This window comes from Triticum aestivum, chromosome 2A (genome assembly GCF_018294505.1).
Source record: "Triticum aestivum cultivar Chinese Spring chromosome 2A, IWGSC CS RefSeq v2.1, whole genome shotgun sequence".
Lineage (NCBI taxonomy): Eukaryota > Viridiplantae > Streptophyta > Magnoliopsida > Poales > Poaceae > Triticum > Triticum aestivum.
Window position 1 is genome coordinate 355023394 of NC_057797.1, and position 72089 is coordinate 355095482.

The 72089-nt window shown below is 46.3% G+C and overlaps 1 protein-coding gene across 1 annotated transcript; it reads left to right on the top strand.

The window, feature by feature from the left end:
• Positions 1-20396: 20396 nt before the first annotated feature.
• LOC123188652 (calcium-dependent lipid-binding protein) lies at positions 20397-57545 on the top strand. Its single transcript, XM_044600865.1, has 11 exons — positions 20397-20768; positions 20912-21013; positions 22663-22713; positions 23475-23595; positions 27209-27327; positions 27415-27513; positions 28234-28314; positions 28396-28478; positions 30483-30708; positions 56401-56568; positions 56950-57545. The coding sequence occupies exons 1-11, from the start codon at positions 20664-20666 to the stop codon at positions 57319-57321; spliced, it is 1527 nt and encodes a 508-aa protein (XP_044456800.1). The 5' UTR covers positions 20397-20663; the 3' UTR covers positions 57322-57545.
• Positions 57546-72089: the final 14544 nt, after the last annotated feature.

Below are 72089 nucleotides of genomic sequence, written 5' to 3' on the forward strand. Positions count from 1 at the left end.
AGTCTCACATGCATGACACTAGTATAAGTTACTCCCCACTTTCTCCGCTTTTTGTCCGTTTGGGTCGGCCAGGCGGACGTGTCCGTCCGCATTTTAAAATGGGTCGGCTTGACCGCCCAACGGAGAGGCCGACCCAAATGTGCCGTCGTGGAAAAATAATAATAAGTTGCATGAAATAAACATAAATAAACATAATTAAACATAAAGTGGCCGGTCAAACGCCGGCCAAAGTCCACCTAAATCTAATAAACATTAAATAAAACATTAAAAAAGTCTCAATACCTAGTTCAATCTCGTTACCGGCAAGTCTCTTTACTCGTTCTGTAATACATCATCCCGCAACTAACTCATTAGTTGTAATGCTTGCAAGGCTTAAGTGATGTGCATTACCGAGAGGGCCCAGAGATACCTCTCCGACAATCAGAGTGACAAATCCTAATCTTGAAATACGCCAACCCAACAAGTACCTTCGGAGACACCTATAGAGTACCTTTATAATCACCCAGTTACGTTGTGACGTTTGGTAGAACACAAAGTGTTCCTCTGGTAAACGGGAGTTGCATAATCTCATAGTCATAGGAACATGTATAAGTCATGAAGAAAGCAATAGCAACAAACTAAACGATCAAATGCTATGCTAACGGAATGGGTCAAGTCAATCACATCATTCTCCCAATGATGTGATCCCGTTAATCAAATGACAACTCATGTCTATGGTTAGGAAACTTAACCATCTTTGATTAATGAGCTAGTCAAGTAGAGGCATACTAGTGACATTCTGTTTGTCTATGTATTCACACATGTATTATGTTTTCGGTTAATACAATTCTAGCATGAATAATAAACATTTATCATGATATAAGGAAATAAATAATAACTTTATTATTGCCTCTAGGGCATATTTCCTTCAGTCTCCCACCTGCACTAGAGTCAATAATCTAGATTACACAGTAATGATTCTAACACCCATGGAGCCTTGGTGTTGATCATGTTTTGCTCGTGGAAGAGGCTTAGTCAGCGGGTCTGCAACATTCAGATTCGTATGTATCTTACAAATTTTTATGTCTCCCACCTGGACTAGATCCCGGATGGAATTGAAGCGTCTCTTGATGTGCTTGGTTCTCTTGTGAAATCTGGATTCCTTTGCCAAGACAATTGCACCAGTATTGTCACGAAAGATTTTCATTGGACCCGGTGCACTAGGTATGACACCTAGATCGGATATGAACTCCTTCATCCAAACTCTTTCATTTGCTGCTTCCGAAGCAGCTATGTACTCCGCTTCACATGTAGATCCCGCCACGACGCTTTGTTTAGAACTGCACCAACTAACAGCTCCACCGTTCAATGTAAACACGTATCCGGTTTGCGATTTAGAATCGTCCGGATCAGTTTCAAAGCTTGCATCAACGTAACCGTTTACGATTAGCTCTTTGTCACCTCCATAAACGAGAAACATATCCTTAGTCCTTTTCACGTATTTCAGGATGTTCTTGATCGATGTCCAGTGATCCACTCCTGGATTACTTTGGTACCTCCCTGCTAGACTTATAGGAAGGCACACATCAGGTCTGGTACACAGCATTGCATACATGATAGATCCTATGGCTGAAGAATAGGGAACATCTTTCATTTTCTCTCTATCTTCTGCAGTGGTCGGGCATTGAGTCTTACTCAACTTCACACCTTGTAACACAGGCAAGAATCCTTTCTTTGCTTGATCCATTTTGAACTTCTTCAAAACTTTGTCAAGGTATGTGCTTTGTGAAAGTCCAATTAAGTGTCTTGATCTATCTCTATAGATCTTGATGCCCAATATATAAGCAGCTTCACCGAGGTCTTTCATTGAAAAACTCTTATTCAAGTATCCCTTTATGCTATCCAGAAATTCTATATCATTTCCAATCAACAATATGTCATCCACATATAATATTAGAAATGCTACAGAGCTCCCACTCACTTTCTTGTAAATACAGGCTTATCCAGAAGTCTGTATAAAATCAAATGCTTTGATCACACTAACAAAGAGTTTATTCCAACTCCGAGAGGCTTGCACCAGTCCATAAATGGATCGCTGGAGCTTGCACACTTTGTTAGCTCCCTTTGGATCGACAAAACCTTCCGGTTGCATCATATACAACTCTTCTTCCAGAAATCCATTCAAGAATGCAGTTTTGACATCCATCTGCCATATTTCATAATCATAAAACGCGGCAATTGCTAACATGATTCGGACAGACTTAAGCATCGCTACGGGTGAGAAGGTCTCATCGTAGTCAATCCCTTGAACTTGTCGAAAACCTTTCGCAACAAGTTGAGCTTTCTAGACAGTAACATTACTGTCAGCGTCAGTCTTCTTCTTGAAGATCCATTTATTCTCAATTGCTTGCCGATCAACAGGCAATTCAACCAAAGTCCACACTTTGTTCTCATACATGGATCTCATCTCAGATTTCATGGCCTCAAGCCATTTAGCGGAATCTGGGCTCACCACCGCTTCTTCATAGTTCGTAGGTTCATCATGATCTAGTAGCATAACTTCCAGAATAGGATTACCGTACCACTCTGGTGCAGATCTTACTCTGGTCGACCTACGAGGTTCAGTAGCAACTTGATCTAAAGTTTCATGATCATTATCGTTAACTTCCTCACTAATTGGTGTAGGTGTCACAGAAACCGTTTTCTGTGATGAACTACTTTCCAATAAGGGAGCAGGTACAGTTACCTCATCAAGTTCTATTTTCCTCCCACTCACTTCTTTCGAGAGAAACTCCTTCTCTAAAAAAACTCCAAATTTAGCAACAAAAGTCTTGCCTTCGGATCTGTGATAGAAGGTGTACCCAACAGTTTCCTTTGGGTATCCTATGAAGACACATTTCTCTGATTTGGGTTTGAGCTTATCAGGTTGAAACTTCTTCACATAAGCATCGCAGCCCCAAACTTTTAGAAACAACAACTTTGGTTTCTTGCCAAACCATAGTTCATAAGGCGTCGTCTCAACGGATTTTGATGGTGCCCTATTTAACGCGAATGCGGCCATCTCTAAAGCATTGAAAGATCGTGGATGTCGCCTAGAGGGGGGTGAATAGGCGTTTTAAAATAATTATGGTTTAGGCTTGAACAAATGCGGAATAAACCTAGCGGTTAATTTGTCAAGCACAAAACCTAAAACAACTAGGCTCACCTATGTGCACCAACAACTTATGCTAAGCAAGATAAGCAACTATGTGATAGCAAGATATATGACAAGAAACAATATGGTTCTCACAAAGTAAAGTGCATAAGTAAAGGGCTCGGGTAAGAGATAACCGAGGCACGCGGAGACGATGATGTATCCCGAAGTTCACACCCTTGCGGATGCTAACCTCCGTTTGGAGCGCTGTGGAGGCACAATGCTCCCCAAGAAGCCACTAGGGCCACCGTAATCTCCTCACGCCCTCGCACAATGCAAGATGCCGTGATTCCACTAAGGGACCCTTGAGGGCGGTCACCGAACCCGTACAAATGGCAACCCTTGGGGGCGGTCACCGAACCCGTACACTTTGGCAACCCTTGGGGGCGGTCACCGATACCCGTCAAATTGCTCGGGGCGATCTCCACAACCTAATTGGAGACCCCGACGCTTGCCCGGAGCTTTACACCACAATGATTGAGCTCCGAACACCACCAACCGTCTAGGGCGCCAAGGCACCCAAGAGGAACAGGCTCTAGGGTGCCCAAACACCCAAGAGTAATAAGCTTCTCAAACTTCACTTCCACGTATCACCGTGGAGAACTCAAACCGATGCACCAAATGCAATGGCAAGGGCACACGGAGTGCCCAAGTCCTTCTCTCCCAATCCCACCAAAGCAACTAATGCTAGGGAAGAAAATGAGAGGAAGAACGAAAGAAGAACACGAAGAACTCCAAGATCTAGATCCAAGGGGTTCCCCTCACTTAAAGGAGAAAGTGACTGGTGGAAACGTGGATCTAGATCTCCTCTCTCTTTTCCCTCAAGAACTAGCAAGAATCATTGGAGGGATTGAGAGTTAGCAAGCTCGAAGAAGGTCAACAATGGGGGAAGAACACGAGCTGAAAAGATTAGGTTCATTGGGGAAGAAGACTCCCTTTTATAGGTGGGGAAAAATCCAACCGTTATGCTCACAGCCCGCACAGAGCGGTACTACCGCTCCAAGGAGCGGTACTACCGCTAGGGCGGAAGTACCCCTTTGAAAAACAACAGCGAGGAGGCAAAAGGCCAGAAGAACCGCCGGAGCGGTACTACCGCTCGTCCTCACGGTACTACCGCAAATGCTAACGGTACTACTGCTTGCGACCGGTACTAAAAAAATACATCCGGGCCTACCACCGCAAGACTTGGGACGATTTTTTGGTACGGAGCGGTACTACCGCTGTAGGAGCCGCGGTAGTACTGCTCTGGAGCGGTAGTAAAAAATTATATCCGCTCCAATTCGTGGTAGTACCGCTGCAGCCTTTTCAGAACACCAAAACTGCCACAACTTTTGCAAACGCACTCCGAAGTCAATGAAACCAAGTTTGTTGGAAAGCTAGCGACAAGGGCTAACACAATCTTCAAAGAAATATCAATAAGAAGCAAATGAGAAAAGCCCCATAAGAAAATGGTGAGAACCCTTCCTCGGAAAAGACTAGTAAAACCTCCAACACTGAAAACATCACAGAAGATGCATGCGAACTCCGTTTTCGATGAACTCAAGTTTGTCATCAAGATGACCATAAGCTCTAAGACTCACAAAGAGAACCAAACAAGAACCAAGAAAGATGATGCAAGGATGCAATGGTTTGAGCTCTCTACTAACGATACGATCAAGCTACCAACTTGAGAGCCCCCCTTGATAGTACGGCAAACGATCCTATAACCCGGTCTCCAAACTACCACCATGAGACCGGTAAAATAGAAAACCTATCAAGGGCAAACCTTTGCCTTGCACATGGTCCACTTGAGCTAGATGATGACGATCTTGACTCCCTCAAGTTGGACCACATTTCTTGATTGTGTTGGCTCGATGAAGACTAGATGATTGCTCCCCCATAGTCCACTATGGGTGAGCCACTCTTCGGCACATCTTCACAAGTCCATTGTCACCATAATGGATGGCAAGCTTCAAGCACTTGATCTCTTCGCGATGATCCACTTGAACTTGCACACGGCAATCTTGATGACGATCACCACTTGATGTCATCCTCTCCATGGGTTGAGTGATATCTTCCTCTTGACACAAGCCCATGAACACGTACCTAACCCCACGTAGAACTCTCACATAGACCATGGGTTAGTACACAAAGCACAATGGACAATGCTTACCAAACCATGGGATCACTTGATCCCTCTCGGTACATCTTCTACGCTTTGTGAGTTGATCAACTTGATTCACTCTTGACTTAGTCTTGATCAACCTTGAATCTTTCCAACTCTCTTCATTTGGATGATGTCTTGAAGGTAAACATGAATGATCACACAATCTTCTTCTTCAAGACATGCTTGCAATAAGCTCAACTCTCACATGACCAAGCTTTGGATAATTCCTTAATAGCACCTTGGTCAACACAAACTCTCCTTGAAACCAACACATGTACTCCAAGAAAAGCCTATGGACAAAACCTTCAAATATAACTCAAGGCAACCATTAGTCCATAGAGATTGTCATCAATTACCAAAACCAAACATGGGGGCACCGCATGTTCTTTCAATCTCCCCCATTTTGGTAATTGATGACAATCACTTTCAAGAGAGTTTATACAAGGAATTATGCATCACCATGCACTGCAACAACCAATAATGCATGCGAATGAGATGCAAAAGCTAAGGAAACATAAACCAAAGCTTCTCCACAAAACTCTCTGAAACTTCTCCCCCATTGGCATCGATTGCCAAAATGGGCGAAAAGCTTAGAGGGCCAATATAGATTGTGGTCCTCCATAAATTGTGTATTTCTCAACAAGAGAGTGGAATGCAATACACACATCCAACGGTAAATACTTGGAGGAAGACAAACTATATTGAGGCCCAAAGATTGCAAAAGGAAGATATGCCACAAAGACATAACAAAGAGAGAAACAAGCAATCAAGCAATCAAAAGATATCTATTGAAGCAAGCTATCAAAAGATACCAATTGAACCAACTAGGCCAATGATCCTACGAGCCACATGAATAAAAGATATTATGATATGAGCAAAGGAGTGTTCTAAAGAAACTAGAGAGGCTCCCCATGATTTGTGCACACATAAGAATATTTGAATTTGGAAACAAAGTGCACAAAATAGGATCATAGCTCCCCCAAAATCAATAGAAACTTACAACAAGTGCAAGTGAGCATATAGGAAACTAAGCCTAGTACATGTAACAAACACATGGTTGAGCAATAAGTGAAAGAGTCAACTTAAGAATGGGCTCAACCAAAATGATGTGTGTGAGTCAAGGCAATGCACTTGAGAAGACTAATGTACGGATGAGCATTAAGCATCAATAAAGTCTTGAAAGATTGAGGCAACACAGTGCAAGGCCTATCATTCCCACACACAACAAGCAAATGGGTTCACAAGCTTACTAATAAGCATATAGAGAACCTATGCTTGTGACAACCCGCGGTGAAGATAGAAGATGAAAGGCGCGTCAAGACAAGGGATGCCAATTAAGATGGCAAAAACCTCATAAAGAAAAGCATGAGGAAAATAATGTTCACCACACAAAAGCGCATTAAGATGCAACTATAGAAGACACGCACTCAAGGCAAAAGCTTTCACGGAGCCGCCAAAGAAATAACATAAGAAATACAAGATGGACGTGAAAGAAAGGATATCATCTAGAGATGTAATTTCTCTCAAGTGTATATGGTTCTGGGTAGACTAGATCATGATGATATATATATCTACAAAGAAGGATGTACACCCGAAATAGTTACAACACGAAGGAACAAGATATCCAAAAGGAAGTCATACATATACTAATAAGATATTTGCTTGGAAGCATATCACATGGCTAGATATGGTCTTATAGTATATAAATGAATTCCTACCACACACACATCAAAGACATCACAACTAGCAACAAGACATCATTGTTGGGATGCTTTGAGAAAGGAAACAAGTATCACAAGAAAGAATGGATAACATGCCATGATACAACCTACACAAGGTTGATGCAAGAAATGTGTGCATGAAGTATATGAAGATACTTGTTATCAAGATAACATTGGAAGGATGTAGCAGATACCAATTGAAGGTACAAAGTAGTTCATTGATCATCCTAGCTTGACTCCAATAAGCACATGGTGACAACACCTTCCTTGTGAGTGAGTCGAGCATCCAATGCATCTCCACTTGTTCCTAGAACAATAACACAAACAAAATGGTACCCAAACTCATTGGGACCAAAGAGTTAGATAACCAACAACACATAGGACAAACTCCACATAAATATGTGCATATAGATATGAAAATGAATTTCATGCACATCTCATTCAATTTGAGACTTGGTGGAGTTCCCCCTATATATTGGGTCAAAGAAAGAAAACATGCCAAAGAAACTACAAGAAGTAAATATGCATGCTCAAGACTTTCAAGAACCGAGACCAAAAGACAAAGAAATACCAAGCGAAGAAAAGATACCAAATGAATAAATCATCACTTGGAGGATATCCATAAAAGATACATCAAGGAATGAGATATCCATTGATACACTCAAAAAGAAAGATGTCAAACTCCCAAAAGAGAGAATGGTTCCAAACAAACCAAGCCCTCTACAAAGTTTCATGATGGCACAAAGCACCAAAAAGAAACGGCTTGCCTTCCACAAACACACACTTGATAAGGATCACAAGATGAGTGTTTTATAGAGAATAGGATAGCTCCCCCAAGACTAGTGCATTATAGAGAATTTGCATTTGAATACAAAATGCACGAGGTGGGATCACCACTTTCACTATATCTAGAAAACACTAGACAAGGTCAAGAAATTAACAAGATCCACAAGTGGTATGGAATACAATGGGAGTTGACACAATCCTAGGCAAGAGATAAAGCAAATAAAAGCAAAGGCCAATGTAAAGATGATCAATAATTTCTACCACACATAAGTGAGTACCAATTGTCAAAAGACAAGAAGTATTTGGAAATAATTCCCGGTGGTAGATAACAAGGATATCCGACATCATCTTCACACCAAACAAAAAGCAAATTGCAACTTGTAGAGCTAACATGCCACCTAGGAACAAGATAATTTACAATATCAACACTAGGTGACAATATCTCAAATGTACACATTTTCTAGGCTAGTAATATACACATAGCATATTACTCCCCCATAATGTGATACCAATTAAGGATAAACAAGAGGCAAATAAAAGGATCCAACAAGAGATAATTAATGGACTATTTAGAATTTGAATTTCTCATGAGAAGACATACCACATAGTGACTAGATAATCTTGAAATATCAATACTAGATGGTATTACTCATGTACACACATTTATAGGATTGTGAGGTGCACAAAGCACATCACTCCCCCATAATGGGATATTCCATTAATCTCTCACAAGAGCCAACTAAGAAATAAACAAGATGCAAAAAGGCTCAACACACAACACACACATACATGATGTGCAAACCAACATACACATACTTGATTTCTCAAGATAAGCAAATTGGAAGCACAACATATACAAGCACATGCAAGGTACAAAACCACAACATGCTAAGGGGCAAGTAACTTTCAAGTAAACAATTTAAGCACGAGTTACCGCAAGGAGGAACACTGGATATAAGATAGAAACTAGATAACCTGAATGACTTGGCTTGAGACAATAAGAATGATGAAGTCCCCTTAATTCTTCATAATGTAGCCAAGTCTCCAAAGACCTCCAACAATACCTATTGATCAAGTATGAGCTAGTTGGTCCCCAACCAAGTTGGGTCCTAAGAGGTTAGTCACAATAGGCTTGGCTACCCAAATGGTTCTTTGCTTCAAACCACTTTGAGTACCAACAAACTTGGCAACCACATTGCCAACCTTATCCTTCCCAAGAGAATAGACATCATCAATAATAATTGGGTTGGATAAGTTACCACTAGTGCATGAAGAAGCAAGGTGACCTTTCTCGCGACATAGGTAGCAACTTCTACTCTTCACTTTCTTCTCACTTGATTTCTCAACTTGAGAAGCATAAGCTTGAGTCTTCTTGGGAAGAGGCTTTTCTTCAACTTGAGGTTGAGAATGAGAGTGAACTTGTGTCCGCTTCCCTTGTTGCTTGTCACTAATGGGCTTCTTCTTCAATGGGCAAGATCTAACATGATGCCCTTCTACTTTGCACTTGAAGCAAACAATCTTGGCCGAATTCTTGACTTGTTCTTGGCCCTTCTTTTTGTTCACCTTGGACTTCTTCTTCTTGTTGGAGTTGAATCCAAGTCCACCTTTGTCATTGGGGGATTTTTGCACACTCAAGATATTGTTGAGTGTGAATTTCCCTTCATGACTCTTTTCCAAGTCTTTCTTCAAAGAAGTGACTTGGGCCTTGAGCTCTTTGATTTCCTCTACATGGTTAGTCTCAACACAAGTACTAGAGGAAGTATAAGCTTCATCGTTAGAGCAACAAGGCAAGGAAAGCAATTCATCACAAGATGTACCAACATTGTGAGTAGATGAATTACTAGGACTAGCACATGGCAACATAGCATTTTGACTAGAAGTAGTGCTAGTATCCACATGAGGCTCGCTAGATGTTACCTTAGCAATCATGGCCTCATGAGCTAACTTTAGCACATTATGGGATACTAGAAGATCATCATGAGAGCTTGTGAGCTTTACATGATTTTCTTCCAACATCCCATAATTTCTAGATAGCAAATCAAGTTGAGCCCTTAGCTCAACATTCTCCTTCAATATGGATGCTTCACAAGAGATAGAGTTAGTAGCACAAGCATCATCATTAACAACAAGAGGAGAAGACAACTTGGCAAGCTCTTTTGAATACGAAGCTTTAAGTTGAGCATGAGACTCGGTGAGTTTGATGAGCTCACTCTTAATGACCCTTGAGCCATTTTCGAGGTGCTCAAAGTCCTCAAGGAGTTTAGCATGCACAACTTCAAGCTCCTCATTTTTAGTTTCAAAATCATTGGCCACCTCAAGAGCTCTATCACGAGATTCCCTCACTCTAGATAATTCTAGAGCAAAAGTCTCCTCAAGAGATTCCTTGGTGGTTTGTTCAAGTTCAAGAGCTTGAGAGAGGTCCGCAATCTCATTAATCACGCTCATGACCTTCCATTTTATCAATGGTGACCTCATGCTCCTCAAGACGAGATTCCAACTCATCAATATATTTCTTGCCTTCAATGGCAATAGACATGATTTCCATGAAGTTGGAACGAGCAAGTTTATTTTTGTGAAGAGCTTTAAAAATCATTTCCCCCTTAGTTTTTAAGGAGGCAACATTATCATTCTCTTCATCATTATCCTCATCATCATTAGCATCAACATCATCATCAAGAGACATATCGGGGTACAAAGTAGGCGATACCTTTGACGCCTTAGCCATAAGGCAAAAAGCAGTAGATGATGATGTAGGATCCCTTGAGGCACCATTAAACACCACATCTTGTTCCATGGAGTGTTGGGTTTCCTCTACATTGTTAGCACAACAATTCGAGGAAATATATGTATTTTTATCATGGCAACAAGACATAGTACACATATCATCATGAGATTTAGTCAAGCAATTTCTACATGATATGCAAGGACTATCAACACAAGCATGTGAAACATTTGGAGTGCTCGAAGTGTTAAAGCCCAAAGAAGGATCATTGCAATAAGATAGTGATGAAGGATCATCCACAATAAGCATAATATCATCATTGCAATGACCAACACTACTCACCATATCATTACCTTGTGGCAAACCACATGTAGGTGAAGTAGAAGAAGTTGAGAAGACTATACGACCGGAGGTGGAGGGAGAACAATCATCCCCACAAATCTTGGACACACCATATTTATCTTGAAGCTTCGTCCACAACTCATGAGCATCCCGGGACGGCATGAGTTGAAATAAAACTACATTGCTCAAAGCATCGAAAAGCACATTAGAAGCTTGAGCATTGAGATAAGAGTTTTTCTCATCCTCTAAAGATAATCTTTGGGGATCCTTTGGAGGAGAAAAACCCATATCTACAATTCGCTCTAAATTTGGGTCCATGACCCTAAAGAGATTAAGCATGCGAATTACCCAAACATCAAAATTTGTGCCATCGAAACTAAGAGTGTCAGAGAATCCTAATCCCCTAGTCGACATCTTTACTCTCTAGGCGGTTAAGCCTAAAAAGAGAGACGAGGCTCTGATACCAATTGAAAGATCGTGGATGTCGCCTAGAGGGGGGGGTGAATAGGCGTTTTAAAATAATTACGGTTTAGGCTTGAACAAATGCGGAATAAACCTAGCGGTTAATTTGTCAAGCACAAAACCTACAACAACTAGGCTCACCTATGTGCACCAACAACTTATGCTAAGCAAGATAAACAACTATGTGATAGCAAGATATATGACAAGAAACAATATGGCTATCACAAAGTAAAGTGCATAAGTAAAGAGCTCGGGTAAGAGATAACCGAGGCACGCGGAGACGATGATGTATCCCGAAGTTCACACCCTTGCGGATGCTAATCTCCGTTTGGAGCGGTGTGGAGGCACAATGCTCCCCAAGAAGCCACTAGGGCCACCGTAATCTCCTCACGCCCTCGCACAATGCAAGATGCCGTGATTCCACTAAGGGACCCTTGAGGGCGGTCACCGAACCCGTACAAATGGCAACCCTTGGGGGCGGTCACCGAACCCGTACACTTTGGCAACCCTTGGGGGCGGTCACCGGTACCCGTCAAATTGCTCGGGGCGATCTCCACAACCTAATTGGAGACCCCGACGCTTGCCCGGAGCTTTACACCACAATGATTGAGCTCCGAACACCACCAACCGTCTAGGGCGCCAAGGCACCCAAGAGGAACAAGCTCTAGGGTGCCCAAACACCCAAGAGTAATAAGCTTCTCAAACTTCACTTCCACGTATCACCGTGGAGAACTCAAACCGATGCACCAAATGCAATGGCAAGGGCACACGGAGTGCCCAAGTCCTTCTCTCCCAATCCCACCAAAGCAACTAATGCTAGGGAAGAAAATGAGAGGAAGAACGAAAGAAGAACACGAAGAACTCCAAGATCTAGATCCAAGGGGTTCCCCTCACTTAGAGGAGAAAGTGATTGGTGGAAACGTGGATCTAGATCTCCTCTCTCTTTTCCCTCAAGAACTAGCAAGAATCATTGGAGGGATTGAGAGTTAGCAAGCTCGAAGAAGGTCAACAATGGGGGAAGAACACGAGCTAAAAGGATTAGGTTCATTGGGGAAGAAGACCCCCTTTTATAGGTGGGGAAAAATCCAACCGTTATGCTCACAGCCCGCACAGAGCGGTACTACCGCTCCAAGGAGCGGTACTACCGCTAGGGCGGAAGTACCCCTTTGAAAAACAACAGCGAGGAGGCAAAAGGCCAGAAGAACCGCCGGAGCGGTACTACCGCTCGTCCTCACGGTACTACCGCTCGACCTCACGGTACTACCGCAAATGGTAGCGTACTACTGCTTGCGAGCGGTACTAAAAAAATACATCCGGGCCTACCACCGCAAGACTTGGGACGAGTTTTTGGTCCGGAGCGGTACTACCGCTGTAGGAGCCGCGGTAGTACTGCTCTGGAGCGGTAGTAAAAAATTACATCCGCTCCAATTCGCGGTAGTACCGCTGCAGCCTTTTCAGAACACCAAAACTGCCACAACTTTTGCAAACGGACTCCGAATTCGATGAAACCAAGTTTGTTGGAAAGCTAGCGACAAGGGCTAACACAATCTTCAAAGAAATATCAATAAGAAGCAAATGAGAAAAGGCCCATAAGAAAATGGTGAGAACCCTTCCTCGGAAAAGACCGGTAAAACCTCCAACACCGAAAACATCATAGAAGATGCAGCATGTGAACTCCGTTTTCGATGACTAAGACTCACAAAGAGAACCAAACAAGAACCAAGAAACATGATGCAAGGATGCAATGGTTTGAGCTCTCGATGAATGATACGATCAAGCTACTCACTTGAGAGCCCCCCTTGATAGTACGGCTATCGATCCTATAACCCGGTCTCCCAACTACCACCATGAGATCGGTAAAATAGAAAACCTATCAAGGGAAACCTTTGCCTTGAACATGATCCACTTCAGTTAGATGATGAAGATCTTGTCCTCCTCAAGAGGGACCACCTTTCTTGATTGCGTTGGGTCGATGAAGACTAGATGATTGCTGCCCATACTCCACTATGGGTGAGCCACTCTTCGGCACATCTTCACAAGTCCATTGACACCACAATGGATGGCAAGATTCAAGCACTTGATCTCTTCGTGATTCTCCATTTGAAATTGCACATGGCAATCTTGATGACGATCACCACTTGATGTCATCCTCTCCATGGGTTGAGTGATATCTTCCTCTTGACACAAGCCCATGAACACGTACCTAACCCCACGTAGAACTCTCACATAGACCATGGGTTAGTACACAAAGCATAATGGACAATGCTTACCAAACCATGGGATCACTTGATCCCTCTCGGTACATCTTCTATGCTGAGTGAGTTGATCAACTTGATTCACTTTTGACTTAGTCTTGATCAACCTTGAATCTTTCCAACTCTCTTCATTTGGATGATGTCTTGAAGGTAAACATGAATGATCACACAATCTTCTTCTTCAAGACATGCTTGCAATAAGCTCAACTCTCACATGACCAAGCTTTGGATAATTCCTTAATAGCACCTTGGTCAACACAAACTCTCCTTGAAACCAACACATGTACTCCAAGAAAATCCTATGGACAAAACCTTCAAATATAACTCAAGGCAACCATTAGTTCATAGAGATTGTCATCAATTACCAAAACCAAACATGGGGGCACCGCATGGTCTTTCAAGCATAACCCCAAAATGATAGCGGTAAATCTGTAAGAGACATCATAGATCGCACCATCTCTAGTAAAGTACGATTACGACGATCGGACACACCATTACGCTGTGGTGTTCCGGGTGGCGTGAGTTGCGAAACTATTCCGCATTGTTTCAAATGTAGACAAAACTTGTAACTCAAATATTCTCCTCCATGATCAGATCGTAGAAACTTTATTTTCTTGTTACGATGATTTTCAACTTCACTCTGACATTCTTTGAACTTTTCAAATGTTTCAGTTTTTGCTTCATTAAGTAGATATACACATATTTGCTTAAATCATCTGTGAAGGTGAGAAAATAACGATATCCACCACGAGCCTCAACATTCATCGGACCACGTACATTTGTATGTATGATTTCCAACAAATCTGTTGCTCTCTCCATAGTTCCGGAGAACGGCGTTTTAGTCATCTTGCCCATGAGGCACGGTTCGCAAGCACCAAGTGATTCATAATCAAGTGGTTCCAAAAAGTCCATCAGTATGGAGTTTCTTCATGCGCTTTACACCGATATGACCTAAACGACAGTGCCACAAATAAGTTGCACTATCATTATCAACTCTGCATCTTTTGGGTTCAACATTATGAATATGTGTGTCACTACTATCGAGATTCAATAAGAATAGACCACTCTTCACGGGTGCATGACCATAAAAGATATTACTCATATAAATAGAACAACCATTATTCTCTGATTTAAATGAATAACCGTCTCGCATCAAACAAGATCCAGATATAATGTTCATGCTCAACGCTGGCACCAAATAACAATTATTTAGGTCTAATACTAATCCCGAAGGTAGATGTAGAGTTAGCGTGCCGACCGCGATCACATCGACTTTGGAACAATTTCCCACGCGCATCGTCACCTCATCCTTAGCCAATCTTCGCTTAATCCATAGCCCCTGTTTCGAGTTGCAAATATTAGCAACAAAACCAGTATCAAATACCCAGGTGCTAACATTGTAATAACATCAATAACATGTATATCAAATATACCTATGTTCACTTTGCCATTCCTTCTTATCGCCAATTACTTGGGTAGTTCGCTTCCAATGACCAGTCCCTTTGCAGTAGAAGCACTCAGTTTCAGGCTTTAGGTTAAGACTTGTATTTTTTCACTTGAGCAGCAACTTGGTTTGCCGTTCTTCTTGAAGTTCCCCTTTCTTCCCTTTACTTGAAACTTGTGATTTTGTTTACCATCAACACTTGATGCTTTTCTTGATTTCTACCTTCGTCAATTTCAGCATCATGAAGAGCTGGAATCGTTTTCCGTTATCCCTTGCATATTATAGTTCATCACGAAGTTCTACTAACTTGGTGATGGTGACTAGAGAATTCTGTCAATCACTATTTATCTGGAAGATTAACTCCCACTTGATTCAAGCAATTGTAGTACCCAGACAATCTGAGCCACATGCTCACTGCTTGAGCTATTTACTCCATCTTTTAGCTATAGAACTTGTTGGAGACTTCATATCTCTCAACTCGGGTATTTGCTTGAAATATTAACTTCAACTCCTGGAACATCTCATATGGTCCATGACGTTCAAAACGTCTTTGAAGTCCCGATTCTAAGCCGTTTAAGCATGGTGCACTAAACTATCAAGTAGTCATCAAATTGAGCTAGCCAAACGTTCAGAACGTCTGCATCTGCTCCTGCAATAGGTCTGTCACCTAGCGGTGCATCAATGACATAATTCTTCGGTGCAGCAATGAGGATAAACCTCAGATCACGGATCCAATCCGCATCATTGCTACTAACATCTTTCAACTTAGTTTTCTCTAGGAACATATCAAAATAAAACAGGAGAGCTAAACGCGAGCTATTGATCTACAACATAGATATGCTAATACTACCAGGACTAAGTTCATGATAAATTAAAGTTCAATTAATCATATTACTTAAGAACTCCCACTTAGAAAGACATCACTCTAATCTTCTAAGTGATCACGTGATCCAAATCAACTAAACCATAACTGATCATCACGTGAAATGGAGTAGTTTCAATGGTGAACATCACTATGTTGATCATATCTACTATATGATTCACGCTCGACCTTTCAGTCTCAGTGTTCCAAGGCCATATCTGCATATGCTAGGCTCGTCAAGTTTAACCTGAGTATTCTGCGTGTGCAAAACTGGCTTGCACCCGTTGTAGATGGACGTAGAGCTTATCACACCCGATCATCATGTGGTGTCTGGGCACGATGAACTTTGGCAACAGTGCATACTCAGGGAGAACACTTTTATCTTGAAATTTAGTGAGAGATCATCTTATAATGCTACCGTCAATTAAAGCAAGATAGCATAAAAGATAAACATCACATGCAATCAAAATATGTGACATGATATGGCCATCATCATCATCTTGTGCCTTTGATCTCCATCTCCAAAACATCGTCATGATTTCCATCGTCACCCGCATGACACCATGATCTCCATCATCTTGATCTATATCAATGTGTCGTCACATGGTCGTCTCGCCAACTATTGCTCTTGCAACTATTGCTATCGCATAGCGATAATTGTAAAGCAATTATTTGGCGCTTGCATCTTATGTAATAAAGAGACAACCATAAGGCTTCTGCCAGTTGCCGATAACTTCAACAAAACATGATCATCTTATACAACAACTTATATCTCATCACGTCTTGACCATATCACATCACAACATGCCCTGCAAAAACAAGTTAGACGTCCTCTACTTTATTGTTGCAAGTTTTACGTGGCTGCTACGGGCTGAGCAAGAACTGTTCTTACCTACGCATCAAAAACCACAACGATAGTTTGTCAAGTTAGTGCTGTTTTAACCTTCTCAAGGACCGGGCGTAGCCACACTCGGTTCAACTAAAGTTGGAGAAACTGACACCCGCTAGTCACCTGTGTGCATAGCATGGCGGTAAAACCAGTCTCGCGTAAGCGTACGCGTAATGTCGGTCCGGACCGCTTCATCCAACAATACCGCCGAACCAAAGTGTGACATGCTGGAAAGCAGTATGACTTATATCACCCACAACTCACTTGTGTTCTACTCGTGCATATGACATCTACGCATAAAACCTGGCTCGGATGCCACTGTTGGGGAACGTAGTAATTTCAAAAATTTCCTACGCACACGCAAGATCATGGTGATGCATAGCAACGAGAGGGGAGAGTGTTGTCCACGTACCCTCGTAGACCGAAAGCGGAAGCGTTAGCACAACGCGGTTGATGTAGTCGTACGTCTTCACGATCCGACCGATCAAGTACCGAACGCACAACACCTCCGAGTTCAGCACACGTTCAACCTGGTGACGTCCCTCGAGCTCCAATCCAGCCGAGTGTTGAGGGAGAGTTTCGTCAGCACGATGGCGTGATGACGGTGATGATGTTTTATCGACACAGGGCTTTGCCTAAAGCACCGCTATGATATGACCAAGGTGGAATATGGTGGAAGGGGGCACCGCACACGGCTAAGGAACGATCACAAAGATCTAATGGTGTGTCTCTAGGGTGCCCCCTGCCCCTGTATATAAAGGAGCAAGGGGAGGGGTGCGGCCGGCCAGGGCATAGGCGCGTGATACGTCTCCAACGTATCTATAATTTTTGATTGCTCCATGCTACTTTATCTACTTTTTTGGACTATATTGGGCTTTATTTTCCACTTTTATATTATTTTTGGGACTAACCTATTAACCGGAGGCCCAGCCCAGATTTGCTGTTTTATGCCTATTTCAGTATTTCGAGGAAAAGGAATATCAGACGGAGTCAAAACGGAACGAAATCAACTGGAGAAGTTATTTTTGGAAGGAAACCCACCTGATGGACTTGGACTCCACATCAGAAGATACGGGAGGTGCTCACGAGGGTGGGGGGCGCGGCCCCCTGCCTCGTGGGGCCCCCGTAGCTCCACCGACGTACTCCTTTCACCCATATATACCTACGCACCCTAAAACTTTCAGAACATAACCTAGATCGGGAGTTCCGCCGCCGCAAGCCTCCAGAGCCACGAAAAACCAATCGGGACCCCTTTCCGGTACCCTGCGGAGGGGGGATCCATCTCCGGTGGCCATCTTCATCATCCCGGCGCTATCCATGACGAGGAGGGAGTAGTTCACCCTCGGGGCTAAGGGTATGTACCAGTAGCTATGTGTTTGATCTCTCTCTCTCGTGTTCTCTCTCGTGTTCCCTCTATGGCACGATCTTGATGTATCCCGAGCTTTGCTATTGTAGTTGGATCTTATGATGTTTCTCCCCCCCTACTCTCTTGTGGTGAATTGAGTTTTTCCTTTGAAGTTATCTTATCGGATTAAGTCTTTATGAGAACACTTGATGTATGTCTTGGTGATCAACTTGCGGGTTTCGTGACATTGGGAACCTATGCATAGGGGTTGGCACACGTTCTTGATTCTCCGGTAGAAACTTTGGGGCACTCTTTGAAGTACTTTTATGTTGGTTGGATAAATCTGAGATTGTGTGATGCATATCGTATAATCATGCCCACGGATACTTGAGGTGACAATGGAGTATCTAGGTGACATTAGGGTTTTGGTTGATTTGTATCTTAAGGTGTTATTCTAGTACGAACTCTTTTATAGATTGATCCGAAAGAATAGCTTTGTGGTGGTTTCGTACCCGACCATAATCTCTATGTTTGTTCTCCGCTATTAGTGGCTTTGGAGTGACTCTTTGTCGCATGTTGAGGGCTTGTCATATGATCTATCTATGTTATTATTGTTGAGAGAACTTACACTAGTGAAAGTATGAACCCTAGGCCTTGTTTCCTATCATTGCAATACCGTTTACGCTCACTTTTACCGCTCGCTACCTTGCTGTTTTTATATTTTCAGATTACAAAAACCCATATCTACCATCCATATTGCACTTGTATCACCATCTCTTCGCCGAACTAGTGCACCTATGCAATTTACCGTTGTATTGGGTGTGTTGGGGACACAAGAGACTTTTTGTTATTTGGTTGCAGGGTTGTTTGAGAGAGACCATCTTCCTCCTACGCCTCTCGCGGATTGATAAACCTTAGGTCATCCACTTGAGGGAAATTTGCTACTGTCCTACAAACCTGTGCACTTGCAGGCCCAACAACGTCTACAAAAAGAAGGTTGTGTAGTAGACATCAACGCGCCAGGAGGAGTCCTACTCCCACTGGGAGTAGGACTCCCTCCCCTTTCCTAGTTGGATTAGGACTTGGGAGGGGGGAAGAAGGAAAGAGGGGGGCCGGCCCCCTTGCCCTAAACCAATTCGGTTTGGGCCTTGGGGGGGCGCGCCCCACACTTCCTGGGCTTCCCCCCTTTTCCACTAAGGCCCATTAAGCCCCCGGGGGTTTCGGTAACCTCCCGGTACTCCGGTAAAATCCCGATTTCACCCGGAGCACTTCCGATATTCAAACATAGGCTTCCAATATATCAATATTCATGTCTCGACCATTTTAAGACTCCTCGTCATGTCTGTGATCATATCCGGGACTCCGAACAACCTTCGGTACATCCAAACATAAAACTCATAATATAACTGTCATCGTAGCGTTAAGCGTGCAGACCCGACGGGTTCGAGAACTATGTAGACATGACCGAGACACGTCTCCGGTCAATAACCAATATCGGAACCTGGATGCTCATATTGGTTCCTACATATTCTATGAAGATCTTTATCGGTCAGACCGCATAACAACACACGTTGTTCCCTTTGTCATCGGTATGTTACTTGCCCGAGATTCGATCGTCGGTATCTCAATACCTAGTTCAATCTCGTTACCGGCAAGTCTCTTTACTCGTTCTGTAATACATCATCCTGCAACTAACTCATTAGTTGCAATGCTTGCAAGGCTTAAGTGATGTGCATTACCGGTGGCGGTTGGGTGACCGCCAAGTGGGGATGCGACAGACGGCGAGGAGACGCGCGGCGTGTCCACTTCGCGTCCGCGCCGACACATACCAAGCGCAATTTTGGGCCGGAAATGGGTCGACGCGGACACCAGGGGGACACGATTTGAGTTTGGGTCGACGCGTTGGGCCGCCACTTTTGTCCGCGTCGATCCAAACGAACGCGGGCGGACGAAATGGGTCGCCCCATTGGAGTTGCTCTTACTCCCACTATGAGTAGTCATAGGAAATAATTGGCCCTGTTTGGTTCGGCTGTGGATTTCTAAAAGCAAACCAACTGATACAGTTTTTTTTTTCAGATTTTGGCCCGCAGCGAAATCAGATTTGGGAAAGCACGTCCTAGGCTGCTTCTGTTTTTGGTTCAGATTTTGATAATGGATTTTTGAAATCGGATTCTACTGGCTTTGTCCTTTGATTCAGATTCTGCTGGGTGACAGCGGAATCCATAAAGGGGCGAAGGCAGCCTCGGATTCCGCTCCGGCGGACCGGCCCTCGTCACTCCGTGCGATAGTTGCCGTTTGTCCTAATCAAACCGATCCATTTCCTCTCCAACAAGTTGACTCATTTCACCGCTACTCCGAGCGTATAATCCTTAATTAGCAACCACCGACGGCCGCAATTACCTCCCACCCCCGCCCCACCCCTCGTAAACCCCGATTCCTCGATCGAATCTAGAGCACAGGTGAAGAGGAGGTAGCCGGCGGCGGGCGAGCGGCCAAGTCTCTCAGGTGTCTTCGACGATGGGGTTCATCTCGGGGGTGGTGATGGGGTTGGTGGTCGGCGTCGTGATCATGGCCGGGTGGAGCCGCGTGATGCAGCGGCGCAGCAGGAAGCGCGTCGCCAAGGTTCGGCCGGTCTCACGCGCGCCAGCGCCATCTTCAATCCTCTTGCCACTCCAGTTGGATTGCTCGCGGTTACTGCTAGGCGTACTGCGAAGCTCGTTTTGCGGTTGCGACTTTTCATTTATTTGTGAAGCGAACATTTACAGGCTGCGGATATCAAGGTCCTTGGGTCTCTTGGCAGGGAGGACCTCAAGAAGCTCTGCGGCGACAATTTCCCCGAGTGGATATCCTTCCCACAGTATGAGCAGGTTAGCACTAGTTCAACTGATTTGTCTTTAGTGCGATTTTAGTCGTGTGTTTGTTAACTACTCCCTCCGTAAAGAAATATAAGAGCATTTAGATCACTATTTTGGTGATCTAAACACTCTTATATTTCTTTACAGAGGGACTACATACAAGAGAAACTAGAATTCACGGACTTGTCCACTGGATTCACGAGTGGTAGACTGTAGTACTTGGAATGTCTGTCTTGGAAAGTTTTTTTCTTCACTTAAGTTATATGTACATGTAGGCATCTCGAGATGCAAGTGTAGGTGGACCTAGGCAGGTCTGGTACGATTTTCTTGTTTGATGACCTCGATGAATTACTATTGAAGCCTGTTAGATATTATGTACTCCCTCCATTCCATAACGTGCGCATACAGATGTTTTGAAAGTCAAACCTCACAAATATGGAATGCCAAACATATATCATTAGATTCATCATAACATGTAGTTCCATATTTTATGTATTTTGTACTGTAGATACAAATAGTTTTCTCTATAAACTTGGTCAAAGTTTGACTTTTCAAATCAGAGGGAGTATCACATTGATCCAGAGGCCGGAGTTTCAATCTCCTTTTCGAAAAAGGTGTCAGATGTCTGAATCACTGAAGGTTTGGGCGCCCTGTCAAATTCAACTTCTTCCGCATCTTTGGATCTCCTTCTCTTCCGAGTCCTCTTCAATCCCTTGCCCATCTTCTCCCCCCGAGGCATCCTCCTCCTACCACCTCACCACTCCCCCTTTCTCTTCTGTGCATTTGCATAGAACTCTCCCACCACCTGGGACTGAGTGCACACCCAAGCTTTTTTACTCGCCCACTAGATGCCGACTAATCGCCGAGCCGGTGCAGCAAAAGGTTGTGACCAGGCGATTAATGGTGACTAATCACTGACAAGATCAGGCTAATCACTAAGCTGGAGGCATCGTGACTCGACGTGACTCCGCGGCACAAAAACCTTGACCGCACCGCACCACCTCCTTGCACTACCATACCACGTCTCGTACAATGCCTACACATGCCAGTGCTGCCCTGCCCACTCTAATATCCACTCCTTTCTTAGGCCATCATCACTTGCCGCCCATGGCTGATGGTGCGCTGTGCCTCCATGCCTACAACCGACCTTGCTACTGCCTCCATGCCTACAACCGACCTTGCTACTGCCTCCATGCCTACAACCGACCTTGCTACTGCCTCCATGCCTACAACCGACCTTGCTACTGCCTCCATGAGGGCACTAATAAATCCGTCTAGTGAACATGATCAAATCTCTTGATGGAACTCAAGAAGAGGAGAAAAAGAAGGAACGTAAGGATCTTACATCAAACGTATCTGGATCGACAGCTAGATCGTCTCACTGACTCACTCAATGATGCCCAAATAGAAAGATTTTTAATAAAGTAATATACCATGATAGGCTAACATGCAGTAATTACATGAAGGGGTAATATTTTAAAGCTCAAGAATTGTTGGTTTGTATTTGCCTAAAGACGAGGACATTTCTGTGAGGTGGAGCTTCTATCATCTTCTGCTAAGTAAATTTTGTACGCGCAGCTAGTTTATGAGAAACTGTTCATGCTTACTTCATTTCTCAACATGATCAATGGATATTCTGCCTACATTTTCTGTCCCCACAGGTGAAATGGCTGAACAAGCATCTCAGCAAACTTTGGCCTTTTGTTTCACAAGTAAGATTTTCTTTTGGCTCTTAAGAAAATTTAGAGTAACGTAAATGATAAAATACTTTGCCAATTGGAAAATCCTGCTTGCTAGTAACGGACATGTGGTGTCCCTTTATAGCAATTTCGGTCCCTTAGTGTATGTTGTTTCAGCAAGCTGTTGAACTACAGACTGGTTGTTCTTTAATTTTCTGTGCATTCCAGTCCTGGCATTTCATGGGGTATGTTTGATATTCTTTTTGGTTATGTTGATTATGTTGTTAACTTCCTATTACTAGCACAAAACAGCTTGAAATTTTCTCTCACTTTTGTTGCTGCACCGCGAAGATTTACTGAGTGTAACAAAATGATTTTGGCATTTGGAGTATCCCTTCTTTATTCAATCTTTGCATCCTAGACTTGATGATCACGGTCATGAACATAGCACCTTCTATGCTATTAAGAGCCTATTAAATGTTGTTTGGAGATTCAACTTTGGTGCTGGTCACACCAATTATCATATTTGTATGTATGGATACTATGTCAAAATAATATACTTCAAATTATTTATAGTTTCCACAAAGTGAAATGGTGTCCTAAGCCGTTTCCTTCTGGCCACTGGTAAATAGCATGAATGTGTTGATCAAGACGAATGGTTGTATTCTTTGTTTTAATACAACCCCGTATTCCTGTGCACCTAAGGTTTTTTTTTTCTGTTTTTTATTCTACAGTAATGTCTATATGCCATGTGTGTACTACTAAGTACTAACTATATTTCTCTTTTGGTTTAGGCTGCAACTGCAGTTGTTAAGGAATCTGTTGAACCCCTGCTAGATGATTATCGACCTCCAGGAATAAAATCTCTGAAGTTCAACAAATTCTCTCTTGGAAATGTCTCGCCAAAGATCGAAGGTCTCATTTTTTGTTTTTTGGATTCTCTAGTATCTAGAATGCACTGATACAGATATGTGTATCAATATCGGGCTGATACTGATACGTAAATTCACCATTTTGGAAAAGCACCAATACGGGGATATGTTTTACTATTTTCTTTTTTCTCCAAAAAAGTGTATAGAAGCTAGGAACAACAACTGATTTCTCTATAACTATAACATGGCTCCACAATTGTGCCCTTAGGTTGGTAGGTTGAGTAGAAGGATCCATCTGGAGGGGAGGATTAGAGGAGATGAGATCATGAGGGGAGAAAGGAGAAAAGGAAGTGAGCTTATCTACGACTGTCAGCTGAACGGCTCAGTGTACATACCTTGGGAGGTTGTGCCGACCTCAATCGTTGAGCTAGGGGCTAACGCCCACCGGGGAGATGCGCGAGTCGGTGTTGCATCGGCTGCTGCTGCTGGGGTGCGGTCACCACCGTTGCCACATAAGTTGTCGTTGTCAGTCTTTTTCTTAAGGTAGTCTTTTTCTTAAGGTGGTTTCGGTGCTGGAGTTCTGGTTGCTGTTGTAGTCGCTAATGGCGCCATACTCATAGTTGGCGTAGAGAGCTGTTTGTGGTGCCGACTAGCCGGTGTGGAGGAGCTGTGTCTCTCATAGCAGGAGGAGCGACCTGGTTTGCATGAAGGTAGGGAAGGGAACCTAAACGGTGACAAGGGTCGAGATGTCAGCAAAGCGTGAGTTGAGGCCACATAGGTAGTCTTGCACGAGCGTCTGGTCGGTCATGGGTTGCCTGACGTCTAGAAGTGTTCCATAGAACGACTTAAGGAGATGACACTAGGCGGTGATGGTGAGATTGCCTTGGGTGAGAACACACAACTCCGCCCCGACTTAGAAGGCGTGGGTGAGCGTCTATGCCTCATGGGCGGTTGGTTCTCCACCATGATGATGTCGAAGACATCCTTGATGATGGGGCCATACAACCTTGGAGAAGTTCGGCAGCCAGGGTGTCATCATAGACATGACTGGTGAGCTCGTACTTGCCGAAAAGGACGTTGATGAGCATGCTCCACTTCGAGAAGTGGAGGCCTCGAGGTAGAGGATGTCGGGGACATTGACGGCGAGTGAGGCCGACGATGTAGCCGGGACCATGGCGGAGGAGAGTGCCGCGGTCGTTGCGTAGAGCCGGGCGGGCGAGGACAGCACACCCATGGTAAATGAGGTGTTCATGGTTTTTGTTTTTGAAAAGGAGGATAACCCCCAGCCTCTGCATCGAGCAACGCACACATCCATCTTTATTGTATTATTCAACATAGTTTGACAAAATAAATACATGGATCAACCCAAAACCACCTTCCTGGGGATCAAAGTCGCTACACGTACTAGTTTGATGATGTGCCCTTACCACACACCATCTAATCCGGTGGCCCCACCAAGCCGCCCCACGGCGAGCAGAGATCACCAACCGTTCTAGCAGAGTCGCTACACCTACTAGTTTGATGATGTGCCATTACCATGCACCATCTAATCCGGTGGCCCCACCAAGCCGCCCCACGGCGAGCAGAGATCACCAACCGTTCTAGCAGACCCTCAGCATGCACCGTATGCGCACGCTCCATCTTCTGCCATCCCAATTTCTAGAGAGATCAATGCATTAACCTTGCCAGGCCCAACCGCCGTCGACGCCACCACGACACCAAACAATGCCACGACCCTGCGCGCGTCCATCAACACACGCCCATCATCGAGACCCCGCTGCGCCAGGCCGCCGAGACCGCGTCACTGACGCGGTAGATGCCACACCGCACAACCTCCTGATCCAGATCGCCACCAATGCCAACCCAATGGTGTCCACGAGCAACCTATCTCCCAAGGCGGCGCCTTCAAGAAGGGAACGACTCCGAAGGCGCCGTCCTTGCCCGCCGCAGTTAGGGCTTTCATCTGAGAGACAAATGATGGGATGGAGGTAGTAGCAGAACTGACGAACGTCTCCATGGAGGAAAAACAGCGCCCTTGGGTGTGGCTGCCGTCGCGGCTGACCAGTGCTGGTGAGGGATTTCTCATCCCCACATCCAGCAACATTCGCATCGAGGACCGGCAAGTGTTGCGACCCAGATCCATACGAATCACACCGGAGAGCAGGGGAAGGAATGGAGGTGTCCTGATCTAGATCAGACACCACCCGCCGAGCCAAGCAGTGCCCCAATTGATCCAGGAGCCTACCCCCGAGCGCACAACATGCTCCCCATCGCCACCTTCCTTGGCTGCGCCCGGGCTTGCCTCTGGCACCAGTCTCTGGCGGCGGCGAGGAACCAAAGGGAATGGGGGAGGCTAGGCTGCGGCGGCGTGAGATCCACTAGCGAGTCGGGGTGCTGCGGCGGCATGAGATCCACCCAAACGAAACGGTTTCTACATGCATACTGAGTCGTCTGAGGTGTTTATGGTGGTCATCGGAGATTGGATTGGGAGAGGCATAGCTGGAGGTAGGATCAGTCTGTGGCCGATACCATGCAAAGGAGAAGGGATTTGGGGCGTCCAGTTCTCGTATGTTTGTATAGCTTGTACAAGGTGCCTTGCAAGGCAAGAATAGTCAATCAGAACAACCGAATATTAACAGAATGGGCTAGAGAGGTAAGGTGAGAGATTGCCTAACATCTATGCATGGTATATAACTTAACAGTCGTCGTAATAAGGTTTGCACCTCAAGAAGGCAGCCTGCAATTCAGGCAATTCTGCGCAACTTGTACTCTTGTAGGCTTCCTCTTTGCCTCAAATGATTAAACTCATAAAATATACCAACCGCATTTCTTACCTCAAACCTCTCTACAATCTCTTGAGTTCACTCTTGGCAAGATAGATGCTTGTCCCCTATTCAGTAACAAACATCCCCCCCCCCCCCCCTTCCTTCATACTTGCTGCGCTAGGCCCTGAATCAAGAATGCTGTTCCACCCGTTTTAACTTATGGTCAGCAAAGAAAAATGTTACCTCGGTAAAAGCAATTTTAACATGGTCCCTCTTACCTCCTCTTTTCACATGGGAGGTAAGAAGGTAAGAGTTACTCAGACCCACTACTTAATGGAAGCAACGGCTCAGATCTATTATATACTCTTGCCTCTCATGTGAAATGAGGATGTAAGAGGGACCATGTTAAGAAACCTTGGTATGAGATACTGGTGCATTTGGGATGCAATTTTTAGTTGTTCTTCAGTTGAGATTATTACTCTGATTCCGGCCAGTTGTGATGTTAATGACCTTATTTTTCTTTCATGTTTATATTTATATGAGTTCACGTTCCACGTTTACTCATACCACACTAAGCTAAATTTTAATCTCGTTGCTTCTGTACTAAATAAGTACTCCCTCCATTCCAAAATATAGTGCGCCCGCGCTTCCCGAGGTTCAACTTTGACCATAAATTTAACCAACGAGACCAACTGCGGCAGGAGAAAAAATTATATAATTGAAAACTTCTTTCGAAAACGAATTCACTGATATAATTTTTGCTCCCGCCGCAATCGGTCTTGGTAGTTAAATTTACGGTCAAAGTTGAAACACGTGGATAGAGGAAGCACTACATTGTGGAATGGAGGGAGTATGACTGAAAGATATCATGCGTTGTTATTTTTTGTGAAGGCATCCGTATCCAAAATCTTCAGCCAGGCCAAATCATAATGGATATAGATTTCCGTTGGGGTGGTGATCCAAGCATAATCCTTGCTGTTGATGCTCGAGTTGCATCACTGCCTATTCAGGTTTTGACTGTTTCTCTGTCTTTACTGTGGTTAACCTTGTAGGAGTGAGTTCTTATTAATTATACTTTTTTGTGAACCATCTCTCAGCTCAAGGATCTCCAGGTCTTTACCGTTGTTCGTGTCGTATTTCAACTATCAGAAGAGATTCCCTGCATCTCTGCTGTTGTCGTTGCTCTCCTCGCAGAGGCATGTATCTACTACTAAGCAGTTTTTGTATGAGAAAAATATACAAAAACTGGCAATTTCTTCAGTATATTTTTATTCGTAGCTTCACACAAGAGAACATCTGATTTTGAATTGAAGATAGGAAGAAAAAGAGTATAATGTTAACTGAGATGAGTTTTCAACTTACACACTGGACAACAAAAGCAGAGTGTCTACTCTTTTATTAACTGTGGACTGCTTCGTAATTAAGATGACATAAAATTGGAATTTCTTGGAGAAGATTTATTTGCTTCATTTCCTTGCACTTATTGGTAGTAGTTTGTTTCCCCTGCAGCAATAGTCCCAGTGCTTACCTCAGAATGGATCCAAAACATAGTTTAACCTGGGAAGGCTTTAACATTTGACCCACCCTGGTAAAAAAACATTTAACCCACAAAGAGAACCTATTTCTTGCAGTATATCATGGTAGCAGTTTAGACACTGCCAGTTTTTTTATATGGCAACTTTGGTACCACCAGTCTGATGTGTTGATCCTGGTGGCATTTCCATGAGACAATTTGGTAACGAAGATTCATGCTATGAAGCTCCTGCTATAGTTGAAAGGTTTTTAGATGTAATATTTGTGTCGACAACATTTCACAAGAAAAGTTATAAATGGCATTCCTGATGCGTGGAACCTTTTGCATTATCAAAGATGCGCATTTCCTGTATAATCGTTTATTGGGTTTCTTTGTGCTTCAGCCAGAGCCTAAAATACAGTACACATTGAAGGCTGTTGGGGGTAGTCTGACTGCTATTCCAGGACTTTCTGATATGATTGATGTAAGATGATTTGAATTTTTTTTGAACATTGAGATTCTACTAACAGATTATGTTAGAGCTGATTCTTCTTCGTTCAATTAGGATACTGTCAATTCAATTGTCAATGACATGCTCCAGTGGCCACACAGGCTTGTTGTTCCACTTGGCGTCAATGTTGACACAAGGTGAGTTTTCTTCATTTCACTGCTGCGAAGGTCAATGGATCCCTGCTCCCCAGCTACACTGTGTGTGTGCCACTGGAAAATCATGTGGATGAAATTGCGACTGCAAGGTTGTGTAAAACTAACTGCTTTGCAGTGGGAGGTGACATATTTATAGGCAGGTAGTTTTGCAGTGGTATGTCTCGTATGAACCTTAGTTCTGTTATGAACCATGGTTGGAGAAAGATAAGACAGAGGTGAGCCAGACAGAGACCCCTGTACCTCTGAATGAGGGAGGGATCTTAGGACAAAGATGAGACAATAGCCTGGGATGTGGAACTGTAGAAATATTTGATATATTAGCTTCCAGCTATTAGCCCCCCTCCCCCCCCCCCTCCCCTCCAGGTGACCTGGGGCTGGGGGGCAAACCCTAGATGGCAGCCGCCGCCCCCTCCTCATCTCCTCTCCTTGCCGCCTCCAGAGGCAGCTTCCGGGTTAAGCCTCACAGTTGAAGGGGGGCGGAGGGTGTCAGGCTGCAAGACATTCAGTTCTGGGTGTTCTAATCTTCAGCAAGTGGACGGCTAGGATTGAAGAACGCGATAAGATCCGATGGCTCGCCCTGCTCGCATCTACCGAATCGTTATTTACCTTTACTGTATCGTTTCACCTTGTCGTCACTATTTACTTTCCTCCCTTGCCAGCTGAGCTTCTTAAGCCAGCCCTCTCCTTTGTAACCGTATGCCATTTCTGAGAATTCTTTCTACCAAACACTTTACAGCTAATATAGCATATAACATTTGATGCTTATACTCTCGTGCTCAAGTTACGAACCCTAGCTTTCCCCCAAGTCGACCTCGATCTAGTTATGGCGCGTGACAATTGGTATCATGAGCCTGGTGGCTCCTCGGTGGCGTAGTGTTCTGCGTGAGGCAAGTAATTTCCCACCCTCCACACCCTCTCTTGCGGTGGTGTTGGCGGCGCTGGCGGCGGTAGACCCATTCAGCAACAGCTCGTGGTGCAGGACTGGTTGCCGGAACACATCATTTCGGTGCTAAAATCCCTGGTCCTACAGCGGGTGGTGTTGCACAGTGACGGCGAGATTCATCGGTGCCCGAAGGGTCCAGAGCTTCAGATCGGGTTTCTGCAACCGGTTGTAAAATTCCTCTGACACTCCGGGATCAGGATGGGGCGCGCGAAGATGTGCGTGGATGAAGGTGACATACCTAATTTTCTTGCTATGAACGGCGATGTGTTGCAAAATCGAGAAGACACGACAGAACTTAAAGGTGACATGGAGGATCTGCGCAAGGATGTCCATGCTATCCATCTCAAGCAGGACGCCATTGCCAAAGTGGTGACGGGCGTGCAAGCCGCCATCTCTGTCCCGATTCAACAGTTGGCAACTATGGCCGATGTGCTCAAGAGTTTTGTTATCCAGTCGATCCAGTGTGTGTGGCCATATATCAGCATGCTACCATCCAGTAAGTTTGATTGGGCAACAGCCATGAAGTTCTTAAAATTTTATTTCGGAGCATCATTTCATCTAGCGTTCTCATTCAAATGCACCCCCCTGTAATAGACACTAAGTACTGTTCTTCAACGGCGTAGCCAGGAATTGTGGACACCCCGGACTGACTGCTGAAGGCCCAGCCAGAAGGCAAGGTAATGGGCTGCGCCCAGGGCCAAACGTGGTATCATCTAAAATATAGGCAAGGAATTGTTTCTACGTCCCGAGCCATGACCTGGGCTGCCTGGTGCCCAGAAATGCCTTTGCTGTTCTTCATCTCTAGATATTCTTTGCACAATCCAACATGTATTTCATACGGCAAAACATTTTATGCACACACATTCCGACACAAGTACATAATTTCTTGGTTTGATTTCTTTGACTAGCTTATAAGGATTTCTGATTGTTCTCCTTTGCGCATATTTCTTTTGAAGCTTTCCTTGTATACGTCTAAGATCCTGTTGGCATTTACTGAGTTTTAACTCTTTGATTTTCCACTGTTGTACTTACTTTCTCTGCAGTGAGCTGGAGCTTAAACCTGAGGGAAAACTTTCTGTTACTGTAGTAAAAGCAACATCTCTGAAGAATAAGGAGTTGATTGGTAAATCTGATCCCTACGTGACCCTGTATGTGCGTCCCATGTTCAAGGTCAAAACAAAAGTCATAGATGACAACCTAAATCCTGAATGGAATGAAACATTTGAACTGATTGTTGAAGACAAGGAAACCCAATCTGTCATTTTTGAGGTAATTCTACGTTGTCCCTCCCCTCAACCTTTGAAGATGCGACTGCATTGTATTTCCCAGGAAAATAATGGGTCGTTCTCAACCAAATCTGTTTACAATATGTATTTCGCGAATGCAACGCGTGGCTGATGCTATTTGGCACAGGATGGCCCCTCTCAAGTGCAACACGATTAAGATGTTCACTAGCTAAATGCCTGTGCTTTGCTACGGGCAACAAAATAATATTAATGCAATATTTTTACACCCAAATATTGAGTGTTTTAAAGACTTACATGAAGGGCAACTTGGTCAGTAATAACATTGACAATTATTAGTTTATTTCCTCCCATCACAGCTAACTTAGTTATGCTGCTTCGCCAGATATGGTACAAACTATATTATGATTTTACACACACCTCAACTCTCTTGGTACCAAATTAATTATTTTACACAGAGAACTGATTGGATTTACACATTATAATGGCAAGTTGAGCGTTGTATAACAGCAATGAGCCTCATGTCTCATATGTCATCATATGCCACACCCGCTTATTCAAGAGTTGTTATTAATCCTCTAGGAGAAATTTATTTGACACGCCTACCTTTTTCATATGCTTTGAATTAGGCTTAGATCAACATTTAATATGATATACAGTTATACACATGCATGGCATCAATGACAAATAGATTTCTGAGTGAACAATATAGATGAGCTCCAGCGAACCTTGGAGGAACACGAGTGAGGACTGAGTAATCTCTCTGCTTCTGCCATTCTCATTGAGCACCACAAGCTTGTTGAACGAGTAGCAGCCTGTCCGGCGAGCTCAGGCTGTTGGTTGCGTGCGCTGCCTTACCATTTGACCTCCACGCGTGCCCCCCGCAGCAACATTAGCTGCCTCGGGTCACAAGCTTTGGGGTGATGAGGTGGGAGGCGCAGGTGGATGAGCCTGTTGTCCATCCAAGACGAAAGGATTGAACCCTCACCGTCGCGGTGCATGCCACCGGGGAGCGTCCTGCTACGTCCGCAGTTCAGGTCTCTAAAACTGAACCTACATTGGACTCATTGGCTAGTGCAGCGCACGAGTTGGGCCATGGGCCATGTAATCCTGCGAGGGCCCAAGGGCATGTAGCTACTTAAGCGTGCGTGAAACCACAGTTAGGGTTTTATCAGTAAGAAAGTTGCGGCTACTCGCTCTTACCCTCTCGTGCTTCCTCACTTGGTCCCTCTCTCTTCTCACCTAGTCCCCTCCTCTCGATCCCCAATCCATCAGGCATTACATAGCCTTTCCAATTCTTTTTCTTCTACCTCCTCTGATCGCCGCCGCCGCTGTCAAATTGTCTTGACCAGTCGGTAACTCCACCGTGTTAAGTGTGGTTCATCTCGGTGAATCGCTCGAAATCCTGCATGGGGTTCGATCTGGTTCGGAGCGAGACGACAACACCCCCATCCAAACCGTTCGCTCAGACCCACCACGTCCTCTCGACCATGGCGGAAACCACTGACCAGTTGAAGAAGCTGCTCGAAACCGTCATCCATCCCTCCACGCGAATCAAACCACCGCTGACCAACGCGTTGAGGCTCAGCTCGCTTACAACAAGTAGGATTCTCACAAGCTCAAAAATCTCGCCAAACAGATCAACCTCACCCAAGTGGATGTCACGAGCTCGATTCTGCAGCAGCAGCAACTGCGGGTGCCATGTCGCCCACCCGGCGCCACAACCATCACCGATCTGACGGTTACACCGCCAGCCACGGCTCACGTGCCGCCGCTCTATACCACCAATCAACACTGGACCCTACCGATACTTGCCTCCTCAAAAGGAAGAGATCGCGAAGCAAGTTCAAGACTTGCTCCAGTTTGGCGTGATCGTGCACAGTATGAGCCCGTACGCCGCTCTTGTTCTGCTGGTCAAGAAGAAAGACGGTAGTTGGAGGTTCTGCATCGACTTTCGCCGCCTCAACAAGATCACTGTCAAGAACAAATTTCCTCTTCTGGTCATCGAAGAACTCCACGACGAGCCCGCGGGTGCATCTTATGTTTCCTAGGTAGACCCCTCCGTGCGGGCTACCACCAAATTCGCATGCGTGTCGAGGACAAGGAGAAGACGACTTTCAAAACCCATCATGGCCATTTCCACTTTTGGGTGATGCCCTTCGGCCTCACCAACGCGTCGGCGATGTTCCAATGCTTCATGAACACCATCTTCGCCAAGTTTATCTGTAAGCTTGTCATCATATTTCTCGACAACATCCTCGTCTTCAGCATTGGCCTTTGCCAAGTTTATTTGTAAGTTTGTCATCATATTTGTCGACTACATTCTCGTCTTCAACACTGACCTGCAGGAGCATGAGCAATACTTGAGCATGGTGCTCTCCATTCTTTGTCAGCACGAACTGTACGTCAAGGCCTCAAGTGCTCTTTTGTGCAGCGGAGTATCGACTACTTGTGCATGTGATCTCCAAGGATGGAGTCGCCACCGACGCCAGCAAGACCAATGCAATGCATGCCTGGCCCGTACCAACTGTTAAGCTTAATGCACTAGTCAACGCAACCAACAACCCAAACTGATGGAAAGGGCTAGGCAATTCACATATACACTTCAACACCCCCTCTCACGTGTGACGCGGAAAGTCAACACGTGGATAGACATAGAGGTATGGCTCGGGAGGCCTATATGTGGACACAAAGGGGGAAACCGCAAATTTTGGATAAATTGCGGAAGCCATGATTTGAACTCAAGACCTTAGGCTCTGATACCATGTTAAGCTTCATACACTAGCCAACACAACCAAAAGCCTGAACTGATGGAAAGGGCTAGGCAATCCACATATACACTTCAACACCCCCTCTCACGTGTGACGCGGAAAGTCAACACGTGGATAGACACAGAGGTATGGCTCAGGAGGCCTATGTGGACACAAAGGGGGGAACCACAAATTTTGGATAAATTGCGGAAGCCATGATTTGAACTCAAGACCTTAGGCTCTGATACCATGTTAAGCTTCATACACTAGCCAACACAACCAAAAGCCCGAACTGATGGAAAGGGCTAGGCAATCCACACATACACTTCAACACCAACCACCGCCACGGAGCTTCGGGATTACTCGGGCTCACCGAGTACTATTGGAAATTCGTCCCCAGCTATGGTGTCCTTACTCACCTCCTGACCAAGAAGGGCTTCAATTGGGACGAGCGAACCCAGGAGACGTTCGATCTCCTTAAGCAAGCCATGGCTCGGACGCCCATGCTCCCTCTGTCGGACTTCTCCCGGCCGTTTGCCATCTAGACGGACGCCTGTGACACGGGCATGGGCGTGGTGCTCGTGCAGGACGGTCACCCTGTGGCTTACATGAGCAAGGCATTGGGCATCAGAACCGGAAGCTATTGACCTACGTAAACGAATTTCTTGCCATGAAAAAATGGCGAGCCTATCTCTAGCACAGGCCATTTGAAATCGCCACCAACACAAGAGCACGTGTGCCCTAGGCGACCAACAGTTGGACACAGAGCTCCGACGCAAGGCAATGTCAAAACCTGTCGGCCTTTAGTTCACATTTCGGTAAAAGAAGGGCACGAACAATGGGGCAGCCAATGCGCTGCGCACATGGGGCACCAGCTCGCGCTCGACGCGGTCTCCATCTGCCAATCACAGTGGCTATAGTAGGTAGACAACTCCTATGAGAAACAGACGCGACACACAAGAGCTCCTCGCCCAGCCGGCGATCCAAAGCCCTGACGACCAAGGCCGCATGTTCCTTCGCCAAGGTGACCGGCTCTGGATCGGCGTCAACACAGCTCTCCAACCAAGCTCATTTCGGCGCTCTATGAAAGTGTTGTGGGAGGCCAGTCCGGCATCGCGACGACCTACCAGCAGGTGCGCAAACTCTTCGCCTGGCCTGGCCTCAAGCACGTGGTCGAGGACTTTGTTCGTTGGTGCCTCATCTGCTAGAAGGCCAAGCATGACCATCATCACCCGGCGGGCAAGCTTCAGTCGTTGCCAATTCTTATCGAGCCATGGCACGATCTGACCAAGGACTTCATCGATGGTCCGCCCAAGTCAGGGGGCTACGACGCAATCATGGTCATCGTCGACCGGCTCATCAAGTTCGCCCACTTTGTGCCATTGCGCCACCCCTTTAACGCGACGCAAGTGGCTCGGGCCTTCCGGGATTCGATCATCAAGCTCCATGGAGTACCACACTCCATCGTCTCTGATCGTGACAAGGTGTTCATGAGTGCCATGTGGCGCGAGCACCTCACCGCTGCCATCACAAAGCTCCTGTACTCAATGACATACAATCCTCAAATCGACGGCCAGAGCGAGCGCATTAACCAATGCCTTGAAATGTACCTATGATGCACCATCCAAGATTGACCTAAGCACTGGCGCAAATGGCTCTCCGCAACGGAGTCTTGCTACAAGTTGACTCACTACTATTCGCTCAAATGCTCACCGTTCAAAGTTCTCTATGGCAAGGAGCCGAATTTGCGCGGCCTACTCTCCTTCAGCGACCAGCTGCCCACCTGCACGGCGAGCGGTGACCTGGACTGGGCCACACACACTGAGATGCTGCGCACCTAGCTTGAGCGTGCCCAGGACCGTTTCAAGAAGCAGGCTGATCGACATCCCACTGAGCGCATTTTTGACGTTGGCGAGCAAGTCCTCCTCAAGCTCTAGTTGTAGTTCCAAGTCTCTGTCGCTAGCAAGCCCTGCTGCAAGCTCGCGTACAAGTACTTTGGCCCCTTCACTGCCACCGAGTGCGTCGGCGCCCTTGCCTACAAGCTGGAGCTCCTGCAAGACAACAGGATCCACCCCGTCTTCCATGGCTCGCAGCTCAAGCCGTTCACCCCCAACTACTCATTGGTCTTCTTTGTTCTGCCCAAGATTTGAAACCTGACAACCACACCGCTAGCTCCGATCGCCATCATCCTGGAACGTCGCATGGTGAATGTTGGATTGCGGGTTCCGGCTAACCCTTGAGGTTCGAACTCTGGGGTGCGCACGAAGAACACACTCTCTCTAGTTCGCTCGCTCAACGATCTCACGGCCTAGCTCGATGAACCCAAGGAACAAGAGACACAAGGGTTTATACTGGTTCGGGCCACCTTGCAGTGTAATACCCTACTCTAGTGTGGTGTTGGTGGATTGCCTCACGGGCTATGGATGAACTAGTACAATGGACGAACAGCCTCAGGAGGAGAGGTGTTCTTGAGCTTGGCGAGCCGATAGATGTGAGGATGGAATGGATCTGATCCAAGATGAGTCCCCCCTCCCTATGGTGGTGGCTAGTCCTATTTATAGAGGCCCTGGTCCTCTTCTCAAATGTTTTAGGCGGGAAGGGATCCCACATCGGTCAAGTTTGAAGGGGGACAACTAGTACAAGCTATCCTGACAAAAGGTGGTTTTTGCCTGCCAAAGGCTTTGGTGGTGACGCTGCAGTGGGCTCCGTGGTGACCTTCGTCCCACCGTCCTGCTGGTCTTGGTCTTGTTGCACCGATATTAAAACATTTGCCTGATGCCTGGGACTCCTCGCCTGTGCCTGCCTCTTTAGCACGAAAAAGGAAACTGATACACTGCGCCCGCTGGCGCCTGCCTGGCCTTGGTCGTCATGGCTCACGTCACGTGAACCTCGCGAGGTGTGCCCCTTGCATAGAGATTTCCGCTCCTCGGGAGCCAGCCTAGTGAGGCTGCCCAGGAAGGTCTTGGCGTCGTCCGCCTCGCGAGGCTTGGCCCCTCGCAAGGGTCTTGAGCTGCTGCTGCTGAAGATGGGCCGTATCAGGCCATCGGTGGAGCCACGCTCAAGCCCGCAGGCAGGCAAGTCTGGGCACCCTTGGTCCTAGAATGCCGACAGTAGCCCCCGGGCCCAAGGCACGCTCGAGCTTGGTTTCGAGGCAAGGCCAAAGGGCAAGTGCGGAGCATCGTGGGCCCCAACCGCCTGCGGTCCTGATTGACGTGTGACGATTGACGGGACGTGGGCGCCTCCGCTTCCCCACGCTGCCTCGGCAATTGTTCGACTTGACGAGACCCTGCTGCACGCAGAAGAAAGATCATCATTACCTGTGATCGTGGAGGCCGGCAGTTGGCCTCCCTGAGGCTATAAATGAGAAGAGGGGCGGAGCCCCCGTTGCTCATCTTCTTCCCTACTCCGCTTGCTTCTTCTTTGCTTCGCCTTCTTGCTGTGACGCCCATGGCGCCGACGAAGAGGTTCTCGGCTGCGAAGAAAAGGAAGGCACGCCGGGAGGGGCCTGGCTCACCACCGCCCAAGACGGGGCGTGGCCGCCCCCGCAAGCACGTTGTGAACCCTGCTGTGGCCCCTCGGTGGCCGCAGCGGTGCCCCCTCCCGCGGCGGAGGCCGCTCTAGGCGGAGCAGCCCTTGCGTCGAGGGGAGGCGCGCCGTGGTCGCCTGGCCTCCTCGGCCGCGCTTCCATTCGGCAGAGGTGCTCCCGGAGTTTGTCGTGTGGTCGGAGTAGCCGTCCGGCACTTGGCTCCAGCTCCCGCGCTCCTTTACCGGCAAGCTGCCGACCGCAGGTCTTGACGGTTTCTGGTTGCAAGCTGACGGTCGTGGTGGAGGTCTTCGCGGACAACGTCACAAAGCTGTGGAATTTGTTAGGACGTTCGTCGGGTGCTTTATCCTTCCCTGTGCGAGGCCTCAGGCATGGGCTAATCATGGCCTAGCACACCACGTCGCGGTACCCGTGGGGCACAGACCTAGAGGGGTGCGCCAATCGCGAGCTCAGTTGAGGATGCCTCGCGAAGGTCAGGGGAGCCGAAGCTCTGGAGCGACAGGGCTATGGCGAGGTGCGTTCGTGGCTTAGGCTAGCCCACCGCACGCACACACCTGCCCAACCCCACGCGAGACACACGAGGGAGAGCGTCGGGCAACTGCCGTCCTCCCTGGCGTGAAACAAGGAACCAGACAAAGAAGTAAGAAAAGAAAGGACTCAACCGAACAATCGAGAAACGCCAGAACTTCAAATTCCATTAAAAGGTTGTAAGCCAACTACAGAATGCAAATGAACATCCGCGTTTGGCACCTAGTCTAGTCTTCTCACCAGCACGGAGCTAAGTGCTGCCACTAGGACGTGGGAGGGAGCCCCCGAGGCCCGAGGGCGGCACTTCGGAGACTCCGGGGCGTGTACATCCCCCATTCATTATTACGTGAGAGTGTTACGAGCGGAGACCTTCACAGGCACCGGGCCTTGCTTCATGGGTAGAACTTCCGGAGGTGCTGGATGTTCAAGGCGTTCTGGATGGGGATCTCGTCCCGCGTCTCCAGGCGCACAACGCCAGGCTGAAGACGCGGGCAATCCTAAACGGGCCCTCCCACATGGATGAGAGCTTGTGCAACCCTTCCCTGGAGAGCACCCGCCTCAGGACGAGATCGCCCATCTCGAGCGTCCTGGAGCGGACGCTGCGGCAGTGATACCGCCGCAGCGCTTGCTGGTACCTCGCCGCATGGAGCGAGGCTTGGCGGCGGCGTTCCTCTCCCAGCACGAGGTCCATCCTCCGCATGGCGTCCCGACATGCCTCGTCGAACGCCAGGACCCGCGCGAAGCGATGCCTGACCTCGTGGAGAACCGCTTCGGCTCCGTAGACGAGGAAGAACGGAGTCTCGCCTGTTGACTTGGTGGCGGTGGCGCGGATGGACCACAACATGGACTGGAGTTCGTTGTACCAGCCCCTGCCGCAGGCCTCAAGCTTTTTTTTTGAAGGTCCTTGTCTTGAGGCCCCTCAGGACCTCCGCGTTAGCGCGCTTGGCCTGGCCTTGTTTCTAGGGTGCGCCACCGAGGCGTAACATATCTGCATTCCAAGGTTAGCACAATATGTTTTGAAGAGATTGCTAGTGAACTGCGAGCCGTTGTCGGTGATGATGCGATTAGGGATTCCGAACCGGCTCACGAGGCCCTTGATGAACTTGACTGCGGAGCCGGCTGGGATGGTGCGGACAGCTTCCACCTTCGCCCACTTGATGAATTTGTCGATGGCGACGTAGAGGTAGCGGTAGCCCTCGGGTGCTCGAGGGAATGAACCCAGGATATCCAGCCCCCAGACCGCAAATGACCACGAGAGTGGGATGGTCTGGAGGCCCTGAGCTGGTTGGTGGATTTGCTTGGCATGGAACTGGCAAGCCTCGCAGGATCTCACCAGCTTGGTTGCGTTGCTGAGTGCCGTGGGCCAGTAGAATTCGCTACGGAACGCCTTGCCCACCAAGGTGCGTGACGACGAATGATGCCCGCAGTCTCCGTCGTGTATGTCAGCTAGCAGTTCATTCCCCTACTCCCTGAAGATACATTGTAAGAGAACATCATTTGGTCGTTTTTGGTATAGCTCACCTTTCCGGATGCAGTAAGTAGTAGCCTACCGAGCTACGCGCTCAGCGTCCTCCTCCTTCTCCGGCAGAGTCCCTTGCAGCAGGTATGCCTTGAATTCTTCAGTCCAACACCCCTGCTGGGGTTCAAGCGCAAGGAGCAGGCGTGCTCCTGAGGTCGGGCCACAAACGGGAGCTCTTGAGGTCGGTGGCGGGGGGTGCTCCTCCTGCGACGGTGTAGGCTCCGCAGCCGGGGGGGGGGCGCTGAAGGCTTAAAGAGCCGCTCCTCGAAGACGCCAGGCTCCTAAGGCTAATGCCTTGACGCCCTCTTGGCGATATCATCAACGTCCATGTTTGTACCGCGGGGCACATGCTGTAGTTCTACGCCCAAGAATTGCTTCTTCATTTTGCATACCTCCGCAAGGTACGCCTCCATGTGCTCGTTTTTTGGCTCGTACACCTTGTTGGAGAAGTTGACGAGGAGCTGAGAGTCGCCCTTGATGGTGAGGCGCTACACTCCCAAGGCCGCCGCAACCTTGAGGCCGGCGATCAAACTTTCGTACTTCGTGATGTTGTTGGAGACCTTCTAATGAGGAATAATAGATGAGGAACATGAAAATATAATCATATGTCAAATCTGTTGTGCTATTTCTAGATACTTCTGTTGTGGTCTAGTATTTCTTTTTTTTCTTTATCCTATCTACTGTTTTTCAGAGTCTTCTAGTTGTTAGTAGCTATGAGTAGAATGGTGAACCTTAAATAATGTTTCTAGAGTATTCCAGCTATAAGTAGAAGTATGTGAAGGCTTCCCAAAGCCCTATAAATAGAGGTCCTCATCTCTACTTTGTAACCGGACTATGTGCCCCTACCTATAATAGAACTTGTTGTTCTTATCTAAGATCTTGGAGTAGATCTTGTGCCCTAGGAGTTCTGGATTAAACTCTTGCTGCCCTATCAGCCTAGATTCGCCTCTAGGGCGATATCTAGCGCAGCACGTTGAAGTTGTTCCTTCAACACTTGTGCTATACACATTGTAGTAGCAAGGTGGAGTTGCTCCTTCATAACCTTTGTGCTGCTTCAGGTGGTATCAGAGCCTCATTGACCCATAATCGTTCTTGCTGTCCTCTCCGAGAGCAAGTTGGAGCAAGCAATGGAGCAATTGGAGAAGATGATGGATGCTGCTGAACAACAAATCAAAGAGCTGCGTGAAGATCTTAATAGGAGATTTGACCAGCTGGTTGAGATGATAAGAAAGGGTGTCCCCCCTGCTACCAATGAAGGAGATTCATCTAAAGAAGAGGAAGATGTTCATCAAGGAAGAAGGAGAGGTAATCTTGGAGCAAGACCGCCACAACAACATATTCAACATGCTTCAAGAAGGCCAATTTATGTTGAAGCTTTTGAAGGTGAAGAATATGATGATGCCTTTGAAGAACCAAATCTTTACGCATATCGGAGAGCACCCAACCCTACATATGCAAGAGATACATACAGGGTGAAAGCTGAGATCTCAAGTTTTAAGGTCATGGAGGTTCCGGAAGATCGTAGAGTTCCTTTGGTCGCATACAAGCTGAAAGGAGGAGCCGGTGCATGGTGGTATCACGTTCAAGAGGAGCGCAGGCTGAGAGGAGAACCTCGTATGAGAACTTTGCGGCAAATGAAAAGTCTCTTAAAAGGAAGATTTTTGCCTGCTGATTATGACCAGATCCTATTTATCCAATTTCAAAATTGTGCTCAAGGAAATAGGACTGTTTCAGATTACACGGAGGAGTTTCTAAGGCTACAAGTGAGGTGCAACCTTGCTGAAACTGAAGATCAACAAGTTGCAAGGTACATCAATGGTCTCAGTGATACTATTCAAGATCGATTGATGATGCAATAAATCTGGCCCGTTGATCAAGCACAAGCTCTAAAGGCCGAGAGGTTTGTGAGGACAAGAAAGGCAACTAAAGCTTCATATCCTCCATATCCTCATACCGAAGGCTCGTCTAGGAGTCAGCCTAATAGAGTGGAAGAAAAGACGGCTCCACCAAAGGCAAAACAACCCATCCAGAAGCAAACTAGAGGCAAGGGCAAGTCCAATGAAGGCCCAAAATGCTATAAATATGGTGAAGAGGGACACATATCCAGCGGCTGCCCACTAAGGAAATTTGTTAACACAACTATCCATGATGGTGAAGGCGATGAGGAAGAATACGAATCTGAAGATGTAGAGGGACAAGAGGTTTGTCAAGAAGAAGGTGAAGAGGTGGTATGCGTGATTCAGCGTCTCCTATGTTCCACACCACAACCTGACGACACACAAAGAAAGAAAATATTTGAGAGTAAATGCACAGTGAATGGCAAGGTATGCAAGTTAGTGATTGATAGTTGCGGCTGCGAGAATCTTATCTCCCATAAGTTGGTGAGCCATTTAAAGCTTGATACTCATGATCATCCAAACCCCTACACTATTGGGTGGATCAAGAAAGAAGTGAATATGAGGATCACCAAACAATGCAACCAGCCACTTTCCTTGGGCAAGCATTATCGCTCAAATGTGTTGTGTGACGTAGTGGGAGACCTTGGCAATTTGATGTGGATACTACACACAAGGGCAAGGAGAACTCTTACTCTTTCATTTGGAACAAGAGAAAGATCATTATCTTACCAAACAAAACCGAAGGTAATACCTCTAAGGAGGAGGGGAAACCTATGTTAACTATCTCCCATACCTCTTATGAGTTTATGGAAGACTTGAAGGAGGCAGATTTGTGTGCTGCACTTGTTGTAAAGGGAGAAGAGCACCTGATTGTTGAAATTCCAACAAAGGTATGTGGTTTATTGGCAGAATTTCAGAACATACTTGGAGAGCCACAAGGCTTGCCACCGATGAGAGGAATTCAACATAGAATTGACTTAATTCCGGGAGCAAGTCTTCCTAATCTTCCACACTATCGAATGAGCCCAAAAGAGCATGATATATTGAAGGAGAAAGTGGAGGAATTGCTGCAAAAGGGGCACATTCGAGAAAGCATTAGCCCATGTGTTGTACCAGCCCTGCTCGCGCCAAAGAAAGATGGATCTTGGTGCATGTGTACAGGCAGTAGAGCCATTAACAAGATCACCGTAAGATATAGATTCCCGATTCCTCGTCTGGATGATATGTTGGATCAACTTAGTGGAGCAAGAGTGTTCACAAAGCTAGATTTAAGAAGTGGATATCATCAAATCCATATAAGACCCGGGGATGAATGGAAGACCACCTTCAAGACAAAGGAAGGGTTGTTTGAATGGCTAGCCATGCCATTTGGACTCTCAAATGCACCAAGTACCTTTATGCACTTAATGAATCAAGTCCTTAGACCCTTCTTATTCCACTTTTTTGTGGTCTATTTCGATGACATCTTGATCTATAGCAAGGATGATGATGAACACTTTGATCACATTCGGAAGGTGCTAGAAGTACTAAGGAAAAATGAGCTCTACGTCAACTTGAAGAAATGTGTTTTCCTACAAACACAACTTCTTGTCCTAGGATTCATCATAACATGTGATGGCATTCGTGTTGATGATTCTAAGGTTGAAGCAATCCGAGAATGGCCAACTCCTGAGACCATTTCTGAGGTAAGAAGCTTTCATGGCCTTGCAACGTTCTATAGGCGATTTGTGAAGAATTTCAGCACTATCATGGCACCAATTATCGAGTGTTTGAAGAAAGGAAAGTTCCAATGGACATAAGCAGCTGAAGCTATTTTTGATGAGATTAAACAAAAGCTATAACAAGCTCCTGTCTTGGTACTACCTGATTTCAACAAGACTTTTGAGTTGGGCATTGGAGCTGTCCTATCTCAAGAAAGGAAGCCCATTGCTTTCTTTAGTGAGAAGTTAAGTGAAGCTAGACAGAAATGGAGTACCTATCAGCAAGAATTATACGCCGTTTTCAAAGCGTTGAAAACTTGGGAAGTCTATTTACTGTCCAAAGAGTTCATTGTTTATAGCGACCATTAATCCTTGAAGCATTTTAGAAATCAAAAGCATGTTGGCCGCATGCTAGCAAGATGGGCAGCATATTTGGAGAGGTTTAACTATCTCATCATGCATAAATCTGGAATAACTAACAGAGTGGCCGATGCTTTGAGTCGTCGTGCATGTCTCTTGACTTCTTTTGAAGCTGAACTTCCGGGCATGGATCAAATAAAGGAGTTGTATGAGGGTGACGAAGACTTTGGCCATATTTGGGTAAAGCACGCAAGGGGCTAACCATTAGGTGATGACTATTTGATGTAAGATGGATATCTCTTAAAAATGATCGTTTGTGCATTCCAAAAAGTTCACTATGTGATAAGCTGGTTAGAGAGCTCCATTCAAGTGATCTTAGTGGCCATGTTGGACGGGACAAGACTATCGCTAACCTGGAAGCTCGCTATTTTTGACCACAACTAAAGAGAGATGCTGGAAAGTTCGTTCAATGGTGCCCCGTATGTCAGACCTGCAAAGGCCAAGTCCAGAACACAAGGTTATACATGCCTTTGCCTGTTCTTGTTGCTCCATGGAAGGACATTTCTATGGACTTCGTCTTGGGCTTGCCAAGAACAAGACGAGGAAGTGATGCTGTATTTGTGGTCGTGGATAGATTCTCTAAGATGGCTCATTTCATCCCATGCCGCAAGACAACGGATGCTCATCATGTGGCAAACCTATTCTTTCGAGAAGTGGTCAGACTTCATGGAGTTCCAAGGTCCATTGTCTCAGACCGTGATAGCAAGTTTCTTGCTGCATTTTGGCTCACTTTGTGGAAGCAATTCAACATTGAATTGAAATTTTCTAGCACCGCTCATCCACAAACAGATGGACAAACGGAAGTGGTGAACAAGTTTTTGGGTAATCTGATCCGTTGCATTTGTGGAGAAAGAAAGGGGCAATGGGATTTGGCTTTATCTCTTGCAGAGTTCTCCTACAATAACTCCAAGCATAGGTCCACAGGAAGGAGTCCTTTTTTCCATTGTCTACACTAAAGTTTCAACACACGTGGTGGACCTGGTGAAGCTGCCATCAAGGGGAAACTCAAAATCAGCATTGTCCTTTGCTGATAATTACACCGAGTTATTTGAAGAGATTCGAGACGCTTTGGAAGCACAAAATCAGAAATATAAACAACTTGCTGATTGCAAAAGGAGGCCATAATCATTCCAAGTTGGTGATAAGGTGATGGTCTACCTTCGAAAAGAAAGGCTGCCTTTAGGTGTTAAAGGGAAACTTAGGCAGCGAAGGTATGGACCCTTCTCTATCATGAGGAAGATAAATGATAATGCTTATGTGATAGATCTTCCAAGCGATATGGGTATCTCCAACACTTTCAATGTTGCAGACTTGACTCTCTATCATCCAGAAGAAGCGCTCTATGAAGATAACTTGAGGGCGAGTTCCAAACAACCAGGGGAGAATGATGAGGAACAATAGATGAGCAACATGAAAAATATAATCATATGTCAAATCTGTTTGGCTACTTCTAGATACTTCTGTTGTGTTCTAGTATTTTTATTTTTTCTTTATCCTACCTACCGTTTTCCAGAGTCTTCTAGTTGTGAGTAGCTATGAGTAGAATGGTGAACCTTAAATAATGTTTCTAGAGTATTCCAGATGTAAGTTGAAGTATGTGAAGGCTTTCCAAAGCCCTATAAATAGAGGTCCTCACCTCTACTTTGTAACCAAACTATGTACCCCTACCTATAATAGTACTTGTTCTTATCTAAGATCTTGGAGTAGATCTTGTGCCCTAGGAGTTCTGGATTGAACTCTTGCTGACCTATCAGCCTACATTAGCCTCTAGAGCGATATCTAGCGCAGCACGTTGAAGCTGTTCCTTCAACACTTGTGCCGTACACATTGTAGCAGCAAGGTGGAGTTGCTCCTCCACAACCTTTGTGCTGCTTCACCTTCTCACCCCGCTGGAAGCAGAGCTGCACGATGTAGTAGAGCTTGTCCTGGGTGGGCGAGATGAGCGCAGCTCCAGCCCCCGCGCCCTGGCGCGCGAAGGCGCCATCGAAGTACATGACCTAGCCGTCTGGTGCTTCGCTCCCTGGCGAGAGAGACTGATCCTCGCATGCTTCGGGCCCTGGAGCGTCAGTCCATTCCGCCATGAAGTCGGCGAGCGCGGGTCCCTTGATGACCCTGGTGGTGCTGAACTCCAACTGGAAGGCCTGCAGCTCGATGTTCCACTCAGCGACCCTCCCCGCCGCGTTGGGGCTTTGGAGCACCCTCTCCAGCGGGCAAGCTGAGACGACCTTGATGGGCGGCCCTGAAAGTAGTGGCGTAACTTGCACGAGGCCACGAGGAGCGCGAGCAGAAGCTTCTACGGCATGGATAGCGGGCCCGCGCGTCTCGCAATACCGTGCTGACGAAGTACACCGGGTGTTCGACGAGGACGAGAGTGTTGGTGGAGTCCGAGATCTCCTGAAGCCTGGGCGCCTCCTGAGGCCGGGGGACCTCTGGAGCTTCATTGCCTACCGGGGCCACCGCAACCTCAGGAGCGTCGTTTTGTAAAGCTTGGTCATCTGCCGGTGTCGCTAAGGCCTCAGGGGTGCCGCCTGGGTGCCGCATCATCCCGACCGGATGTGCAGCGCCGTGTGGCAGGTTCTTGCCCTGGCGCTCTTCCCGGACGGCCACCAGTACCGCGCTAGTGGATTGAGGTGTGGCAGCCAGGTAAAGCACCAGGGGCTCGAGAGGACGAGGCGCCACCATCACCGGTGGGATGGTTAGGTATCTCTTGAGGTCTTGAAACGCCATGTCGGCCTCCGGAGTCCACTCGAACGGGCCCTTCTTCATCAGCTTGAAGAACGGGAGGGCGCGCTCTCCCAACTTGGAGATGAAGCGCCTTAGTGAGGTTTTGCATTTCCTTGAGAGTCTGCGGTGGGCTCATGTCTTCTATTGCTTTGACCTTCTCTGGGTTCGCCTCGATCCCCCTGTACGACACGAGGAAACCCAGCAGCTTGCCGGAGGGGACATCAAACACACATTTCTTCGGGTTGAGCCGCAGATTTACCTTTGCGCAGGCTGGCAAAAGTCTCCTCCAGATCCTGAATGAGGGTCCTAGCCTCCTGAGATTTTACCACAACGTCGTCGACGCAGGCTTCAGCATTTCTTCCGAGCTGTTGGCCTAGGGCGATGTGCATCAGCCGCTGAAATGTCGCCCCAGCGTTACGCAGCCCAAACAACATGCAGGTGTAGCAGTACACCCCGCACGGGGTTAAGAACGCCGTCTTCTCTACGCCCTCCACTGCCATCTTAATCTGGTGGTAATCTGAGAAGGCATCTAGGAAACATAACAGGTCGTACTCGGCGGTGGGGTCGACGATCTGATCGATGCGCAGAAGCGGGAACGGGTCTTGGGGGCAGACCTTGTTGGTGAAGTCGACGCACATGCGTTCTTTCCCGCCCTTCTTGGGCACGACGACGGGGTTTGCCAGCCACTCCGGGTACCGGACTTCGCGGATGACACCCGCCGCCTGTAGCTTGCGGGTTTCCTGGACGATGAAGGACTGCTTCTCTGTGGACTGTCGTCGCGCCTTCTGCTTCACCGGGCACACATTGGGGCACACCCTCAAGTGGTGTTCGATTACTCCCCTCGGGATCCCTACCAGCTGCTTGGGTTCCCAGGCGAATACCTCTTTGTTCGTGCGCAGGAATTTCACCAGTGCCTCTTCCTGGACCGGGTCGAGGTTGGCACCTATGGTGAAGGTGGCTCCTGAGGCCCCGTTCTCGTCGACCGTCACCTGCTTCGTCTTGGCCCGATCTTGGGAGAACAGTTGCTTCTTCTTGGCCGGTGCAGCCCCTTGGGTCTCGGGTGCTGCTTCACCTGCGGGGCGCGCCGCCGCCATGGCCCTGAAGCGAGCTTGAGGGACATCAGGGCCTCCTTGGTGTCCCTAGCCACGGTGAGGACGCCGTTGCTCCCCGGCATCTTCATGAGGTTGTATGCGGGGTGAGTTGCCGCCATGAACTGAGCTAGGGCTGCGTACCCGAGGATGGCGTTGTACAGGAGGCTGATGTGAACGATGTCGAAGTCGATGAGCTCGGTGCGGTAGTTGTCACGGGTGCCGAAGGTGACGGGGAGGCGGATCTGCCCTAGGGGGCTGGTGGAACCGCCGCCAACTCCGGAGAAGGGCTTGGTGTGACGGAGGCGGCCGTGCGATACGTGGAGCAAGCCGAAAGCTTCCACGGAGAGCACGTTGAGGCCAGCCCCGTCGTCGATGAGGGTCTTGGTCATCGCCATGTTGCAGATGGTGGGCGTGCAAAGCATCGGGATCGTGCCCGAGCCAACAGTGGTCGCCGGATGGTCCCCTGAGTCGAAGGTGAGGTCGGCCTTGGGCCCTGCCCATCCCGGGGGAGATCCCTGCTGCACAGAGGCGGCACCTGTTTGGCAGAAGAACTGCTTGAGGTGGCGATCTGAGGGCGGTGCCTGCGAGCCGTCAAGGATGGCCGCAACGGCGGGGGGGGGGGGGGGGGGGTGGTGCTTCGAAGCGTGTGACGAAGAGACCGCGCAGCTCCTCCCAGGAGGCTATCGAGGATCCTGGCAGGCTGAGCAGTCAGGCGCGCGGCACGCCGGCCAGGGCCATGGGGAATCGGTTGGCCATGACCCTGTCATCTCCTCCGGCTTCCCGAACGACCTCCTCGTACACTAGCAGGAAGGCGGCTGGATCTGCCACGCCATCGTAGCGAGGCGGCATATCCGGGTTGAACTTGTGCGGCCACTGCACCTGTCGCAAGGCGGGGGCGAAGGTCCGGAGGCCCATGACGCCTCCATGCTCGCCCGTCGATCTGGCCGACGGGGTGGCGCCTGCCATGAGGGCCGAACGGAGAGACGAAGCGGTCGGGGGGTGGGGGTGGGGGGGACGAGCGGAGAGGCGGGGCTCCGACGCACTCCTACCTGGCGCGTCAAATGTCGGATTGCGGGTTTCGGCTAACCCTTGAGGTTCGAACTCTGGGGTGCGCACGAAGAACACACTCTCTAATTTGCTTGCTCAACGATCTCACGGCCTAGCTCGACGAACCCAAGGAACAAGAGACACAAGGGTTTATACTGGTTCGGGCCACCTTGCGGTGTAATACCCTACTCCAATGTGGTGTTGGTGGATTGCCTCATGGGCTATGGATGAACTAGTACAATGGACGAACAGCCTCAGGAGGAGGTGTTCTTGAGCTCGGCGAGCCGATAGATGCGAGGATGGAATGGATCCGATCCAAGATGAGTCCCCCCTCCCTATGATGGTGGCTAGTCCTATTTATAGAGGCCCTGGTCCTCTTCCCAAATGTTTTAGGCGGGAAGGGATCCCACATCGGCCAAGTTTGAAGGGGGACAACTAGTACAAGCTATCCTGACAAAAGGTGGTCTTCGCCTGCCAAAGGCTCTGGTGGCGACGTTGCAATGGGCTCCGTGGTAACCTCCGTCCTGCCGTCCTGCTGGTCTTGGTCTTGTTGCATCGATATGGAAACCTTTGCCTGATGCCTTGGGACTCCTTGCATGCGCCTGCCTATTTAGCACGAAAGAGGAAATTGGTACACTGCGTCCGTTGGCGCCCGCCTGGCCTTGGTCGTCATGGCTCACGTCACGTGAACCTCGCGAGGTGTCCTTGCATAGAGATCTTCGCTCCTCGGGAGCCATCCTAGTGAGGCTGCCTCCAGGGAGGTCTTGGCGTCGTTCGCCTCGCGAGGCTTGGCCCCTCGCGAGGGTCTTGAGCTGCTGCTGCTAAAGATGGGCCGTACCAGGCCGTTGGTGGAGCCACGCTCAAGTTCGCAGGCAGGCAAGTATAGGCACCCCCGGTCCCAGAACGCCGACAGTGAAGAAGCGAGACGCGACGATCACTCAGCTCTGCATCCAATGGTCCACTCTACACGCTGATGGCACCACGTAGGAGGACTACGACGTGTTGCGCCATCGCTACTCAGACGTCGTCATCTGGGAAGAAGCAGTGTCACAAGGGGGAGCGACTGTCATGCCTGCATTTCAGGTCTCTAATACTTCCTAACCCCCCCCTTTCCCTCCACCCCCTCAAATGTAAAGGGTATGCAATAGCATTGCATTTGAAGAGGTGTAATACTAAAAAAAATGATAATCCAAATCCACGCCTTGAGAATGTCGTCGTAGCATGAAGAGTCTTCAAAACCCGCTGAGTCAGGCCAAAGGGATAACAAAGAGAAGGCACATCAGAAAAAGACACCACATCTGTAGAAGATACAAGATAAGTATGAAGAGAAGATGAGTTGTCAAAAGAAGATGGCACATCAAGATAATAAAGCATTGCGCAGAAAATCATTGCCCACGACAATCAACGTTGAAAGAAGCTCGATGGCTAAGACAATGGGCGTAGATCAACAAAGCAAAAGGAGTCCATGAAAATCCTATGGAAAACAATAAGGGCATGTAGGCCGCAAAAGTTGTATAGAAAGGACCAGGACTAGAGAAAGGCTGACAAACAAAGATATGGTGGACTCACATGGCATGAGAAACACAAAATATCAACGGATTTGGTGAAAGCAACGAAAAGATAGAAAACTAGAAAGCTGGGAAGCATACACGGGACGAAGATGCAAAAGCCATTGTGAAAGCAGAAGAGAAGCTACGGAGAAAGCTGTGCTGACGAGATGCTGACGAGCAGCAGCAAAGAGGAGCAACCGTACATGAGGACCTAGCAACGCAAGTAGCAGATGTGAGCAGCGGTAGTAACTACAGGGAAGAGCCAACACGAGGAGCAAGCAGCATGCAAGGAGAAATGGTTTTTAACGAGAAAAGCACTTCTCTTATGCAGGTTATCTACAGATGTATTGGTATGCTCCGTTTATGGTCGTCTCTACAACGTGTGGAGAATCGAGACTTGTTTAGGGGGGGGGGGGTGTACATGCTTGGAGAATACGGCGGGGGATACTTCTACCCGACATGGATGGCAACATGATCTTAGGATTGGCCCTCCCATGGTTTAGGTGTCATACGGTCTTGTCATGATTACTTGTATTTCGCCATTTTTACTTTCTGAGTTTGGACTTGATTTGACTAAGTGCATCTTAGTTACGCAGAGGCCGGGTGTAATACTTAGACCTTTTAAGTAATAAAATGCCCTTTATCGAAAATGTGAGGAGCAGCATGAACATCACGCACCAGATCGGACCAAGCCGAGAAGCATGGCGGCCAACCAGCTGCCCGATCTAGCAGACATGCACATGCGAAGCGGACGTGCAAGCCCTGGCGGACCGAACGATAGCTTCGATCGAGAGGCAGCCAGAGGCGCGCGCGTGCAGCCCGGCTAGGACGGCGGATCGGCGAAAGGCAACAACGCGTTGACCTTGTCTAGATCGATCTGGTCGGTTGGAGCGACAACCTGGAGCAGCGCAAGATGGCGGAAGCCTGCCGGCGGGATGGCAAAGCACGTAGTGAGATTGAGGTACGGCAACACGATTCTGGAGGAAATTGGGCAAAAAAGCAGACGAGGGCGGATTTGGAGGTCAATGGGACGACCCGATCTGGTAGGTGTGCATTAACCAGAGAGGAGAAGCACGGGGGTGACGGGAGTAGCAGCCGGCAGTAGGAGATAAGGCAGCGACGACCAACGGCCGTGCATGATTGGATTAGGAGGTTGAGTTGCGGCGCTCGAAAACCCCCTTAAACCTAGGCTCATGATGTATCATGTTATGATGCAACTTATCTCTATTGCATAGCCGATGGGCATATATATATTACACATGACTTGGGGTACGAGGAAAGGAAACATAGTCTAATAAGGACTCCTAGACCAATGCTAATACTTCCTAACTCCTGCATCGGACTGAAAGTGCACTGGTTAGTGCAACGACACGAGTTGGGCCATGATATGCTAGGAGGGCCCAAGGGCATGTAGCTACTTAAGAGTCCCAATGGTCTCACCCTTTTGTGCTTCCTCACCTGCTCCCTCTCTCTTCTCACCTACACCCCTCCTCTTGATCCTCAATCCATCGGGCATTACACGCCATGGTGAGATGGCCTGGTGAGGCCTTCGGGATGCGGCACATAGTGTAGATCTTGCGCCGATGGAAGGCGGTGTGGCGGAGAAGGTTGGGGGCGCCGTGATGTCTGGCAGAACAGGAGGCGTGCCGTTTTTGGCCCTCTGTCTCTGGCGCAAGATCCATAATTGCCTTCTGATTTTCTTTGGAAGAGAGCGTGATGGATCATGGGATAAAAACTGGTGGATCTTGGGGTAAAAATTCGTGGAAAGAAATTGTAGGGGGGAGGGTGTGAGGAGTTGGATGAAAGGACGTGTGGACGACAGAATGTTGCGTTCTTTTTAAGTACTCCATCTGGCCACAAATGGAGTATAGGATGTTCTAACTTTATCTGAATCTGATGTATATAGACACGTTTTAGTGTGTTTGTTCACTCATTTCAGTTCGTATGTAGTCCATGTTGACATATCCAAACCATCTTATATTTGTGAACGGAGGAAGGAGAGATCCATGGGCCAACGTTTTCAATAAAGGGTGCTTTTATTAACTCAAAATGTAGCATCAAGCGGATACAAAGCATGATGAGCAACACCCGGCCTCTGCATAACTAAGATGCACACAGTAGTCATATAATACCGACGACATGCCTATGTCGAAGGAGGTGGTGGACCGATTCGGAGATTATGCTGCCATCCATGTTGAGTAAAATCCTCCTAGCCAACTGCATACATGAGATTCATGGGCCAACGTATCTAGCAGAGTAAATATACATAGTTATATAAATGAGAAGTTGATGGGAGAAACTACGTTAACATCGAGGACTTTGATTCATGAGTAGATTGTGCACCTTTCATGCAGTAACTTTAGTCTTCGGACTAGCCGGCTAGTTTATGAACCTTAACATTATGTCGGTGCTAGAAGAAGTCCTGACATTAAATGTTATTAGCATAATTTTGATGTAAAAATAATTATAATTATATTGTCAAGTATCTGGTAATGAGACTAAGAGTTCTAGTGTCGTGGACCATCTCCTAACGTAAGGGAACGGATTACCCGCTTTTTGTTCATTGTCAAACTTTTGGTTGACGGTTGTCGATGATAAATGGAATTATCTATGACCTGGCACCTCAACACCGTATCAACAGCCCCTACTAAATCTATAGATAGGTTATCATACCAAGGAGAAGCGCCGGCGATCATGGAAGAGACTTTCCATCCAAGTACACGACCATGGCCAAGATCTAATCCTCATCCACGGCAATCAAGAAGCAGCATCCGCAACAAACAAGTAGCAACTGACAATTAGAAGCAGCTATTGCGTAAAAAGTAACATCTGACTAAGCATGATCAACAAGCAACAAGCGACTATCGTCATCTGACCTGCGATGTGCATCAAGTTCAACATTCGTCATCATTCGATGACCTGTCACCCAACTAAATGTCAAGTTTGACTACAAGCCAACAACACATATCAAACAGAAGACTCCGCACCCCATCGAGGACAAAGACAAAGAAGACTACGCGTATCTATGTCGACCCACTTGCGAACCAAGCTCCATTATGAATATTGATGGGGGGCTTGTCGTATAAGCGGACCTCACTAAATCTACGTTGGAATTACTTATTGCCTGGCACCTCAACGTCGTATCAATGGGCCCCACTAAATCTACAGATAGGTTATCACACCAAGGAGAAGCACCACCGACCAGGGAAGAGGCTTTCCAACGAAGTACACAACATCAAAGGAAAACTCTCTACCATGTAGAAAAGGCTATACGTGTTGTAAACCAACAACAGTCCGACTCCTATCCCTATACGCCCTACGCACCGATATGGAGTCATCCATACCAGAGCTATATAAGGGGCAACAGGGGGACCATAGGAAGGGGATCCTCTCTTTTTTCGCCTAGTTCAAGCGTACACATCACGTAGAAGATTTCAGGCGCTGTTAGGAGCTAGGGTTCTGCTGGTTCTAGGACAGAGATTGTAGGGGAAAGATGGAGGAAGACGAGGTCGAGGGCGCGGCGGCCGGCGGCTGGGCGCCGTCCTTGCGTGGTGGAGAAGAGGCGGCGGTGGCGCAAGAGGCGGCTAGGGTTAGGTCTCTCGGCTCCCTAAGGGAAGCCGAGCAAATACTGATTGCTTCTTGCTTGATTAGATTGATACATCTCCTCTCCTTATATAGAGAGGTTTACTTGACTCCTAAGCAAACGACCCTAATAACGATAAGATAATTGGGCTAAGCCCCTAATAACGATAAGATAACTTGGGCCACAGCCCACTCTGGGCTAAGCCCCTAATATGCCGGTCATAACACTTTTTCCCGCCTACACAAACAGCTCGTCCTCGAGCTGTAAGGTGGGGAAGCGCTTGCTGAACTCCTCGGGGTGATCAACCAGCGTCAGACACCTCCGCGATAGCTGGGGCGGCCAGGTCGCCGAGCCCGGCGGTGATGGCGTCCTCCTTAATGTAGTCTGCAGCCTCCAGGTAGAAGAGTCGGGGGCAGACGTGGCCGGGCATGTAGGTCTCGTCGCAGTTGAAGCACAACCCTTGGCGGCGACGCTCGAGTAGCTCGGCCGAGGTGAGCCGGCGGAACGGGCGCGCCGTGGTCGCGGCAAGGGGTGCCGCGGAAGCCTGAGCAGGCCGACCCTGCGCGGGAACATCCGGCCAGGGTGGCGGCCCAGCGGCCCGGGACGGTGATGCCTGCTGGATGGCCACCGCGCGGCGCTCGGATGCGCGGGCGTAGTACATGGCTGCCTGGAGGTCCTGGGGTCCCTGCAGCTCGATGTCCATGCGGATTTGATCTGGCAGACCGCCGACGAAGAGTTCGGCCCGCTGGTGAGCTGTCACGCCAGGCGCGTGGCACGCCAGGGCCTGAAAGCGGTCGGTGTAGTCTTGCACCGTAGAGGTGAAGGGAAGGCGGCCCAACTCTGCCAGCCGGCTCCCATGTATCGGTAGTCCGAATCGAAGGAGGCAGAACTCGCGAAAATGCTCCCATGGGGGCATGCCGCCCTCGTCCTACTCGAGGGCGTAGTACCACGTTTGTGCTGTGCCGCGGAAATGATAAGAGGCGAGCGTCCGTTGCCCCTGAAAGAACTGCTCGCACTGGTTGAGCCAGTTGAGGGGGTCCTCAGCGCCGTCGTAGGTGGCGAAGGCGAGCTTGGCGAAGCGCGGCGGTGTCTGAGCATGACCGCCGTGAGTGTACGGCTCGGCGGTACGGAGCAGCAAAGAGGATGGCGTTGGTCCGGTGTGCACATGTGGTCCGCAGGAAAGCGGTGGCCCGTCGAAGCCAGCGTGGAAACCCGCGGAGTCGGAGGGCCCGTCGTACGGCAGGGAGGGCGCCGGCTAGTCCGTGGCCATGGGGTAGACTGGCGGCGGTGACGTCCCGGCCAACCAGGCCGGAAGCTGGGATGGCGAGGGCGGGAACCGCACTTGCTGAATTGGCACGCCCGCCGGCGCAGTTGTAGTCAGCCCGGTGCTGGGTAGCGGAGGCGCTGGCAGCGGCAGCTGCTGCTGCCTGGAAACAGCGGAGGCGACGGGCGCGGCTATGGCCGCGGCCGGCCATTGTGGCCAGATCGAGGCGGTGGCGGGGGCTGGCTGTAGCTGCAGCGAGGGCTGCAGCGGCCCGACCAGTGTCGCGGTGGCCCCGGGGTGCGGCGGCTGCCAGGGCTGCCAGGGCGGTGGCTGCCAGGTGTTATGGCCAGTTTAGCTAGGCCCACCGGGCAATCTTAGCCCACAAGTTATCTTAGTTAATTCTTATGCAAGTTATCTTAGGTTAATTCTTATGCAAGTTATCTAGGTTATAAATATAGGCTGTAAGACTCCTTTTGGAATTAAGCAATAAGAATATTATTATCCCTATTGCCCGGCTCCTCTGGGAGCCGGAACCCTAGCCGCCTCTAACCCTAGCCGCTGTATGGGAGATGGCGCAGCGGCTATGGTTAGAGGCGGCTAGGGTTCCGGCTCCCAGAGGAGCCGGGCAATAGGGATAATAATATTCTTATTGCTTAATTCCAAAAGGAGTCTTACAGCCTATATTTATAACCTAGATAACTTGCATAAGAATTAACCTAAGATAACTTGCATAAGAATTAACTAAGATAACTTGTGGGCTAAGATTGCCCGGTGGGCCTAGCTAAACTGGCCATAACAGGCGCTTTCTGTCGAAATCACCACCACAACTCGCTGAGTTTCCCTAACTCTTCGGGCATCCCCCGGCATTGTAATCCTCGATATTCTCCATATATATAGGAAAGAACAAGGTAGGAAGTAGGGCTTTTACCCACCTTGCGCGCCTGAACCTGGGTAAATAGTTGTCCCCCTTTACCTGTGTTCTATATCTACTGGTATCCTAACGTGACATCCCCGTGACTACAAATTTCATGTACTAACTCTAGTACCATTGTTACGACCCAACAAAAATCTCTCGACAGTGGTACCCTAATCAATACATTTTGTTTAATCAAATAGTCTAATTATAAGTGTTTCAAGTCTTTATGTAAGTGAGGAGCACAGATTTGCTGTTGGTTTCTCAACTATTAGAAACATTTGGTTTCCTTCTACCACAATTTTATAGGAAACTCTAATCATGATACTGATTGTACAATGTGGTGTTGTTGTAATTAATTCCTCGCATATCAAGTCTCTGAGTTCCAAACTAATGCTCAGAAGTCTTCATCTTCCTTTAAATCAATCAGAGATAGGCCCTTTCAGCAACAAAACTGGGCATGTGTGATCTGTGACATTGAAAAGTAGGAAGCTTGTCACAAATCCTATAGGGATAGAAAGTCATGAACACATTTTTCTTCATGAATGCTGGATCTGTAATACTTGTAAGCTGTAACTTGCAGCTTTACTGCCAATTTTTTGTGAACTAAGCCAAATCTAAAAGGTTCTAGACAGAACTATTTTCAAAATTATATACTGAAATGGAAAAAATAACTGTACCAAAAGTTAGGAACCTTAGCTGACACCATCCCCTGTTCGGAAAATAATTAGCACTTTACATCTAGTATGTCGTTCATCCCCTCTTGTTTGAACGTTTGAGAAATTTTGCTTGGATGAATTTTTTACTTAATTAGCCGAAGAAGTACCATAAGTTGTTCATATCTCTTTTTTTGTCTTACTATTTGTTATGTGGGGCCAGAAGTACCAGCGCTTGACCAAGGAGAGGGCCACACGCCTGCTGCTGCGTAAGGCTGAAATATGCCTTATATATCTCTTAATTAGTTATTCCCTTTTATATAGAGATTTGTTTCCAAGTTTGTTAGTCTGGCTTAACCAGCAATCCAAGATTAGACTGGAATATAGTCGCAGGCTATTTAATGCCTTATCGAGCACAGCTGCAACCTCGTTCTGGTTCAAAGGGTTCATACCACTGTTAGTTTTACAGTTTGTTGTGCTGATTTCTGAGTACTACTGGGTAACATATATGTTTGTTTTGACTTGTACAGGTTTATGATGAAGATAACCTTCAGCAAGACAAGAGGCTAGGTGTGGCTAAATTAGCAGTGAATAATATTGTGCCCCAGACTCCCAGTGAAATCACTCTGAAGCTTATGCAGTCAGTAGATTCACTTAAGATTAAAGACTACAGGGATAGAGGGTCATTACATCTTAAGGTTAGAGTGAGTTTTCTATTGTCCGTTTCTGCCAATGTTGCCTTCAATCTAGAGAATCTTATAATAGATGTTAAAGCATACACAATTGGAGATTGTTATTAGCATGGTTATATAACTTACAAGCATATCCTATTTGATTTCTTTGCTGGTTTACTAAAGTCATATCCTTGTGCATGTGTAGTTTGAAACATTGCTATCCAGCTTGGATTTTGTCAAGTCTGCTATCATAGTGAAGTAATGAGTAACTGCATATGTCATGCATAAATAAGCACCGACTTGTTTAGTCCTGATCGCGTGAACACGTAATAGTAAAATGATGTGGTTTGACTGCACAGTAAAATTTCTGGACAAAATGATGCATCTAATATTTTGAGTCTTCAGGTCATGTATCATCCATTTACCAAGGAAGAACAACTGGAAGCCCTGGAGTCGGAAAAGAAAGCAATAGAGGAGAGAAAGCGGCTGAAGGAGGCAGGGGTAATTGGCAGCACGATGGATGCACTTGGTGGCGCAGCATCACTAGTTGGTTCAGGTGTTGGATTTGTGGGCACTGGCGTTGCCGGGGGTGTTGGGCTCGTGGGCTCAGGGCTTGGTGCTGGCGCTGGTCTGGTTGGTTCTGGTATTGGTGCCGTGGGCAGCGGCCTTGGTAAAGCTGGGAAGTTCATGGGGAGGACTGTGACAGGGCACTTGGGCATGTCTCGCAAGAGTGGTAGCAGCTCCACTGTTCCCCAACCTGACCAGCCTTCTGCATAACTTGATGTACAGTGAGAGTAGCGTGTCATCTTTACTTTTGGTTAATTGTGAACATACTTTCGGTTTGCATTCCAGTGTGCTGTATCTGCGGTGCAACTCATATAAACTACTATTTGTTGGTTTCTTTATTGTATTTTATGTGAACAATATCCTTGACAGATTACTGTAAATTACAACAACTTTCACAAACTAATGCAACAGAACGGTATTTAATACTTTCCAAATGATAAGTGTCACACATCATGTGCGTGGCACTCCGGACCTGGCATTTTTTATGACAATTCCAGTCACGCAAGGATGGTAAATTTTAGTGACACACAAGTTTCTATTAAAAACAAACTGAAGCATGAAAGTTGCCATACACTAAACCTACTGTCGAAAGCGTTCGGAGTTGACATGTGCTCATACCTGACGTGTGGCATTTATCAGGGTCATAATCATTTCCTGTATTTATCATCATCTCCTCTTATTCTCGTTGTGATCAGCTAGCCTTCTTGTCCGAGGTACTTCCCCACGCCACCTCCCCTCCCTTCCCTAGACCTTATAAACGAGTTTGCCAAGTACGTCGTCTCCTACCCGTACCTTGCCATGGATTGTTTCTTTCGATCCCGCTTGACCCACCTGTGCCGAAGGAGACGAGCTCCTGGACTCCTCTCTGTGTACTTCAATTTGCCTTTCTCCTGTACTTGTTGAGGGTCCAAGTGGTAGGTCTTGCTGTACTTCAATGTGTGGTGGATTACTACATGAAGCTGGATTTATTTAGCTAATGCACATGGATGCATGGACGTTAATTACTACATGAAAATATTAAGGGCCCCTTCGAAGGATTTTTCAATATTTCATAAGATTTTTGGAGTATTGGAATTCTTAGCAATTTTCCCAACATTTACATTTTATTCGTAGGATTGGATCCTATCGGAACTTTTTTCTTAGGAATCATTTGCACTACATTCTATAGAAAATCTAGCATACACTCCAACCTACTCAAAATATTTCTTTGGTTTGCCCTTGATGCAATGAAACGTGTATTGAAGTAACTGTAGTTGGCCGATGTTTCTCAAGAGTTGTGTTCTTGCTCAATATAATTTGAAAATCCTAAAATCTAAAATAGCAATGCATTTTCTTTCCTACCTAACATGTTTTTCTTTAGCCTTTACGTACATTCAGAGCAAGTGCATTGTTTGTTTGATGGTTCTTTTTTTGTAGTTCGAGCAACATACTCTAAACGACATACACTCTGATTTGAAGTTGTTGAAATTTCAATGTACCTCTGTAATATCTAATATATTATTATTCACTGGTTGAAGCTGTTCTTGTAGTCTTATTTTTTATTATGAGAACTTCATAGGTGTTGTACATGCTCATGTATACTTATTTCTGTTAGTATCATCTTGTTAGCTTTGTAATATGTTTCTTGATTGGTTAGTGATGAAATGAATTTGCGGAGCCTCGAATGAATTAGGAAGAGGGAAGAGGATGATGGTGATGAGAGGATTCTCTTAATTTGGCTTACATTGAACCAAATGCTTAGTAGAGGACAAAACGAGAAAAAGTTATGGCATAGCTTCATCCTATATGGCAAGAAACATGTTAATGAAATCCTTGGGGGAATGTTAAGAACTACCTTGTGCTTTTAGGATGGAGTCACACATATTTAAAAAATAGGTCTGGCATCATATCTTAGAAGGGAAATGTTGATAGAGGACCCAACAATCAAGATGGAGGAGAAGGGACCTTTTTCATTTATAATTGTTCCACACCTCATCGTTTGAAGATCTTCATATGGAATTCTGACTGATGGACCTTTGACAAGTACATAGTCTTTCTTCGACATCATACCCACTTTATCTTGTTGATTTTCAAGCATCTAAGTATCGATGAACCCCATAGTAAGATCGCGAAAAGATCCAATATTCTTTCCACACTTTAGGTTCTCACCTCAACACTTCCAAAAATCTTCTCTTATCTTCTTAAAGTTTTGGATATTGACTTTCAATCAATTTGTTTGCAAAATTGCATACCTACCATAGATGGAACTCATACCGATCACCATCATGTGACAAAGCGGCCCCCTTTCAGAGTTGGAAGGGAACTCTTAACCAAAATATCATGGCTGCATCTAACTTTGACCTAAACATCACACTAATCTCATGTGGTTGGGAGGGTTCAACTACATATGCTAGAGTGCTCTAGTATGCTATGTACCCCAACTTTAAAGTACCCAAACAAAAGTTTTATTTAGCTGATGGTGGTTATGAAAATACCACATCCTTCCTTCCAACACATTAGGGTGTCTAGTATCACCTCAAAGAGTTCGACCATGGACACCATTAGACATATAACTATGATGATTTGTTCAATCATCGACATGCCGTGTTGTGCAACCATGTGGAAAGGCCCTAGGAGGTCTTAAGGAGTATTTCCTAATTCTCTGTGTTGGTACATTCCATCAAATAAGAAACCAAGTCAAGATTCAAGCATCGGTGGTAGTCTTTCATAACATCATCAAATGCATAATGGTGACGAGACTTGGCTTGACAACCAACCCAATAACATAGCTCACATTCATTTTGTTGACCTTAGACGGTGATGATCACCAACATGGGAACCACTAGTAGAACAAGGTCCTAGGAAAAAAATAGGGGCGAAATTGCTATGAGGAGGTAGGATGATTGTAACATGAGGAGCTAGTACACCCGCAAGCTAATTTGTTGAGCTATTTTGAAACCCAACCCCCAATTCTCTTGTATTAGTATGTCCTGCCACATCCTGGTTGGCAAACGTCATGGCAGTCGAACTCTACCCTTTTTGGACTTCCTCCTTAAAGGCACCTTGCCAAAGGATCAGGAAGAAGCTTGGCGCATTGTGCGTCGCTCCAAAGAATATGCCATCATCTATGGTGAGCTCTACAAGCGAAGCACCCCTAGGATCTTCTGAAAGTGTATATGTGAGGAAGAAGGCAGAGACCTCTTTGCGACATACATGAAGGCGTACGCGTACACCATGCCACAACACTCGCTCTGACAGACAAAGATTACCTTCAAGGTTTCTTTTGTCCTACCGCCATAGTATCCGCCAAGCACATCGTGCACACTTGTCTCGGTTGCCAGAAGTTTGTCCGTCAAATCCACATGCTGGGAACTCAAGACAACCCCCTCACATGCCCCTTTGCTATGTCGGGGTTTGGATATGGTTGGACCTCTGTAAACTGCTCTCAAGGGCTTCAAACATGTTCTTGTTGTCGTGGACAAGTTCACAAAGTTGATTGAAGACAAGCCTATAACAAAACTTGATGTCGCTAGCACCATTAAATTCATGAGAACTATCATCTACAGGTATAGCATGCCACACAGATTATCACTGATAATAGCTCCAATCACTATTGAGGATTTCCCTCACTTCTGCATCAATTAGGGCATAACTCTTGACATGCCTCCATTGCACATCCTATGTCCAACGGAATGGTTGAACGGACTAACGGCCCCATGCTCTTAGTGTTGAAAATATTCATGATAATCGTTTATTATCCATGCTATAATTGTATTGACCGGAAACTCAAATGCATGTGTGGATAATAGACAAAAACATGCCCCTAGTAGGCCTCTACCGGACTAGCTCGTTGATCAAAGATGGCTATGCTTTCCTAGCCATGGACATGAGTTATCGTTTGATAACGGGATCACATCATTAGGAGAATGATGTGATGGACAAGACCCAAACTATGAACGTAGCATATGATCATGTCAAGTTTATTGCTATCAGTTTCTGCATGTCAAGTATATGTTCCTATGACCATGGGATCATGCAACTCACTGACATCGGAGGAGTACCTTGTGTTTACCAAATGTCGCAACGTAACTGTGTGACTATAAATGTGCTCTACAGGTATCTCTGAGGGTGTCTGTTGAGTTGGCATGGATTAAGACTGGGATTTGTCACTCCGTGTGATGGAGAGGTATCTCATGGCCCACTCGGTAATACATCATCACAATGAGCTTGCAAGAAATGTGACTAATGGGTTAGCCACGAGATATTGTATTACGGAATGAGTAAAGAGACTTGCCAGTAACGAGATTGAACTAGGTATGGTGATGTCCTCACTTGTTTGTGGAACTACACAAAAGGATTGTCCTCACTTGTCTGTGGATGTTGTGAACATCTAGCAGACACGTTCGGATGACTACTTCATAGTTTAGTGCGCCATGCTTTATGACTCAGAATCGGGGCTTCAAAGACGTTTTGAACACCATGGAACATATGAGATGTTCCAAGAGCTGGAATTGGTATTTCATGCTCATGCCTGTTTTGAGAGGTATGGGACCTCTAACAAGTTCTTTTCCTACAACATGGAGGAGAATAGCTCAGCCAGTGAGCATGTGCTCAGAATGTCTGGGTGCTACAATCGCTTGAATCAAGTGAGAGTTTATCTTCCAGATAAGATAGTGATTGACAAGGTTCTCCAGTCACCATCACCAAGCTACTAGAGCCTTGTGATGAACTATAACATGCAAGGGATGGAGATGATCCCGAAGATGTTTGCGGTGCTTAAGGTCGCGAAGGTGGAAATCAAGAAGGAGCATCAAGTGTTGATGGTTAACACGAGCATTGGTTTCAAGAAGGGCAAGGGCAAGAAGGGAAACTTCATGAATGGCAAGCCAGTTGCCGCCCTAGTGAAGAAACCCAAGGTTGAACCTAAACCCAAGACTAAGTGCTTCTATTGTAAGGGGAACAGTCACTCGTAGCGGAACTACCCCAAATACTTGGTAGATAAGAAGGCTGACAACTTCAATAAAAGTATATTTGATATACGTGTTATTGATGTGTACCTTACTAGTACTTCTAGTGGCACCTGGATATTAGATATCGGTTCAGTTGCTAATATTGGTAACTCGAAACAAAAGCTACGGAATAAGCGGAGACTAGCTAAGGGCGAGGTGACGATGTGTGTTGGAAGTGTTTCCGAGGTTGATGTGATCACCATGGCACGCTCCCTCTACCTTCGAGATTAGTGTTGAACCTAGATAAATGTTATTTGGTGTCTGCGTTGAGCATGAACATGATTAGATCGTGTTTATTGCAATACGGTTATTCATTTAAGTCAAAGAATAATGGTTATTCTATTTACATGAATAATACCTTCTATGGCCATGCACCCAATGTGAATGGTTTATTGAATCTCGATCATAGTGATACACATGTTCATAACATTGATGCCAAAAGATGTAGAGTTGATAATGATAGTACCACTTTCTTGTGGCACTGCCGCTTAGGTCATATTGGTGTAAAACGCATGAAGAAACTCCATGCTGATGGACTTTTGAAGTCACTTGATTTTGAATCACTTGACACATGGGAACCATGCCTCATGGGCAAGATGACCAAAACCCCATTTTCCGGAACAATGGAACATGTAAGTGACTTGTTGGAAATCATACATACTGATGTGTGCGGTCCAATGAGTGTTGACGTGCGCGGTGGATATCGTTACTTTTTCACCTTCACCGGTGACTTGAGTAGATATGGGTATATATACTTAATGAAGCACAAGTATGAAATGTTTGAAAAGCTCAAGTATTTCAGAATGAAGTTGAGAATCCTCGTAACAAGAAGAATAAATTCCTACGATCCAATGGAAGGGTAGAATATCTGAGTTATGAGTTTGGCAATCACTTAAGACAATGTGGAATTGTTTCACATTTGACACCGCCTGGAACACCACAATGTTATGGTGTGTCTGAACATTGTAATCGTACCTTATTGGATATGGTGTGTTTTATGATGTCTCTTACCGATCTACAACTATCGTTTTGGGGTTATGCATTAGAGACAACTACATTCACTTTAAATAGGGCACCATCTAAGTCCTTGGAGACGACACCATATGAACTATGGTTTGGCAAGAAACCTAAGTTGTCGTTTCTTAAGGCTTGGGGCTGCGATGCTTATGTCAAAAGGCTTCAGCCAAAAAAGCTCGAACCCAAAGCGGACAAATACGTCTTCATAGGATACCCAAAAGAGATGGTTGGGTATACCTTCTATCTCAGATCCGAGGGTAAAGTATTTGTCGCTAAGAACGGTTCCTTTCTCGACAAAGAGTTTCTCTCGAAAGAATTGAGTGGGAGGAAGATAGAACTTGATGAGGTTGTTGAACCTTTACTTCAACAAGAGACTAGCGTAGCACAAAAAGTTGTTTCTATGGCACCTACACCAGTTGAAGAGGAAGCTAATGATGATGATCATGAAGCTTCAGATCAAGTTACTGTCAAACCTCGTAGGTCGACAAGGGTATGTACAACCTTTGAGTGGTACGGTAACCCTGTCTTAGAGGTCATGTTGTTGGACAACGGTGAACCTACGAGCTATGGAGAAGCGATGGTGGGCCCGGATTCCAACAAATGGCTAGGAGCCATGAAATCCGAGATAGGATCCATGTATGAGAACAAAGTATGGACTTCGGTGGACTTGCCCGATGATCGGCAATCCATTGAGAATAAATGGATCTTTAAGAAGAAGACAGACACTGATGGTAATGTAACAATTTATGAAGCTCGACTTGTCGCAAAGAAGTTTCCGACAAGTTCAAGGATTTGATTATGATGAGACTTTCTCACTCATAGCGATGCTAAAGTCTGTTATGTTAGCAGTTGTTGCACTTTCGATTACGAAATCTGGCAGATGGATGTAAAAACAAAGTGTCCTTGACGGTTTCCGTGAGGAAAGGTTGTATGTGATACAACCAAAAGTTTTTATCGATCCTAAGGATGCTAAAAGGTATGCAAGCTCCAATGATCCTTCTATGGACTGGAGCAAGCATCTCGGAGTTGGAACTTTTGCTTTGATGAGGTGATCAAAGCGTTTGGGTTTATACAAGTTTACAGGGAAGCTTGTATTTGCAATAAAGTGAGTGGGAGCACTACAACATTTCTGATAAGTATGTGTGGATGACGTATTGTTGATCAGGAATGATGTAGAATTTCTGGAAAGCATAAAGGGTTGTTTGAAAGGAGTTTTTCGAAGGAAGACCTGGGTAAAGGTGCTTACATATTGGGCATCAAGATCTGTAGAGATAGATCAAGACGCCTGATAAGAGTTTCACAAAGTACATACATTGACATGATTTTAAAGGAGTTCAAAATGGATCAGTCCAAGAAGGGGTTCTTGCCTGAGTTGTAAGGTGTGAAGTTGAGTAAGACTCAAAGCTCGATCATGGTAGAAGAAAGAGAAAGGACAAAGGTCGTCCCCTATGCCTTAGCCATAGGCTCTAAATGATATGCCATGTTGTGTACCGCACCTAATGTGTGCCTTGCCACATGTCTGGCAAGGGGGGGGGGGTACAAGAGTGATCCAGGAGTGGATCGCTGGACAACGGTCAAAATTATCCTTAGAGGCATAAGGAAATGTTTATCGATTACGGAGGTGATAAAGAGTTCGGTGTAAAGGGTTACATTGATGCAAGCTTTAACACCAATTCGGATGACTCTGAGTAGCAAACAGGATACCGTATAGTGGAGCAGCCGTTTGGAATAGCTCCAAGTGGAGCATGGTAGCAACATCTATAGTATGACATAAAATTTTGCGAAGTACACGCGGATCTGAATGTTGCAGACCCGTTGACTAAAACCTCTCTCACAAGAAAAACATGATCAAACCCCAGAACTAATTGGGTGTTAATCACATGGTGATGTGAACTTGATTATTGACTCTAGTGCAAGTGGGAGACTGTTGGAAATATGCCCTAGAGGCAATAATAAATTGGTTATTATCATATTTCCTTGTTCATGATAATCGTTTATTATCCATGCTTTAACTGTATTGATTGGAAACTCAAATACATGTGTGGATACATAGACAACAACATGTCCCTAGCAAGCTTCTACTGGACTATCTCGTTGATCAAAGATGGCTATGGTTTCCTGGGCATGGACATGAGTTGTAATTTGATAATAGGATCACATCATTAGGACAATGATGTGATGGACAAGACCCAAACTATAAACGTAGCATGTGATCGTGCCAAGTTTATTGCTATCGTTTTCTGCATGTCAAGTATATGTTCCTATGATCATCAGATCATGCAACTCACTGACACTGAAGGAGTACCTTGTGTGTACCAAATGCCGCAACATAAATGGGTGACTATAAAGGTGCTCTATAGGTATCTCCGAGGGTGTCTGTTGAGTTGGCATGGATCAAGACTGGGATTTGTCACTCCGTATGAGAAGAGGTATCTCAGGGCCCACTCGGTAATACAGTATCATAATGAGCTTGGAAGCAATGTGACTAATGAGTTAGCCACGGGATCTTGTATTACAGAACGAGTAAAGAGACTTGCCGGTAACGTGATTGAACTAGGTATGGAGATACCGATGATCGAATCTCGGGCAAGTAACATACCGATAGACAAAGGGAATTGCATACGGGATTAACTGAATCCTTGACATCGAGGTTTGACCGATAAGATCTTCGTAGAATATGTGGGAACCAATATGGACATCCAGGTCCCGCTATTGGTTATTGACCGTAGAGGTGTCTCGGTCATGTCTGCATAGTTCTCAAACCCGTGGGGTCTACGCACTTAACGTTTGGTGACGATATAAGTATGGTTGAGTCATTATGGTGGTTACCGAAAGTTGTTTGGAGTCCTAGATGAGATCCCGGACGTGACAAGGAACTCCGGAATGGTCCGGAGGTGAAGATTGATATATTGGACGAAGGGTATTGGAGTCCGGAAGTGTTCCGAGGGTACCGGATGATGACCAGCATGACCGAAAGGGGTTTCGGGAGGCCCCGACAAGTGTTGGGGGGCCTCATGGGCCTAGAAGAGGGGCACACCAGCCCACTAAGGGGTTGTGTGCCCCCAAGCCCCCTTCCCACGTTGCTTGAGGAGGTGGGGCACCTTCCTAGGGTTTCCTCCACTTGCCTTGGGGGCCAAGGCACCTAGGAGGAGGCGCCCAAACCCATGTAGGGTTTCCCCTTGGTGGCCGCCACCCCTAGATGGGATCTAGGGGCGCCCCTCCCTCCACCCTTCCCCCTATATATAGAGGAGGGGAGAGAGGGCATCCACACCCATACGCATCTATACGTGCCACGGCGCTGCTCTTCCTCTCCCTCATAGCCATCTTCTTCTCCGTAGTGCTTAGCGAAGCTCTGTGGAGATTTCTCCACCACCACCACCATCACCACCACCACCACCACCACCATGCCGTCGTGCTGCCGGAGGACTCAAGATACTACTTCACCATCGCTCGCTGGATCGAGGAGGGGAAGGCGTCATCAAGCCGTACGTGTGTTGAACGCGGAGGTGCCGTCCGTTCGGCACTAGATCGGAGTTCGTGAGACGGATCATGATTGGATCACGAAGAACTACATCAACCATGTTTCTTAACGCTTCCGCTTAGCAATCTACAAGGGTATGTAGATCCAATCTCTCCTCTCGTAGATGGTCATCTCCTAGATTGGATCCTGGGTGTTTGTAGGGAAATTTTGTTTCCCATGCAACGTTCCCCAACACTCGGAACACAAGAGACCAAAAGGTCGGACACGAGTCATATAGTAGATATGATCAACATGGAGATGTTCACCATTGAAACCACCTCATCTCACATGAGGATCGGACTTGGGTTGGTGAATTTGGATCGTGTTACACTCGGACAATCGGAGGGATGTTGATTTGAGTGTGAGTTCTTAAGTAATATGATAAATTGAACACATTATCATGAACAATAGTCTAAAGTTGCCTTTGCAAATTTATGTTGTAGATCGATAGCTCGTGCTATAGCTCCCTGTTTCGATATGTTCCTAGAGAAAGACTAAGTTGAAAGATATTGTAAGCAATTATGCGGACTAGGGCCGTAGTCTAAGGATTGTCCTCACTGCTGCACATAAGGCTTATGTCCTTGATGCATCGCTCGGTGTGCCAACCCCTCTAGCATCGTCTGTGGATGTTGTGAACATCTAGCAGACACGTTCTGATGACTACTTGATATTTTAGTGCGCCATGCTTTACGACTTAGAATCGGGGCTCCAAAGTCGTTCTGAACGCCATGGAACATATGAGATGTTCCAAGAGATGAAATTGGTATTTTAGGCTCATGCCTGTGTTGAGAGGTATGATACCTCTGATAAATTCTATGCCTAGGAGATGGAGGAGAATAGCTCAGCCAGTGAGGATGTGCTCAGAATGTCTGGGTGCTACAATTGCTTGAATCAAGTGGGAGTTAATCTTCCAGATAAGATAGTGATTGACATAGTTCTCCAGTCACTATCACCCAGCTACTAGAGCTTCGTGATGTACTATAACATGCAAGAGATGGAGGTGATCCCAAAGCTATTCGTGGTGCTTAAAGCTGCAAAGGTAGAAATCAAGAAGGAGCATCAAGTTTTGATGGTTAACAAGACCACTGGTTTCAAGAAGGGCAGGGACAAGAAGGGAAACTTCATGAATGGGAAGCCAGTTGTCGCTCCAGTGAAGAAATCCAAGGTTGAACCCAAACCTGAAACTAAGTGCTTCTAGCGGAACTACCCCAATAGATAAGAAGGCTGGCAACTTCAACAAAAGTATATTTGATATACATGTTATTGATGTGTACCTTACTAGTACTCCTAGTAGCACCTGGATATGAGATACCAGTTCAGTGGCTAATATTGGTAACTCAAAACAAAAGCTGCGGAATAAACAGAGACTAGCTGAGGGCGAGGTGACGATGTGTGTTGGAAGTGTTTCCAAGGTTGATGTGATCACCATCGCACGCTCCATCTACCTTCAAGATTAGTGTTGAACCTAGATAAAAGTTATTTGGTGTCTGCGTTGAGCATGAACACGATTAGATAGTGTTTATTGCAATATGATTATTCCTTTAAGTAAAAAAATGGTTATTTTGTTTACATGAATAATACGTTCTATGGTCATGCACCCAATGTGAATGGTTTATTGAATCTCGATCGTAGTGATACACATGTTCATAACATTGATGCCAAAAGATGTAGAGTTGATAATGATAGTACCACTTTCTTGTGGCACTACCGCTTAGGTCATATTGGTATAAAGCGCATGAAGAAACTCCATGTTGATGGACTTTTGGAGTCACTTGATTTTGAATCACTTGACACATGCAAACCATGACTCATGGGCAAGATGACTAAAACCCCGTTTTCCGAAACAATGGAACGGGCGAGTGACTTGTTGGAAATCATACATGCTGATGTGTGTGGTCCGATGAGTGTTGACACGTGCGGTGGATATCGTTATTTCCTCACCTTCACCGATGATTTGAGTAGATATGGGTATGTTTACTCAATGAAGCATAAGTCTGAAACATTTGAAAAGTTCAAGCAATTTCAGAGTGAACACTGGTACAGCAAGGTGCTATACACACGATTTTTAACCCCTTTCCGCGACGACATTTGGAACCATCACCAAGTCAGTGTGGGCGATAGGGGGGTCCTTCCCACATGACCCAGAAACCGTCCGGGATAGGCCCTCCTGGCACATAGGCTGGGGCAAAATGAGCTCGTGTGTGATCGGGCGAGGCATCGAAACCCAATCGTTTTCATTCGTATATACATCCCACACGGTGAATCCCAGAAAAACATTTCTGTTCGTATGTATATCACACACAGTCAATCCAAGGAATACGTTTCCGTTCTTATGTACATCCCACATAGTCAATCCAGGGAAAATGTTTCCGTTCGTATGTACATCCCACACAGTCAATCCAGGGAAAACATTTTCGCTCGTATGTACATCCCACACATTCAATCCAGGGAAAACGTTTCCGTTCGTATGTACATCCCACACAAGTTTATGTATAGGCTCGTACGTGATAGGTGTAACTATCACACACGCTCTATCTTGGTTAACCGTTTGCTTTTATCAACTACATCACACACGATTTGATGAAGAAAACTGTGTGGCATTGGGCTATCCATCACAAGCGCTTTTACTGCTAGAACCGTTTGCAAAGTTCCATGACACATTTAGCAGGTTTATTAGTTTATAACTAATAATTCCAGTATTACGCAAATTCACATTTCATACGAATAGTTGTTTGCCAATTTCATATCAGGCAAATAAATATATTTTAACATCACAGTACGATAGCTACCTGAAACAGCATAGTACAACATATAGCTAGTTCAACTTCATAAGAACAATATTAGAACAATATATTCATTTCCCTAATAGAGATCATCCATGCTCGTCTTATCCACCTCTACTTTCAGTTCAGTAAGAACCTGTTTTGCACTGGCCAACTGGGAAAGTGCCTCCTCCTTCGCCAACACCATCTTATCAATGTCTGATTTAAAAATCTGAGCTCATTCTCCACCTTCCTCTTTTTATGCCGCATCTTCAAATATTCTTCAGCGTTGACAACACTTTCTCTAAGCCTACATCTGTTCTCTTCCTCATACATGCTCCAGAGCTTTGCTAGGCATATTTTGAAAGACTGTGGCCACTCTTGATCAACCCACTCCAAGTAAGAACACTTCCGTTCATCCTATAATATTTAAAACTAGATCAGTAACAATTGTAGGGGAAATGGGTTTATAGCAACATAGAAAATCACCAATACTTATTTTGAAAAACTGAGGAAACATGCTAATTATGACAAATCTTCTCAAAAAGATCAATTTGCAAATGAATTAATTGCTACTGAGACTAGTGCCACAAGAAAGTGGTACTATCATTATCAACTCTACATCTTTTGGCATCAATGTTATGAACATGTGTATCACTACGATCGAGATTCAATAAACCATTCACATTGGGTGCATGACCATAGAGCGTATTATTCATGTAAACAAAATAACCATTTTTTTACTTAAAGGAATAATCATATTGCAATAAACACTATCTAATCATGTTCATGCTCAACGCAGACACCAAATAACTTTTATCTAGGTTCAACACTAATCTTGAAGGTAGATGGAGCGTGCGATGGTGATCACATCAACCTTGGAAACACTTCCAACACACATCGTCACCTCGCCCTCAGCTAGTCTCTGTTTATTCCGCAGCTTTTGTTTTGAGTTACCAATATTAGCCACTGAACTGGTATCTCATACCCAGGTGCTACTAGGTGTACTAGTAAGGTACACATCAATAACATGTATATCAAATATACTTTTGTTGAAGTTGCCAGCCTTCTTATCTATTGTGGTAGTTCCGCTAGAAGCACTTAGTTTTAGGTTTGGGTTCAACCTTGGATTTCTTCACTGGAGCGACAACTGGCTTGCCATTCATGAAGTTTCCCTTCTTGTCCCTACCCTTCTTGAAACCAGTGGTCTTGTTAACCATCAAAACTTGATGCTCCTTCTTGATTTCTACCTTTGCAGCTTTAAGCACCACGAATAGCTCTGGGATCACCTCCATCTCTTGCATGTTATAGTACATCACAAAGCTCTAGTAGCTGGGTGATAGTGACTGGAGAACTATGTCAATCACTATCTTATCTGGAAGATTAACTCCCACTTGATTCAAGCAATTGTAGCACCCAGACATTCTGAGCACATCCTCACTGGCTGAGCTATTCTCCTCCATCTCCTAGGCATAGAATTTATCAGAGGTCTCATACCTCTCAACACGGGCATGGGCCTAAAATACCAATTTCATCTCTTGGAACATCTCATATGTTCCATGGCGTTCAGAACGACTTTGGAGCCCCGATTCTAAGCCGTAAAGCATGGCGCACTAAAATATCAAGTAGTCATCAGAACGTGTCTGCTAGATGTTCACAACATCCACATAACCAACTCGGAGAGGTTATTGACCACGCCGGAGCACGATCAACCTGACCACGAAGGTCTGTTTCCTGCAGGCGAAGGAAGAACAAGCAAGAAACTAAGATTGCAATCTGGATATTGCGAATATACGAGGAAAGCTTTATTGATCAAGGTGGGGTTCTGTGACGCCTTGGTCTGGTCGTTGAACACAAACGAAGTACGCGAAGTTGCAACTATGGTGAACTTTTGATCTAAACAAAACCCAAAGTCTAAACGATGCCCTAAGGGCTGTATATATATGGAGGAGAGAGGGAAAATTTCGTGGCCCTTGGTGGAGGGGTCCTAAACCAACCCTAACTCTTGTTTCCCCACACATACGGACTCTAAAAACAACCTATACTTAAGTACTTCGAAAATACATGGGCCTGGCCCAATAATAAGGTGACGCAACACCTAGAATAGCCTTTGGACGAAATTTATGAAGTGGCATCTTGTATATTTCGTCCCATGCTTCATGCACTCATTATGGTGGCTTCAGAGTCCTGGAATCATCACTTGTAACTCCATTCTTGTTCCCCTTGCGCATGCCAACATCTCCATGCTTGAACTTGCTCCAAGGTTCATCTTTCTTGTCCAAGCTAGGCCCTTCATTTGTAAGCAAAACAAATGTATCCAATTTAGGCAGCATCATATTCTCATGAACATTAGAATCGTTACCAAGAAATGAAAGTACCTGACAATTCAATTGGCGTGCACGAGCTCTAGTAATTGGTCCAGTATGTATAGCAGCAGGGGCTGTGGGTGTAACAATGGTATTGATGTCCTCATCATCCTCCCCTTCTTGAAATGAAGTCGTCCTCGACGAAAGTTCATCGTCCTCACCCAAATAAGGCTTCAAATCTGCAATGTTAAAAGTGGGACTAACCCCAAAATCTGCAGGCAACTCAAGTTTATATGCATTATCATTTATTTTCTCTAACACCTTAAAAGGACCATCAACACATGGCATTAGCTTTGATTTGCGCAAATTAGGAAATCTATCCTTA

Coding starts and splice junctions, on each gene's coding strand:
- LOC123188652 (XM_044600865.1), top strand. CDS start 20,664: ATGGGGTTCATCTCGGGGGTGGTGATGGGGTTGGTGGTCGGCGTCGTG. Junction 22,714..23,474: donor TTTGGCCTTTTGTTTCACAA/GTAAGATTTTCT, acceptor CTTTTGGTTTAG/GCTGCAACTGCAGTTGTTAA. Junction 23,596..27,208: donor TGTCTCGCCAAAGATCGAAG/GTCTCATTTTTT, acceptor TTTTTTGTGAAG/GCATCCGTATCCAAAATCTT.